Source organism: Sturnus vulgaris, chromosome Z, assembly GCF_052056855.1.
Source record: "Sturnus vulgaris isolate bStuVul1 chromosome Z, bStuVul1.hap1, whole genome shotgun sequence".
Classification (NCBI taxonomy): domain Eukaryota; kingdom Metazoa; phylum Chordata; class Aves; order Passeriformes; family Sturnidae; genus Sturnus; species Sturnus vulgaris.
The window spans coordinates 7,879,608-7,944,176 of NC_142283.1; the positions used below are offsets into that span (position 1 = coordinate 7,879,608).

Sequence of the window (64,569 nt, forward strand, 5' to 3'; positions counted from 1 at the left end):
GGAGCGAAAAGAGGGCGAGGTCAGGGGGCACAGGTCTTTTCTAGGGTCTGTAAGGGGGCGGGAAGAAATTGGATCTCGGCCAACTGGGCACGAGGGGAGAGGGACCAGGCCACAGGACATTGCAGGGGTCACAGAATCTACCATTTCCAATACATCTAGTGAGTTACAACACCCTCTGATTTTAAGGATTCCCACATAAATGTTTGGCGGTATCATAGATAATTATGTAAGTGTTAATGTGAGAATTTACAGAGTATTCTGCTTAATGATACATGTAGTTGTGCAGGTTTTTTTATTTATTCATGGGTGTATTTGTGGAAATAACCATAGGTAAAGGATTTTTTCTAATATTTTGCATGAATATTTAAATCTGATATATATTCATATTCTAAACTCTGAGTCCTCTGGAAAGAACATGAATGCCTAGATAGCACGGTTTCCTTTTACAAAACTCTTTTTTCCTAGTAATTTGCACCTTGTTCCCTGTTCTGCTTGGGTCAGCAGAGCAGTGCCATTCTGTCTTCAGCTGGAAGTTGTCTTTCCTTTCTTCTTCCTCTTCCATAATCACCTTTTATTCCTGCCTCCCACAGCTCTGCCCACTGACAAATAAGCTCAGCACCAGTTCATCATCTCTATACCTGTGCATTATTTGATGCCATTCTGCAGAACCTAGTGGAGATGTGTGGGCTGTGCAAATATTAGTGGATTTCTGTATTTTCACACCTACACAATGTCACAGATTTAATGCTGCTTCTGCTCCTGAAGTCTGTGTACGTCCATTTATCTACTGCTATTGCTCAGGACACAGCATACCCTGTGATTTTTAGCTGCAGCAGAATTTTTTTTGCAAACATTGTGTGAGTGCTCGTGCAGATATAGTGTAAGAGAATTGAAGAGAGCTGCATCATACAAAACAAGAACGGTGTGCATTATTAGGAGAATCTGAAGCAAAGGGGGTGTAGTTCTTACACACTGGATAACAGCTTGTGCTAGTTTTATTTGGGAAGGAGAAACTCAGAAGTTTATTTTATGAGAACTCCCTCTGGGAGTTGATACTGACCAATTGAAGACTGGCTTAATTCTTGACAGCCTGAAAATCCAATTGGAGAAGTTAGTTTGTTCCGTGAACACACATTTTAAAGGAAGTAACCCAGAATAAGAAGCTCTTTTATATTTCTGGTGGCTGAGCAGGTAACACCGACCCGAGCTCCCTCCCATGCTGGGGTGCCAGGAGGCCGCTGGGCCCCGTTTGCAAAGCAGGGGCCGCGATGGCCGGGGGGAGGAAAAGCTCATTGATAAATCCTTAGCCCGGCTTCCTCCCCCACGGGCCCGCGGCTCTGAGGGGGGCCCGGCTCCTGCTGCTGGCTCGGAGCAGTTTCTGAAGGGCCAGGCCTGCCCAGCCCCGCACGGCCTGGGGGAGGCAGCCGGGCCTGTCTGGGAGCAGGGGTGGCCATGGGCAGGGTGGGGCTGCAGCCCAGCCCCAAAAGGCTGAGTGACACCTCAGCCACCCTCACCCAGCACGGCCTGGGCCTGGCCCGACTCTTGGAGTTGTGTGAAACTTTAACTCTTTACTGCTCAGATAAGATTTGCCAAACCTCCGGCCGTCCTTTGAATATAAGAGGGAATAAGGAGATATTCTAAAGTCAGTGAAGCAAGAGCTTTGGGTAAGTTTCTTTGAATGGAAAGAGGATAAAGAAATGCTGTGAAAATAGCTGAAAAGTCCTTTTGTAAGATTGTAAGGATGAACTGATGTACTGAATATTCCTAAAAAACAAAGAAAAATACATGGAGGGTTGGAGATGTTCCATTTAATAGATTATTTGACTAAAGTACTTGTGTTGAGCATCTTTGCCCCGAGCAAAAAAAAAAAGGGAATCTCAGTTTTCGGAGAATAAAGCATGAACAAAGAAAAAAGAGATGAAGAGAACCTTTGATTTTTCATTTTTAAAAGTAATACCCCATAAGTCCGACACGGCCCACATACACAGCTCTGGGAAGGCTGTGGAGTTGGGAAGAGTTCCACGATTGCACGTCAGGGCGGATGCAAATTGTGAAAATGAAACCACGAGAGGACTGTTTTCTTCCCTCTTACAGAAAAATCCCTATAGCCTAACAAGAAAAATCTTCTCTCGCCAAACTAAACTGAAAAAAGACTATTTGAGTTGAAAACTGACTGAAGTAGTTTTTTGTATGTTTGTTTTGTTATTATGAAAGTTAGGAGAAGGAAAGAAGAAATAGTCTGAAAATCTTATTCTGAATTTGTTTTTTTTCCTTCTTTGTGTAATTAATAAATTTATTTTTATACCCTTTTAAGTTTTAAGCCTGCCTTGCTTCTGCTCCTGGTTCTGTCTCACAACAAAAAAAAGAGTATATTTAAATTAGGAAATCAATACCATGACATTATTTGGTGCATTAACCGAGAAAACAAAATTAAACCAAGACATTTTTTTGGGAAATTAAATTAAACCAAGACACAGCTAAAAGTGCCTATTGTTACAGAGTACCTTGCAGATGCATCCTGTGCTTCCTTTGTGCTCAGCCGGAGTTGCCACATCTCTGAGCTTGTGTCTAACCAAGCAAATCCCCATGGAGGGCACTGTACAGCCTCCTGAATGCACAAGAAATTTAGGACACATTTAAGCCTCACATACATGCAAAAAACCCCAAACCAAAATAAAACACTACAACTAACTGAAAAAAAAAAGGCTAATAAAAACCCATGGAAATTTGTTTACAGGTTATAATAAATTGTCTCATGTCCTCTCCATTCTGTTATCCAAACTGCTGTCGATGTTAAGACAGAAGGACAGAGAGAGATTTCAGCAAGATTGACAGAGTTTAGGTGTGGATGGAGCCTACTATCCCCTGCAGAAGAGCCTGCTTCCACTGCCTTTCTGTATGGATTGGTGGCACGGCCCTGATCTATGGCAGAGCAGCATCCTGTGTCACCTACAGTGGGATTCAACAGCAGCTGAAGCCACTCTCACCCTGGATTGCCCAAGTGCTGCTCTGGCAGTGTCCTCAGGCCTCTCTTGCACCCCCTTCCTTCTGTGCATGCTGCCCTGGCAGCTGAAAGCCCAGCTGCTCGAGGGAGTGTCTGTGCTCTTAGCCAGGGTTGGGTTTGTTCTTTCAATACTTGTGCTGCCACACGCTGGGGAACCCGCAGGTGAGAGCTTCACTGCAACAAACAGCACCTGAGAGGAGGGGAAAGGGCTCTGAGGTCAGGCAAGAGATGAAGGAAAAGGGGAAAGGACAAAAGAGAAAATTCACAGGGCTTGATAGTTAAATCTTCCCTGCAAATTTTGCATACAAGTACTGTTCTGGATTCCCAAAAGATCAGTGGAGTCTGAGTTTATTATTGAATACAAGAGATGAAAAATGATATTGATTCGTTGTTCATTGGCAGTTCTGAGCACTGATTATTTTGGGATCTGAAGTTAAAATGGAATATGTGACCATGATACTAAAAGATACCTATTCATATACAAATGTGGGAATCAGAAACACAACATTAAAATAAAAAGATCAAATTCTGGCATTTCCTTATTTTGAAAGTGACAACTCTGTGCTACAGGTTTGCTAAAATTCTTGTAGGTACTTTTATATGTAATAGAAGCCTACAAAACTTCAGAATGGGATTTTCAAAAACACTATGTCTCCACCACGTTCTAACAGTTTCCCAAGCAGTTGGAGACAAAATACCAAAATTCTGGAAGCTCTCAAGTCCTTTCATCTCTAATCCTGAAAGAAAACCTCAGTTACATGTCTTCTGAAAAACAAGCATAACTATATTCTATTAAAAGAGACTTCTGTCTCATTCATTTTAGTCAGCTGTCTACTACTGGAAAGAAAGCAAGATCTTTCTTGTGACATAGAATGGTAGCAGAAAGAATAATCAGAGAGAGTGCATTTCAAGCTTCATTTTTCTTACTGGTTATTTTTGCTGGAATTAAGTAGCTAGGATCAGCCAGAATTGCTCTAAGAGAGTGATGTCTTCAAAGAGAGTAAGAAGGAGGAGACAAGCAAGTACAGGTCAGTCAGCCTTGCCTCCATGACTGGAAAAACGATGGAGTAACTAATCCTGGACTCTATTCCAAACAAATGGAGAAGTAGCTGGGGAGTAATGGTTAACCTCCCTGATGCCCGGGATAGGACAGCTAAATTGACAGGATGTGGTGGAGCAATGGATGATGTCTACCCAGCTTTAGCCAAGCCTTTGAGACTGTCTCCTACAACATCCCTAAATACAAACTATCAAAATGCCCAGGGAGGAAGACTGAAAAATGGATGGGTGATTGGGCCCAAAGGATTGTCATCAGGGGCACAAAGCAGAGCTGGAGGCAAGTCCTTAGTGCTCTGACTCCCAGGTGCTGATACTGGGGCAGATACTCTTGAATGTCTTCATTAACAGCCAGGCTGGAGGAGCAGTTTACCTTCATCAAGTTTGCAGAAAATACATGATCTCTCCATAATTAGGTCACTTACAGCCAGGGCTGCAGAATTAGTCACAGTCACTCAAACGGAAGTAGAAAAAGACTGCCCAAAACTCTCAGTTGGAGCACTGCTATTGCTCAAGTGTGTAGCTCACAAAGAAGCCCCTCAGCACTTGCCCAAGTTCCTTAGCTCATATGCTATTTTAAGTTATTCCAGCAGTTTGCATGGCTGTATCATGAGAAGGTGTGTCATGAAAGTAGTGATGAGAAATGCACCTGTTGCTGGCTGTTCCATGTGCAGCTGCAGTGCCAAAGAATAAAGACTCTTTATTTTCTTTTGCCTGAAGCAAAACCTTCTTGAGATCTGTCAGACCTGGCAGCACATCATTCCAGCAAATGGCAAACAATCCCATGTCAGTTGGAAGAATGATGAAAATCAGATTATTGGACAGCCACAGGAAAGATGAGAGTTCAGAAATCTGTTTGCACTGACATGGACAACTTTTATGATACCTTTTAAGTGTCTTTGCTTTTCTTATGGAATTCCAGCCTTCAGCCTTCATTTGGTTACCTTTAAGGACAGATTTCAGCATTAAATGCCAGCCTTGCTGGGAAAATGAGTATATACTTTTCAATCAGTTCCAACCAAGCTCCACAAGTCAATGGGCAGGGACATTTCACCACAAAGACTATCTCAAAAAAGCAATTGATAAAGATAGATAGAGCAGGACTGGCCCCTGATAAAAGAAGGATTAACTACCTGAAGTAACTCGGACCAAAACTGGTTTTGTGGTCTGGAGAAATGCAATGGATCCGTGGAGCATTCATGAAGAACAGAGAAGTTCAGCGTGAAGAAGAGGAGCTTTGATGCACAGAAAAGCACTCTATAACTCAGAAAAATAATTTATAAGAGTAGGTGTGTATTTATTCAGCACTGAGGTGCATGGGGGATAGCTCCTCCAAAAACATGCACACCTTTGGTGACCTTCGCCTCACCTTTTATTCTCTACAAACTAGAAACACACAATTCGCCTAGTACATATTCATTGCCTATCCCCGCTTCATATGGAAATTAGTTTCACTCCTCGTAGCGACTGCGCATTATTCCTTTTAGGTTCCCCTGGTCGTCGTCTGGGGGTCTTTAGATGAAGTAAATAGTCTTCCTCTCACTTTGAACTTTCCACCTTGCCTTCTTGCGCATGCTCTCTCTTTAGTCATTTGGTCATTCTCCAGACTTTGATACCAGTTTTCCCGGTCTCAGGGATCTGGGGACGCCCATTATCCTGTGGTGTCTTTGTCCTTACATCCTGTTTGCACATTTAACCCATTGACTTCCCCTTGCAGCTTGGCTCTCTTCCTGTTTTGCAAGCACCATAAATTATAGCAAACAATATAGTTTTGTCAGTCCCCTTTTTAGTCAAAACCTTTCTTAAGGCTTGATTCTTAATTCTCAGTTCTAAATTTCTCTATTTAAGTTTACTTTATCTGAAGCCCCCCGGCCCACAACCACCAGAAGATGCACTGTGCAGATGCATCCAGGAAGAGCCAAAGGCGGGGACTATGGAAATTATTTCCCACTACTCATTATAATAACACCCACCTCTTTGGAGAAAGGTCCTGAGTATGGATAGGCTGTGTTGCAATTATCTGGAATATGAAACCTCGTTATGTCTAAATGCAGAGTAAATCACCACGGTGGGTGTGCACGTTTATAGCACAGAGATCCCCGTGTGCCTAGTGCTGAATGAAACATACCTACTTTACAACCTCGCTGGCTCTGGAGTCTTTACCCTGCACGTCACAATGGCAGTCCACTTTTCTACATCTAGATTAGGATGTGTATCAGGAATGAATGGTAATTTCTTAAGATTAATTCAGTTACCAGTCATGAGCCTAATCCACCTGCGTGCCATAGAATACCCAGGCCTGCCATTAACTCTAGTCAGGAGTGTTCCCTGGCAGAAAACCTTTCCAATGCCCTTCTAGAAACTGGGAATATGTGTCGAGGTGCTGGCTACATCTGTGACAGCAATGGGGAGCATAAGCCCGTTCTGTGTTCCACCTGTCAGGAAAATTAATCCACAAACACCAGAAGTTTATGTCCAAAAAGGAGACAGAGGAGTCCTTTTTGCTTTATTCGAATAAAGGGAGAGGCCATGTGACATTCCCCTGGGATCTCTCAAATTTTTGGAGGATGCAGTCTCCTTTTTATCCTATTTTCCCGGCCGCGTTTCCCTCTCTCTTTCCCCACTGGCTGAGGTACTTGAGAGGCACAGACTTCCCGGAACGCCTGATACCTGAAGTTCCCCTCTAATGTTTAACCCTCCCTTTTAATTTTTAATTCTTACAGAATTCATAGTTTTCCCCCCGTTGCTTCTTTCATCTTTCGATATCCAATTTCATTTATCAGCAGCCCTACAGTTTGTTTGTAAAGGCAAATATCTCTTTCCATTCATCAATCAGTGGAATCCATCCCATTGTTTCTTTTATCTCTCAGTGCTAGCCTTATCTATAGGCTGATCCACAACTCATTTGTAAAGACAAATTTAACATTCCTCTCAATCCCTCCTCTTTTATTGTTTAATAATTGTCTTTACAAACTTTAGCTATCATTGACTTAATTTCTTGTTCCTGAGTTCTTTTTGGTTTTGTAATTATTTGGAGTGACATCAATTTCTGTCCTTTTGTAACCATCTCTGGATCAGTAGGCGTGGCTATTACCTGCATCCCTTTGATCACATGTTGAATAAGTTGTACTAAGCAAGGGATCATGCATGGTAAAAATATTAGAGTTGCTACAGCACATAAGAGGAAAAAAAGTAGTTGTTTAACCCATAGTCCACCAGGTAGCCAAGAAAACATGTCCCATTCCCATCCTTTCCATGTTTGGACTGGCACATGAGCTAATTTTCTTATTTCTTTTGCTATTTGCTTCACCACCTTTCCATTGTCATCTATTTGCAAACAGCAGTTTGAGTCATTAAATTTGCCACACACTCCCCCTTCTTCTGCTAATAAATAGTCTAATACCATCCGGTGTTGAAATATTGCAGTTCTCATCTGAGTAGACTGGTCAGCAAGAAGGTCAAGAGCTGTAGCTGTCTGGTTACTTACTATTTCAAAGACAGCTTGTAACCTAATTATCCGGTTTAGATTATAAATGGGTTCTCTGGCACCTGATATTAATTCATTAGGATTCCAAGTGGCTGGTCCGTAGTGTTGTATGATTCGTTCAGGTGGCCATTCATCTTCACCCCATCTTTGGGTGCTCCCTCCAGCCAGGGATACATCAATTGACTGCTTTTCTCTAATTAGATCATCATATACCTTGATTCCTAAGTGATTTCCCTGAACCTGTGGTAGCAGAAAGAACAGTGGTCTGATATACCCCACATAACATATTCCTGACCAGTTTGGGGGTAACCTGCGATATGCATGTTGGCCACAAATCCAGTAATGCCCCTTTAAAGCCCAGGTCCCATTGGCAAAGGGACCTTCCCAATTTTCATGGTCAATTGGAGAGTCAAAATACAGCTTACTTCCTGGGCCCAGTGGTCCCCCAACAATGGTCGCCCCACCATAAGAATCACAGTAGTTGCATTTCCAAGCTCCCACATGAGGTTTCCACCTGCAGTTACATCCCAGATCTCTTTTGTTAGATTTGGACCAGAACCTATTAAAAAGGGTTCGAGTTCCATTTCGATGTTGCCATTTCCACTGGTAGTCACGGATAACATGTGTGCTACTTGTGGAAATATCTCGGGGACAGCTTAAAAATAAGGGGTCAAAAAACTTATCCTTCCCCACTGCTTTACAGCCTTTTAAATCTTTCTGGTAATTATGGTAGGAGCACTTTACCCAGCTACCATTTGTGAGCTTAACATGCTGTCTTGGTTTGAAAGACAGGTATGGTCTAAGGAAAGGCAGGAGCCCCTTTTCTGCGATGCAGAGTGCAACCCCCCTCCCTTTTAATTATTTTAGGTCCAATTCAGACACCTTCAGGCAGGAGATATGGGGATAAGAATAACAGTTCTTTACTGGTATTTAACAAAGCAGAAAAACAACAACAGCTATAAAAATTGGCAACAGAAACAGTCTAGCTCCGCTCCAGTCCCTTCTGGCCGCAGGCCGTCTCCCTGTGCTGTTACCGGTGCTGTGGGGGCAGGGCAGGTCCCGCGCAGTTGAAGAGGGCTGGGTGATGGCGGCCGCGGCCCAGGGGTGAGCGGGGATGGGGAAAGTTACTCCCCCCTCACGGTGTCGGTCGTGGTGCTCAGCAGAGTGTCCGGAGATAGTAGGGTGAGGTGGGAGAGCAGCAGAGCGATGTCCAAAGGCAGGGAGCGTGGATCTCAGTGCTGGGATGGCAGGGGAAGATGCCAGAGCAGAGCCCAGGTTGTCTTCCCACTCCAGGAGCCAAGCGAGAGCGCGCCCAGCCCAGACCCCCCTATCCCACCTTTCCTTTTCCGGTTCCCCCCCCCCTCCCCCTCCAGCCACCCCCCTACGAGAGAACATTATCTGTCGTTTTAAGGTGTAGCCACAATTACTTAGCATAACAATGGGAGAAATTCCACAGAAAGAAAAGCGAAGCATTCAACCCCCAACATTATCCACCCCTGAATTTCTCCCATACTAATATGCTATATCAAATTAAACTGTTACATTATATATACATACATGCAGTTAGAGACATAGGCACAGTACTATAGGTATTTCACCCTAAAACAAGGTCTCCCTGGGCTATGCAACGGGTCTCTCCATTCTTTTGCATCACCCACCAGGTGCAACCTGGTCCTTGAGCGAATACAACTCCATGGATGGGATTGTCTTTGCTGGAGGCAGGATTCACCCAAACAGTTTTTCCTAGCATACCTCTCATGTGTACCACTGGAACCTTATCTCCATTCGATATTCCCAAGGGCTCAGATTGGGCAGGGCCTGCTCGGTTAGTGGAACCTCGGGTGTTCACTAACCAGGTGGCCTTTGGTAGATTAATCTCCCAGTTCTTGAAAGTTCCCCCACCCAGTGCCTTCAAGGTGGTTTTAAGCAGGCCATTGCACCGTTCAACTTTCCCTGCAGCTGGTGCATGGTAGGGGATATGGTACACCCACTCAATGCCGTGTTCTCTAGCCCAGGTGTTTATAAGGCTGTTCTTGAAATGAGTCCCATTGTCTGACTCAATTCTCTCAGGGGTACCATGCCTCCAAAGAACTTGTTTTTCCAGGCCCAGGATGGTGTTCCGAGCAGTGGCATGAGGCACAGGGTAGGTCTCCAACCATCCAGTGGTGGCTTCCACCATGGTCAGTACATAGCGCTTGCCCTGGCGGGTTTGAGGCAGTGTGATGTAGTCAATCTGCCAGGCCTCTCCATACTTATATTTGGACCATCGCCCCCCATACCAGAGGGGCTTCACCCGCTTGGCTTGTTTGATGGCAGCGCACGTCTCACAGTCATGGATAACTTGAGAAATACTGTCCATGGTTAGATCCACCCCTCGGTCTCGTGCCCACTTATATGTGGCATCTCTGCCCTGATGACCTGAGGCATCATGGGCCCATCGAGCCAGGAACAACTCTCCCTTGTGCTGCCAGTCTAAATCTATTTTCGACACCTCTATCTGTGCAGCCTGATCTACCTGCTCATTGTGTCGGTGTTCCTCATTAGCCCGACTCTTGGGGACATGGGCATCTACGTGACGGACTTTCACAGGCAACTTCTCTATCCGGGTGGCAATGTCTTTCCATTCATTGGCAGCCCAGATTGGTTTTCCCCTACGTTGCCAGTTAGCCTTTTTCCACCTTTCCAGCCATCCCCACAGAGCATTGGCTACCATCCATGAATCAGTGTAAAGGTAGAGTTTTGGCCACTTCTCTCTTTCAGCAATGTCCAGGGCCAGCTGAACAGCTTTGAGTTCAGCAAGTTGACTCGATCCACCTTCTCCTTCAGCAGCTTGTGCAACCTGTTGTGTGGGGCTCCATACGGCTGCTTTCCACTTCCGGTTCATCCCCACGATGCGGCAGGAACCATCAGTGAAAAGAGCATAGCATGTTTCATCTGCTGGCAGTTGGTTATATGGTGGGGCTTCTTCGGCCCGGGTCACCTGTTCCTGTTCCTCTTCGTCAGCAAGGCCAAAGTCTTCCCCTTCCGGCCAGTTGGTAATTATCTCCAAAATCCCAGGGCGATTCGGGTTTCCAATACGGGCACGTTGTGTGATGAGGGCAATCCATTTACTCCATGTGGCATCAGTGGCATGGTGGGTTGAGGGAACCTTTCCTTTAAACATCCACCCCAGCACTGGCAGTCGGGGTGCCAGGAGGAGTTGTGTTTCTGTGCCAACCACCTCTGAGGCAGCTTGGACCCCTTCATAGGCAGCCAAGATCTCCCTCTCTGTTGGAGTGTAGTTGGCCTCGGACCCTCTGTAGCTTCGACTCCAGAATCCCAGTGGTCGGCCTTGCGTCTCACCAGGCACCTTCTGCCACAGGCTCCAGGACAGACCATGGTTCCCAGCTGCAGAGTAGAGCACGTTCTTCACATCTGGTCCCGTCCTGACTGGGCCAAGGGCTACTGCATGAGCAATCTCCTGCTTGATCTGGACAAAGGCTTGCTGCTGCTCAGGGCCCCAGTGGAAATCGTTCTTCTTGCGGGTGACCAGGTAAAGGGGGCTCACAATCTGGCTGTACTCAGGAATGTGCATTCTCCAAAAGCCTATGGCACCTAGGAAGGCTTGTGTTTCCTTCTTGCTGGTTGGTGGAGACATTGCAGTGATCTTATTGATGACCTCACTGGGGATCTGGCGCCGTCCATCTTGCCACTTTACTCCCAGGAACTGGATCTCTTGGGCAGGCCCTTTGACTTTGCTCTTTTTAATGGCGAAGCTGGCTCCCAGCAGAATCTCAATGATCTTTTCTCCTTTCTGAAATACTTCCATTGCCGTATCCCCCCACACAATGATGTCATCAATGTACTGCAGATGTTCTGGAGCTCCACCCTTCTCCAGTGTAGCCTGGATCAGCCCATGACAGATGGTGGGGCTGTGTTTCCACCCCTGGGGCAGTCGGTTCCACGTGTATTGCACACCCCTCCAGGTGAAAGCGAACTGAGGCCTGCACTCTGCTGCCAGAGGAATGGAGAAGAATGCATTGGCGATGTCAATGGTGGCGTACCACTTGGCTGCCTTGGACTCCAGCTCGTACTGCAGTTCCAGCATGTCCGGCACGGCAGCGCTCAGCGGTGGAGTCACCTCATTCAGTGCACGATAGTCCACTGTCAATCTCCATTCTCCTTCCGATTTACGCACAGGCCAGATGGGGCTGTTGAAGGGTGAGTGGGTTTTGCTGACCACCCCTTGGCTCTCCAGCTCACGGATCATCTTGTGGATGGGGATCACGGCATCTCGATTCGTCCGGTACTGCCGGCGGTGCACTGTTGAGGTAGCAATTGGCACCTGTTGCTCTTTCACTCTGAGGAGTCCCACTGCAGATGGGTTTTCTGATAGCCCAGGCACGGTGTTCAACTGCTTAATGCCCTCTGCTGCCACAGCAGCTATTCCAAAAGCCCACCTGAGTCCCTTTGGGTCTTTGTAATAGCCATTCCTGAGGAAGTCTATGCCTAGGATACATGGTGCCTCTGGGCCAGTCACAATTGGATGTTTCTGCCACTCTTTCCCAGTCAGGCTCACCTCAGCCTCCAGCAGAGTCAATTCCTGAGATCCCCCTGTAACCCCAGCAATTGAAACAGGTTCCTTTCCGACATGTCCTGATGGTATTAATGTACATTGTGAACCAGTGTCAACCAATGCTCTGTGTTCCTGTGGCTTTGATGTGCCAGGCCATCGGATCCACACCGTCCAAAAGATCCGGTTTTCCCGTGCCTCTCCCTGGCTAGAGGCAGGGCCCCTCTAGCCCTGGTTATTATTTCTCTCCTGGGCATACATACTGGAGGTTCCTTCAAGGGGATCTGACAGATCATCCTCCCTTCTGTAATACCCTGCACCTCCATGGGAGGCTGAGGCTACCTTCACTTTAGTGGAGTTCCCTCTGTTGGTGTTCCCCTCCCTGATTTGGCGCACCCGTTCTGCCAGGACAGAAGTGGGTTTCCCATCCCACCTTCTCATGTCTTCCCCGTGGTCACGTAGAAAAAACCACAGGTCAGCACGTGGGGTGTACCCTCTCTCCCTAGCTGGGGGGCATTGGGCTCTACTTTTGGGGTCCATGACTTGCACTGGTGCTGCACTGATCTTCCTCACCTCTTCCCTTATCTCCTTCATCTCCTCCTTAAACTCCTCTCTGAGGTCCTTAGCCACAGCAGAGACATGAGCCTGCACTGGGCCAGCCATCATACTCTGATAATTCCTGAGACTGTTGGCAACAGAACCCACTGTCACTTGGTTGGTATCAGCATCAATCATTGCAATAAAGGGGGTATATTGAGATGGGCCCAGGTTTGCCAGATTCCACAACATCTGCCCTGTGCACCTGACCTTGTCAGGGTCATTGTCATGCTGTCCATCCCTCCCAAAGAGCACCTCCAGTACTGCCACTTCTCTCAGCTTTTGGATCCCTTCCTCAAGGGTATTCCAACGCATTCTCTGGTGGTACTCCTGCATTCTTTCCCTGTGGACAAATCTCTCTCTCACACTCATTAAAAGTCGCTCCCAGAGGGAAAGGAGACCTGTCTCCCTTACAAATACCTGGTCCACACCTGAGTCCTGGGTCAAGGCTCCCAAAATCCTTGCCTCAGTACCATCCAGTTGCACACCTGTACCCATAAGGTCCCAGACCCGCAGTAACCAGGTTGTAAAAGGCTCACGGCCCCGTCGTACAATGTCTTTTCACAGGTTACGGAGACTCTCGTATGACAGGGACTCGGTGATGATCTCAACTTCTGGCTCCCCTGCTGGTTGTGAGGGGCCCCCTTCCTGACCCTTATTATCTAGGTGCCTTGTTTTCATCTTAGACTTCCTAGTTTCCACAGGGGCAACTGCTGCTGGCTGTGAGTGCCCTTGCAGTTCAGCTGGAACCTGGACAGATGTAACATCTGTGGGTCCCACTGCTGCACCACCAGAGTCTCCCTCTTTAAGGCAGGGGGAGGGTTTCTCACCAGCTGGGGAGAGGTACTCCTTCAGCATCTGGCCCATCTCACGTATCTCCTTTGCTAGCACCCCCACCCATTCTGGGTGGTTCCTTTCCGAGGTGGGCTGTGGAGCAGGGTCAAACTCTGGGGTAATATCCCTAGTCTCTGGGATAGGATCAGGCTCTGGGGTAACCTCCCTAGTCTCTGGGACAAGATCAGGCTCTGGGGTAACCTCCCTAGTCTCTGGGACAGGATCAGGCTCTGGGGTAACATCACTAATCCCTGGGGTAGGTATCAGGGTTGTTATCCAAGTCAATCTCCCCTTATCTCTGAATGTTAGATAGAACAGGTTTAACAGGGATATAAGCAACACTAGCCACAATATAATGTCATTAGCATTTAAAGTGGATTGGAACCCCTTGAAGACTGGTGGGGTGAACTTCAAAAACCCTGTGATGGGTTGAGAAAAAATTTCACCTGCTGCCACTTCCTCACAGTAAGTACCATTATTGAAGTAGCCCCAGAAACACACACTTGGAGTGTGATAGCTCTGAATCCATGTGGCCATCTTCCAGAGAAAATTAAAAATCCATGAATTCCTCAACTGATCAACCCACATAATAAACTGGATAATAGCCACAGTAACCTTGGTTATGAAACTCATGTTTAAAAAAGGGCTTGCAAATGGGAGAGATATAGCAGTGACCACATGGAGGCCAATCCAGGGTAAGCTGGACAGCATGGTGTCACCTACCACAAGCTTGGGTAATTTAAGAACTGTTATCCCCTTTTCTACCCCTCTCTCAATGCCCTCAGGCAATGCCCCACGTTCCGGGCGCCAAAATCTGTCTTGGTTTGAAAGACAGGTATGGTCTAAGGAAAGGCAGGAGCCCCTTTTCTGCGATGCAGAGTGCAACCCCCCTCCCTTTTAATTATTTTAGGTCCAATTCAGACACCTTCAGGCAGGAGATATGGGGATAAGAATAACAGTTCTTTACTGGTATTTAACAAAGCAGAAAAACAACAACAGCTATAAAAATTGGCAACAGAAACAGTCTAGCTCCGCTCCAGTCCCTTCTGGCCGCAGGCCGTCTCCCTGTGCTGTTACCGGTGCTGTGGGGGCAGGGCAGGTCCCGCGCAGTTGAAGAGGGCTGGGTGATGGCGGCCGCGGCCCAGGGGTGAGCGGGGATGGGGAAAGTGACTCCCCCCTCACGGTGTCGGTCGTGGTGCTCAGCAGAGTGTCCGGAGATAGTAGGGTGAGGTGGGAGAGCAGCAGAGCGATGTCCAAAGGCAGGGAGCGTGGATCTCAGTGCTGGGATGGCAGGGGAAGATGCCAGAGCAGAGCCCAGGTTGTCTTCCCACTCCAGGAGCCAAGCGAGAGCACGCCCAGCCCAGACCCCCCTATCCCACCTTTCCTTTTCCGGTTCCCCCCCCCCTCCCCCTCCAGCCACCCCCCTACGAGAGAACATTATCTGTCGTTTTAAGGTGTAGCCACAATTACTTAGCATAACAATGGGAGAAATTCCACAGAAAGAAAAGCGAAGCATTCAACCCCCAACACATGCGTTTGATTCCATCTGCCTTGATATCTGGAACAATCATAAGGAAGGCAGTTGGGGGTCCAACAATCTAAACCCAAAGATAAAGTCCAGTCACAAACACTTTTTCCCATATATATACTTCCTGTCCTATTTAGACAGTAAGTGCCTCTTTCAGAAGAATGAAGCCGCCATGGACTTCCTTCTTCATCCCAAAATCCTGTTCCATTACGGACCTCACTCAGGGTGCTAATCCACCATTTAGGTTCAACTGGGCTGGCTACCCATGGCCAGTTTTCAGATCCCCCTGGCCCTCCACAGACCCAACAATTGCTAAGGTTAAAGGTTTTTGCTACTTCTTCTCCTAAGGTCAAAAAATTATTTTCCCATTCTTGGCCCCAACCTAACTGATAATATAAAGGTAACATTATTAAGAGAAACATTCTGATTGTGTAATCTAATTTCCTAACTTAATTTTTACTTTCACTTTGTCTTTCACACCACCTGTGGCGAGCGAAGGCACAGAAACAGCTTAACATAAAGAAAACAATAGCAGCAAGGGTTGGCCCCCAGTGACTGGAGATCTGAGAGGAGGGATGCCCACACAAACTATTTCAGCAGGCACTCTGTGGGTGGGCACACGAGGCTTCCCCCGATGTCGACGCCCTGGCTGCTGCTCCAGTCCCCTCCTGCGGAGTGTCAGTCGCGGCTTCCCGTCCTTCTCCTCCAGCTGAGATGTCCAAATCTCTGGGGCTGCAGAGACCTTGGCCCGAGTGTGATGGGTCCAGCCGTGTTCAGCTGTCTTGACGGCTGTTTCTGTGGCCAGCAACACCTGGAAAGGTCCACACCACTTGGCCACCAGTGGTGCTTCTTTCCACTCCTTAACTAGGACCCAGTGTCCCGGTTGGATGTTGTGAACAGCAAAGTCCAAAGGCAGGGTCTGTGCCAGCTGAGCTTCCTGTCGAAGAGATTTCACAAGAGACAGTATCCGAGCCACATATTGTTTTAAATACACATCACTTATCTCTATCCCCGCACTCGGCTGAGAATTACAAGGGTAAGGAATTCCAAACATCAATTCAAAGGGAGATAATTGAATATCTCCCCTGGGTCTGGCTCTTATCCTTGCTAAAGCCAGGGGCAGGAGCCGTACCCATGGCATTTTAGTTTCTATCACCAGCTTCAGGAGATGTTTCTTTATTTCTCCATTCATCCTCTCAACCTGGCCCGAACTTTGTGGATGCCAGGGGGTATGGAGGTTCCACTGTATCCCTAAAGCAGTCATAACTCCTTGAAGAATTTTTCCTGTAAAATGAGTTCCCCTATCTGAATCTATTGCTTCCACCATCCCATATCTTGGAATTATTTGTTCCAAAAATATTTTAACAACTGATCCTGTAGTTGCTGACACAGTTGGAAATGCTTCTGGCCACCCGGTTAATTGACATACTATTACCAGAAGATATTTAAATCTTGCCACTCGAGGCATTTCAGTAAAATCCACCTGGCATCTCTGGAAGGGACGTACTGCCCAACGCCTCCCTCCCCTGGCCAGTTTCTTTGTAACTTTGTTGTTGGTTTTAGCACAAGTCAAACAGCCTTCAGTGGCTCGCTTTGCCAGGCTAAAGAGACCAACAGCAGCGTTCATTTTGAGGAAAGCTTCTGCCAGTCCTCGGGAGCCCCAATGACTCCCTTCATGAAGTTGTTTTAACAATTGTAGGGCTAGAGCTTTTGGTATCCACTGCTTACCATCCCTTGTAAACCAATTATTTTCTCTTTTCTCTGCCCCACTCTTTTTAATTATCTCAAGTTCCTCTGGTGGAAAAGAGAGTTTCTCTGGCAGCGGTGCAGTTACTGGGAGCAAAGGCAGGATCTTAGAGACTTCTGGCAACAATGCAGCTTTGCGAGCTTCTTCATCAGCCAGTCGGTTTCCTGTTGCCTCCTCCGACCATCCTGCCTGATGCATGTTGATGCCTGATGCATGATGATAATGTGGATTATCGCCACCTTTTTTGGTAAATTCACTGCCTCCAATAGGCGAGAGATTAAGTTCTCGTGAGCTAATGTCTTTCTTCTGCAGCTTAATAAACCTCTTTCTTCCCATAGTTTTCCAAATGCATGTATTACCCCATATGCATATTTAGAATCAGTAAATATATTTACTGTCTTGTCCTGGTATAATTCACAGGCTCTCACAAGCGCGTACAGCTCTGCTGTCTGAGCTGACCAGGTGTGTGGTAACCTCCCCCCTTCCTTTAATTGCTTCCCATTCACGATAGAGTATCCTGTAAATCGTTTCCCTTCTACCACCTTGGAGGACCCATCAATGAACACATTCTCTCCCTCAGGCTAGGGAATATCCCGTAGATCTTCCCTAGCCCGTGTCTGGAGGTCTATAACCTGGATACAATCATGGATTTCTTCCTGGCCCCCCTTTTCTCCAGGGCCATTTAAATAAGAGGCTGGATTAAAAATTTCCCCACCTTTAAATTCTAAATCCTCCTGTTCCATTAAACAAGATTCATACTGTAATAATCGAGCACTCGTCATCCACTTAGAGGCTCTCTCAGTTAACCAAGCTTTAATCTCATGTGGGACTTTAACAATGAGATGCCCTCCCCTTGTCAGCTTTCGGGCCTCAGCCACCATCAGAGCTGTGGCTGCACAGTTCTGCAGACAATGGGGCCAGCCTCTGGCCACCGGGTCTAACAACTTAGAAAAATAGGCAACAGGCCTCCGTGTTCCCCCATGCTCTTGCACCAAAATTCCTTTAGCATGACCCTGTTTGACATCCACATATAGCTGAAATTCTTTTTCTGCATCTGGAAGAGCCAAGACTGGGGCCTTAACCAATTTGTCTTTTAATTTCTTAAAGCTTTTCTCTCCTTCTGGTGTCCATACCACGACATTAGGACTGCTTTGAGTTAAAAAGTTATATAAAGGTCTGGCCACCACAGAAAAATCTTCGATCCATGCTCTACAGTACCCCACCAACCCTAAAAACTGCTGTAACTCCTTTTTAGTCTGGGGTAATGGTACCTGTAAAATCCCTTGTATCCTTTCTGGGTCAATACACCATAACCCTTCGGACAGAATGTGTCCCAAATATTTGACCTTCTTTTCTACCAACTGTGCTTTCTTTTTGGATACTCTAAGTCCCTTTTTTGCAAGAAAATTAAGCAGCTTTACAGTAGCCTCTTCAACCACCTTTTCCTGTTCCCCTGATAAGAGCAAATCATCTACATACTGCAACAACTTGACTCCTAAGGGTGGAGTAAACTCTCTTAATATTTTCTGCAAAGCTTGCCCAAACAGAACTGGTGACTCTGTATATCCTTGAGGGAGTACTGTCCATGTCAATTGCTGTTTTATAATTTTCCCTCCTTCCTCCTGTTCCCACTCAAAAGCAAAATACTGTTTACTATCTTCTGTGATTGGACACCCCCAGAAAGCAGCCTTCAAATCCAGTACAGAATAATACTGATGTGAAGAAGGGATTTGATTTAGGATTGTGTATGGATCTGGAACTGTGGGATGCCTTGGTTTGACAATCTCATTTATTATTCTTAAATCCTGCACCATTCTGTAGGTTCCATCTGGTTTCTTAACCGACAGGATAGGAGTGTTATAGGGAGACATACACGGCTCTAAAAGACCTGCTTTTAGCAGGGACTCAATAACAGGCTGTAACCCCTTCTTTCCCTCCCTTGAAAGAGGGTATTGCTTTTTAGACACCACTTGTCCTGGTTGCTTCAAAGTAATTTGGAGAGGCTCTATGTCCAGTTTCCCATATTTCCCTGGAGCTGCCCATACTTCTGGATTTATTTTAGCATAAGCCTTTTCAGACATTTTACACAAAGATATCACAGTTTCGGACTCCGTGTCACTTCTTACAATGCTAATTTGCATTCCCATTCTAGCCATCAAATCTCTTCCCAGTAAATTACAATCACAATTAGGAACAAACAAGAATTCATGCAGTTCAAATCTGTTCCCCACATCTATTAACAGCGGTTGAATAAAATGCACTCGCTCATCCTTCCCGCTTACTCCTTGAATAACCAAGGATCTTTTTGACAATTTCCCCCCGTTAGGTATAAAATTTAAGGTGGACCGAGAGGCCCCCGTGTCTACCAAAAAACACACCTCCTCTCGATCCGGACCCACCTTAAAAGTTATCAAGGGCTCCTGAGTGGTGGGTCCTTGGTATAATAGGAGCCCCTGACACCCCTAACAATCCATTTCTATTATTCTCTGGACTTCCTCCTCCTGAGGGTCCAGTTGTTTTTGCGGACACTCGTTTTTCCAATGCCCTTCTGCCCTGCAGATAGCACACTGGTTCTTCCCCAGCCGCTGTTTGGGTCGGCTGTCCCCTGCCGAGGAGGGAATCCCTCTGCCCCTTCCTTGTGGCCGACCCCGTCCTCTCTGTCCCTGGGGACCCCTTGGACCCTGCGGTTTATTCCTCCGGGGCTGCAAAAACTCTGCCATCATCCTTGCTTTAGCTTTTGCCTTTTCCTCATCCCTTCTTACATATATCTGCTGTGTTTTTCTAACCAATTAATCTAGAGGCTTATTCTGCCACTCTTCATCCTTCTGTACTCCTTTCCGTATATCAGGCCAGGCTTTAGTAACAAATTGTACTTTAAGCAATGTGTTGAAGGCTGGCCCTTCAGGATCCATCCCCCCGTGCTTCCTCAAGGCATCCCAAATCATCTCCAACCAATGAGAGGGGCTTTCCTGTTTCTCCTGTTCTAACGACAGAGCCTTAGCTATGTTGTTCGTTCTGGGAGCCGCTGACTTGATTGCCCTGATCAAATAAGCACGGCAATCACGGTGAGCCAGACTGGCCTGGTTATTTGGGTCCCACTGGGGGTCTGCCTGGGGGATGGCATCACCCACCGTAGGTGCATTGGGTCCAGCCCCCCTGCTGCTTGTGGGTGTTCATCCTCCCACAGCTGCCGAGCTTTCTGCAAAATCATTCGTTTCTCTGATGACCCAAACAAAATTCCCAAAAGAAAATCCCAATCCTTCCATGTATAATCCGCATTTCCCAAATATTCCTCTATCTTTTCCCCCACCCCTATGGGATCATCCAAATATGGGGGTAATTCTTTTTTCAACCCTCTTATATCCTGGGTAGTAAGTGGTACAATTACAAACCCAAATCCTCCCCCTTGACCCCCCAAAGGAACTTGACGGAGTGGCATCTGGTGTACCCCTGTCTCCTGGGGAGCTTCTGATGCCCTAAACTGAGTTCCTCTTCTAGTTCTGGGGGGTGATACAACATGCTGCTCCCCTCCCCCTACACCATTATCCTTCTCAGGTGGGGCTGTAGGAATAACATTTTCCTGATCCCCTTGCTCTGAAAGTTGAGGATACAGACGACCTGCAGCTGGCAACACTGGAGGACAAGACGGGGGAAGGTGCTGAAAAACATCACAATCCTCAGCACTTTCCTCTTCCTCCTCTTTTTCCTCTTCTCCTTTTTTTCTTAACACATAGATTTCTCTTGTTCCTTGTCTGACCCATATTAATCCACATTCCCTTTCAATCCATCCTTTCCAATTCTCCTCTAGAGACCTCCACAAAATTCGACACAAATGAATTTTATCTGTTCCATAAGGTGGCCATATAAGTCCCCTTGCCAGCTTATACTCTGGCCACACAAAATAACAATATTTTACCATAATTTCCATAGTTACTTCTGGGTGAATATACAATCTGTCCCAAGACCTCAGCATTCTCCCCAAGGGACTCTCCGGGGGTATTATTTGCAGGGGCCCCTTCGCGGCTTCACCTTTCCAACCCTCTCTGGGTGCCCCGTTTTACCTGTGCTACCCTCCATGGGTGCCCTCCCAGGTTTGCTCCCCGAAGATCCCATTTTACTCACCGGTGAGATTTTCAGTGGTCCTTCCCTGTGGACTCTTCACGGACCCCCCTGGTCCACCACTCGTCTGTCTCCTGGACAGTCTCGGGAACCCAATCAATCGCCCGGTACCGGCCGGCACCGAGGGGAGCTGATCACCCAAACTGGGTGAGGCGCCTTCAGCTCCGCTCGCCGCCCGCCGCCCCGGACGGTGGAAAGATCCCGGACGAGCCCCCAAAATTGTCAGGAAAATTAATCCACAAACACCAGAGGTTTATGTCCAAAAAGGAGACAGAGGAGTCCTTTTTGCTTTATTCGAATAAAGGGAGAGGCCATGGGACATTCCCCTGGGATCTCTCAAATTTTTGGAGGACGCAGCCTCCTTTTTATCCTATTTTCCTGGCCGCATTTCCCTCTCTCTTTCCCCATTGGCTTAGGTACTTGAGAGGCACAGACTTCCCGGAACGCCTGATACCTGAAATTCCCCTCTAATGTTTAACCCTCCCTTTTAATTTTTAATTCTTACAGAATTCATAGTTTTCCCCCCCCGTTGCTTCTTTCATCTTTCGATATCCAATTTGATTTATCAGCAGCCCTACAGTTTGTTTGTAAAGGCAAATATCTCTTTCCATTCATCAATCAGTGGAATCCATCCCATTGTTTCTTTTATCTCTCAGTGCTAGCCTTATCTATAGGCTGATCCACAACTCATTTGTAAAGACAAATTCAACATTCCTCTCACACCGCTGTGCTGGCAGCTCGTGGATATGGCCAGGAGGTTCCCTATTTCCCTCAGAGCTGGGGCCTGGGACACCTCGGCACCCCTTGGCACAGGCTGTGCCACCAAACAAAGCCCAGGAGGACAGGAGGAGAGCCCGGGGGCGGCAGGAAGCTGAGAGAACGCCCTGCTATAGAACTGAGAGAGTTCTTTCAGAAGCAATGACAGTGACTTCAAGAGATTCACACTGTGCACAAAGTTTGCCTCTGAAGACAAAGAGATGAGCTTGTCAGAAATCCGAGAAAGTAGCTGGGAAAAGGTTTGACGTAATTTCGTTGTGACTAGGTACAAGTCTCCCATGGCAGAAGAGCCTCTGCAGTGTGCTGGTGTGGCACTGAATATTGCAGCTTTTCTAAAAGACGCATTTGAAACCCAGCCAGCCTGTGAGTAGGCAGTTACCTGGGTGAAAATCCTAGCTCATCTATTGGACTCTAAGTGCTGATGTATCACAGGCTGAGGAAATGAGTGACTGAAATTGTAACCAATTACCTGTGTGTGCCCGGGAAAACTCAGTCACCCTCTTTAAGGCACGCTCACAAAGAATAAAGTGCTTAAGTCTTGTTACAAGAATCAGGAGTGCTGTTGCCTTTGTTTGGGACTCGGTATTCCCCTGGCCTCTGATGTAACAACTGTAACAGGCTGTGTGTCTTGGGGTGTCTTAGTTCCTGCTCGAGTAAAGGCTACCAATTCAATGCAATTTTATTTTTTATTCTAGAAGTGTAAAAATGTTCTAAGCGTTTCAGCATTCTAAAAGTACTTGAAAAATCCTGAACTACTAGGGAAAAAGGGAAGAAATATTTGGGGATTTCTTTCTATGAAAATTTTTCCTAAATCTAGATAAATGAAAAAGAAATAAAGTAGCTGCTGATCTCAGGAACCTCATGCCTGGCTGCTTCCTGCCCAGCCCTGGCTGTGCCTCGACAGGGAGCTCTGCCTTGAAATGACAATCTCCACCTGATGACATTCTGAGTTGTGTGTATACAGTGGCAATGTAAGCTAAAAAGAACTATAAAGGATCCTGTGGTTTTTAAACTTGCCTCAAAACCTGAAAGTGGAAAGCAGAGAGAGATTCCCAAGATCCTCAGTGTTCCTTCCTGTTTCAGCTGATTTTTTGTTATGCTAGCTCTTTTTATTATCATAATTCCTCAACATTTCTTTGAAAAGATGGCTTTGAGATGATGTGTGCAGAGCTTCCAAAATGTCTTTGAAAAGAGCCAAGGAGCAATTCAAAGGTGCAGAGCTCTCTTTCCAAAGCAATCTTGTCATTTTAATGAGGAGAACTTGGCTTTGTGTGCAGGCTTTTGGAGCCTTGGTGCCAGTAACCCCTATAGAATGGAATTGGCTTTCCTTCTGACAAGAGTGCAGAAAGTCCTCCAAACTTTGGGCCTCTGGATTCAGTCTTTATGAGTGCAGTGATGAGCAAGTGTCCTGGGCTGACTTTATGATGCTTGTATCCTCAACCGTCTGTTTTGTTTGGGTTGGATATTAAGTTCTGCAACTTTAAGACTGGTTCCAAGAGTGAAGGGGGAGAGAAGAGGTGCAGAGTTTGTTATCAGAGACTGCTTCCCCACATTCCTACACCCAGGTTTTGCTGTCTACAGTGGACAGCAGAAGAGAGCTTTGCTTTTCTTTCAGTTAGTTTTTGACTGGCTGCGGCAGAGAAGTTCCCTGGACTGTGTTTTTTTTCCTTTTTTCTTGGAATTTTTTGAACCTGCTCTGGACTGAAAACCCAGAGGAGCAGTGGGAGCTGGCACCTGTGTCACACCACGCCTGGCCTGGCCCGTGGCATTTTCCAGGGATGGAGGGACTGAGAACAGCCTGAGTGAGCTGAGCTGCAACCCTCGTAAGGAACTCTTCTGAGTTTGTCATCTTATCAGTGTGGCAAAAGGTTCTGTTGTTTAACATTCCTCATTTTTGTGCTGGGGATTTCTTTGCCTGTTAAATAAACAGCTTTTATCCGCTTCTCTCCCAGGAAATCTTATCCCAAACCAGTTGGGGGAGGGGCTGATGGAGTCTGTTTCCTAGAGGGACCCCATTCAGAGGTTTCCTCCAAATTTGCCCTAAATCAGGATAGCAAGAAGCAGAGGATTGACCAGCAGCCCAGTCAAGTCCATCCAGCAGCTACTTCCTTGGAAGACAAATTTTGGAGTTCTAGAATCCCAGCACCTGCCATGGTGCAGAAGTAGACCCAAAAGTCCCAGAGGAAGTAAAATGGACTGGAGAGGGTGAAGCAGTAGTTGGATGTTGATGAAGGTATTATTGTGCTGTGCTTCCTAAGTCCTGTGTGGATAACCATGGTGGAATGATTTGATTATTAGGAGAAGCCTGTGCCTGAATTAAGGTGCAAGCAAGCTAATATTGCAGAGTCAATAGTACAGACGTTATTTAACAGTATATGTGAAGTGGGGAGATAGAAAGAAATAGGAGGAGATGGGCAGGGTGAGGGGAAGAGCTGAGATGAGCCCCGAGGTGGGTTGGGCCCAGACGGGCCCTCCCTTCCTGCAGTGCAGTTGCACAGGGGCAGCTGCAGCACTGCTGTTGCATTCCCCCCTCGTCTTTGCAGGGCAGGAGGGGACAGAGAAGTGTGTGTGTGTGTGTGTGTGTGTGTGTGTGTGTGTGTGTGTGTGTGTGTGGTATCAAAGGCTGGGAATTGGTGCCAGCTCCTGTCAGAGCAGTGATGTTGGCAAGGGCAGTCAGGCCTCCTGCAGCCCTTGGGCTCTGGGGCAGCTGTGGCCTTTGGAGCAGGCGCGGCAGGGCCCTGGCTCACATTGGATACAGCCAGGGATGCTCCGTGGCAAGGCTGAGGGCAAGTCTGGCCCTGCAGGGCAGCAGCTGAGTGAGGCCTGTGCTGGGGCTCTTGCTAGGAAATGCCACTGGGCACAGGCCACTAGTCCAGGCTATTTCTTCTCTGGCAGCTCCCAAAATGTTGAAAGATATCTGTAGTTTTCTTTTCAGAGCACACCAGCACACCAGTCAGGTACATCTGGCCTGGGATGCATCCCTGGCACAAGTTGTTGTCTGTCTTGGTGCTGAATTTCAACTGGTTAAGATTTACTGCTTGTAGCAATTATTCTCAGGATGCTTTGAAGGATTTATTCCCATGTGGAGGGAGATTTTGTCATCAAAAAAAACCGGGTGTTCAGGCCTGGAGGAGCAGAAGCATTGGTGTGTCATTGTTGGGAAGTGGTGTTTATTATTCTCATTGCCACTTCATCTTGGATTTGTATGGTGAGGTTTGTAAACCTCACTCATATTGATTTGAGGGAGAAGGAAATGAAGTTTTTTCTCCCAGCAGTCAGTGGCTTTAAGCATGAATGAGTTTTGCCCTCCTTAGGAGCTGATATGATGTAGGTTTTTTGTAGTTATGGTTTCAAACTTGTCTGGAGTTTTTTTATAGGCCTATATTACAAGTGCCTCAGTTGGCAAAGCTCCCAGTAGGATGGTTTCTCACCAAGAAAAAAATCTCTGGAGTCAAACTGATTGTAATTTTACTGTTTTACATGAGTATAACCAGACCTTCTGGGCTTGTTGTCCTTTAGAGTCTGCTTCAAGGCTATTTTTTAGCATAAGACATAAAATTCTAAACTCTGCAGAAATGTTGGCATGCCCTAATTTTCTTTTGATTTCTCCTTCATAGGTTAGCCCAAGCTACTCTGAGATGAAGAACAGATGCTGGTATCTCCACAAGAAATTGTCCCACATTCAGCAATGAGTATCTGTGTTTGGCAAGCAGCAAGTGGAGTCCTGGCACCAGTCATCTGCTTCAGCCTGATAAAATCTATGAGCTCTGGATTTTTTATTTCAAAAGGAAGATTAGTTGTTTTAGGATTATTCAAATTAGCAGATTGAGTAGATCAATATTTGTTAAAAATGTAGGATTAGTTTGTTAAAGATAACAGAATTTAGTAGTGAACTTTCACAATAAAGACGTTGCATTATTCTTAACTAATTCTCTTATTGTCACTTATATAATATTTGGAGTGGCTTTCTTCTGGTCAATTCTTTTCTTCAAGGCTTAGGTTTGTGCACTGAATTAGTAGAGGGTGGAAGCCCAGTACCTCTACTATGAAATTGTCCACATTTTAAGAAAATATTGTAGCAAATTGAAATTCTTTATGATAAGAATAAGCTTGTTTTCCATCCTTGCTTGTTAATTTAAGATCTTCTCCTTGAGTGTTTGAATGTATAGAAATTTGGACAACCCCCTCCCCAAATCCCCTTGTTTTGGATGGTTACAGAGGAATGCATATGGGCTGCTCCAAGATGTCAGCTGAAGAACCTTGCAGGACTGCTTGTAGACCTTGTTTTCAACTTGTCTGTGAGCCAAGTAATATCCAGATCTTTTGCAAGTGTTTTTTAAAACACATAGAGAAGTGTTAGAAGTAAGGTACTACAACGTGTTTTGGAGAGAAATTGGGTTAAAGTGTCCCTATGGAAACGCTGTCCATTTCTTAGCATTTTAAGAAATAGGCTGTCACACCCAGTCTTTCTAGAGAGACACAGATGTTGATTCCTGCACAGACCTATGGGGACTTTGAAGTCCAGTCCTTTTCCTAAGTTTCCTGTCATTTGTTTATTCAGCTGACAGGGTAGAGGTGTGGCCAGTGATGCCATAACTTTCTTCTGGGGAAGGATAGGAAATTGACTGAGGGAGGACAATACTTGGGTACATTCAAATGGGGCTGTGAATGCCTCTTTCTTCCTTGGAGAGTATTTTAGAACTTCCTCAATTGTCTCCATGCCAACGATGTTAAACCCCCATATCTGAGACATCTTTGGGCATTTTGTGATCGAACTTATGAGCTGCTGCTGCCCTTCTGTCCTCCTTCAAGTTCAAGAAATTGTCACCTCTTAAACTCTGAGACTTGTGTCCTTTTTAGCCTGGCACAGAGGGTGCTCCTACAGCTCTGCAGTGCAGCAGCACAAGGAACTCTGCTGAGGGGACCATGGGGTGAATTCTGCTGGGGTGCCTGCCCTTGGCCTGGTGACTGCTGCTGCTTGGCAGAGTGTGCAAGGGTGCTGCTGTTGAGAGTGTGGACTGAGACAAAGGGTTTATAAGCATATCCTTATTCTGGGTCACATTTCATTCTTCCTGTAAACTGCCTTTAGGATGTGTAATGTCCACATACTTATTAAGCCTGTGTGTTTCTGGCTGTCATTTCTGTGCAGATCCCTTTAAAAAAAAAAAAAAAAGAGAAATAAAAAACGCTCTACTCCAAACAGGAAAAAACAAAAAATGCAACACCCTAAAGTGGAAAAAGACCTGAATTTTACAATGAAAAAACACCAATCCAGTAAATTATAGTTGCTGGAAAGCTGCTTTATATGCCTGCTAAAAATGATTGTATGAGCTCAGAAGGCTCTGTGTAGCTTGATTCTAACTCTGCAAGTTCATAGCTGGGAAACAAAGCAGAAGCATTTCTGAAGACCAGAAGGCTGCTCAAGACCCCTGGGAGCAGGGCAGGGCACAGTGTCTTTGGCAGAGGGATGTGATGGGGTGTTGGCAGCCTGCTGGCTTCACCAGAAGCCTGTCACCAGTCCTCTGTCCCATGCCTGCTCACAGTTGGGATAACCCACGGTGCAAAACAGTCTGAGCATCCCAACTTGCAGTGCTGCTGGTGAGGCTGCATCTGTACATGGGGTGGTCCCCATCTGCTGCCTGCTGCTGCATGCGAGAAGATTTTGGTGTACGAAAAGGCAAAACTCATCAGGTTAATGAATAAAAAGATGCTCCAGTCTTTAGAAAGTCTTTGTATATGAGCTGAAGTATCCTTGGCCTTCAAAAGGATGGGCTGTCATGGCCCAGGCTTATCCAGCTGATTTCTCTTGTTAACTGAGCACAGCTGAACATATAAAAGAATGTAGGTAGTTGTTGATCGTGTATTTACACCCAAGAGCCAGCCCCCAGATCTTTATCCTTTTGAGCAAAGAATAGTGAGAATTTAATGTCTTCAGCTTGGAGTTCCCAGGTGAATCTCTAGGTCATGTGGAAGATCTTCCAGTTAAAAATGCTAAAATACAGTCTTCACCCCTGACAGTCACAAAAGTCAGAATCTGGGCTGGCTTTCCTCTGACCAAGTCTGCCTCTCTGACACACAAGGGACTTGGCCAGAAGCTTGCACAAGATGAAGATGGATAGAGTGATATTCTTGTTGGGCTCAGCCATTGTTTTCAGCTGTTCTTCAACAAGAGGAGGCTGGGAGTGGAGCAGAACTGAGAAAAGAGATGGATCTCAGTACTGGATAGTTGGGAGTTTTTCCCCACCACTTGACCTGAACCTCCTCCTCCTTTCCAAATGTGACAGCCACATGTACAGGTTAAGAATGGCTTCAAGACTTAAGGCTTTCAAAATAGCCACTTTCATAATAATAACATTGAATGTGAATTACACATGCAGTAAAAACATTCTGTGAGGACATCACTTTCCTGGAAAGTCAGAAGTACTGACCTGGAGAGGAAGAATAACTGCAAACCTTTTAAAATTAAAGCTTTGACCAGAATTCAGCCTTCCATCCCAAACCACCCTCTGTACTTGGGTGAGGTGTTGTTGCCTTAGATGTTTGCCTTCTTCTGTCTTCTGAGGCTTCTGGAGCAGACGTGGACTGGCTGTTATGTCTGTCTTCGTACTGACACCACTTTTTGCAGTGTTTTCTGAAAGACACTGTGGACTTACAAGGACAGCAAATACTGTGTTACTTGCTCTCCACCAGCAGAGCTTTTCCTAATACCACTGTAGTGAAGTGGGCACAAATGATCCCTGGTAACTCTTGATGGCTGAATACCATGTCACAACCCTGGATCAGGACGCCATCTACAGCAAAGTTAGTGCCAATCCTCTGCCTGATTTCTAATTATCCATCCCTTCCCACAATAAATTTCTTGCAGTTCTGCATTTGCCACAAGATGGCAAAAGTTTCACCAGACAAGGTTTTAGGAAAAAGATGAGCAGGTTCCCACAAATTAACAATACTGTGAGTAAAGATGAAATAAGAGTCTTAATGGCGTCCTTGTTTCCTCTTGCTTTCAGAACCGTTGGAAAAATCTGACAGGTAACAAAAAATACAGGGAGGCTACATATACTTACCTATAAAAAGATAACCCGACAGTGGGTGGGGAACTCACAATACCCTGAACACCCTTGGCTGGATCAGTGCTGGACCCAAGACTGCTGATCCTCTCCTATCTGCTCTCCCCTTCCTTTTTCTCTTTCATCCCTCTTTCTTCAACACTTCATAAACCAAAACCTTCCTCCCTTCCTGCCAAATTCTCCCGCTTCTGCCTGAACACACTGGCTTTTGGGACACTGACAGCACTTTCCAGCACTGCTCAGTGCTGCTGTTGTGGCTCAGTGGGTGGCTCAGTTGAGGAGCAGAGTGTCCAAGGTGAGGTGGGGCTCTCTGACCAACCTGGTCTGGTGGAAGGTGTCCCTACTCATGGCAGGGGTGTTGAGACAAGATGATCTTAAAGTTCCTTGCTACCCAAGCCAGTATGGCTCTGTGATTCCAATAAGCTACAAAAAATATCTCCACTCTAATACTCAAGTATGCTAATACATATCCATAAGTAATCACATGAGACTGATAAGAAACTTTTTTTAAAATTTTGTCTCAAAATTTTACATATTCAATCTAAAAATGGGTAATTTAGTCAGGGTACACTAAAAGAAAAATATACAAGAGTTTCAGGACATGCCTAATAAAATAGTTATTCTTTTTTCTAACAGGTGTTTTTTTTTGTTTTTTTTTCAAATCAAACACAGCATGGCCTAAGGAAATAACGAAGGTTTTCTGACTATCACATGGAAAACTTTATTGTGCAGAAAGCTTTTTTTTTTTTGTCTCTATGAAGCTTAGTGCTAGTTTGGGACAAGAACACACATATATAGGAGAGCAAGAATTAAGGGTGTAATCCATTATTCAAAATACTATTTTCTAAAAGTTAATTTTGAGAGTTAGCTCTAATGAAGGACTCAGGAGAGGAATCTCTACTTAAATTTAAGCCTAAATATATAATTTCAAATGCTGTAGGTACTACCCAAATTCACCACTGACCTCTTTCTTTCATCCCAATACTTCCAATGCCGGGGGAATTTGGGTGGAAGCATTCCAGAAACATTTCATTTTTTCAAAACCACTTCCTTAAATAACGTTTTTCCTGATTTTTAGCTTATATCATAGTATGAGGTGTGGGGTTTATATCATAGCAGCTTTTACTTTATGCCATACACAGTTATAAATCAATTCCAAATTTCAGTACTCCCTTAATTCCTGACTATCTGGGACAGATAAAGTCCTAAAACTTCCATTAAAACCAACTAAGAATAGCAACTCACAAAGCATCATTTTCTACTTTCAGTAATGTTTCTAAATGCTAAAAGTATCAGGTTTAAAAATAGCTTTAAGATACATAAATTTCTAGAGAATATCATCTTAGAGAATGAAAATACGAATTTCTAGTAAGATTTCTTCTAAGAATTAAAATTCATGAGATGGTCTGTCTACAAGTACAGCGCATCTGCACCTGATACAGGCAGCATTATGGGGATACTCAGTAAAATGCAATCATAGTTTATTGTCTGAATAATAGAAAGCATTAATCTCTGAATCTCTGAATAAATAATAAGTATTTTTATATTGTCTAACTTCTCTGTATAAAACCTGTGGCTATCACTGATTAAAATGCATAATAGCAAAATATTTCTCTAGTTTGGATATGAAGTGTACATATTTCCATTAACCTGTTATTAAACACCTATAAAACATGTACAGAAAATTAAAACCAGTACTTTCTTATGTGTTGGCTATACACAAATCATTGGCAACAGAATAGTTCCCAGAGAAAAAACTGTGAAAGCTTTCAAAATATTAGAAATGCAGGACTACGTGAAGCTTAGACTAACCTTCAGAGAGCTTTTGTGTCACTTTTGCACAGGATGTCAGTATGAAGCATTTAATCCCCACTTTTGATAATTGAGCTGGTTTCTGTTAGAACTACCCAAGGATTCTATCAGATGCCTAGACAAGCTATAGTTTAGCTGTATGCACAAATTTTTCCATGACTCTAAGCATAAAAAAAGTACAGTTTTATTCATATCTATCCAGTAATCTAATTTTTGCTTTAATTTTTGATAACTATATAACGATAAAAAACTACTTTTTTCACGTGTAGGTTCCGTACATATTACTTTCCTACTATTTTTGTTTTGTTTAATACTTTCAGTTTTCTTTAATGATTTTTAAAAAGCAATGTAATGCTTTATATTTTAGATTCCCTATATGCAAGACATAGGTAAGTATATTCATCTTTTAAAGAACTTCAGGACATGCAGATCCAGAGTTTTTTAAAAAAATAAATAATTCTTGCATAAAACTAACATTGGAATTTTGAGTCTGCAGCAGTCAGCCAAATCATCAACTCTTCCTTATTTTGTGTGTATACAAAAATAGGGAAGGAAACACCCTCTCAAGTTCTGCAAAGCATTGCCTGAAAAAAAAAATCTCAATGACTTTAGAATGGAATTTGAAAGGAACAATTTGCCTATAAAACTGTATTGAAAAACGTAACCATTCTTACACCTTACAAACAAAAAAATATTCAGCTCCAGCAGTGTGTTTTTCCACCTTCTTCACCCAAGTGCAATTTCCAGGTACATTTGATGTCTCAGGCTACATACCAAAATTCAAAGCCAGATGAAAAGGCAGAATTGAAAGTACAAGAATAATGAGACATTTAGTTCCTCGATTAGATTTTGCTTCTAGAAAAGCACCTATGCTCAGGTAAAGGCTGGGTTCATTTTGGCATTAGCACATATTATGTACACACAAGTCAGCAGCATGACAAGTTATTTCGGTCAAGAAAATGCTAAAGAGCATCTGCATGTATCATGCTGGGCAAAATATTCTAGATTTTTCTCTTGTATTTCAGAAAGGATCCACAGCTACGTGTGTCTCACATGGTGCAGCTTATGAGTGCATAATGATAACTAAACTTGAACTGAGTCCCTGCTGGGGAGGTTTGAGCTCAAAGTCCTGCCACAAAAGCCAATATCCCTGGCAGCACTGGCAAATCTATCTCCTCCATGACCAGCACACCTAATATTTATGCTGCCAGCTGTTGTGAGGACCTAAGATTACAAGACACACTTTTCCCAAAAAAGCCACTTCTGCTAGTGAGTTTTTTGCCCAAACCTCATGGAAGGCTGTTAACCCCTCTGCCTTTCTTTGCTGTCCATTGTTACCATACAGATATGCTCTGGGCATGTGTAGTTTTCCCTCTCTTTATTCCTCATGGGGAAAAATACAATATGACCACAATAACAAAGGTGTTCTGCAGATTGTTAAAACACGCTTTCTTCTCCTACTTACTGGCAGGAAAAATTATGTCATTTTTTAGATATTTGGGAGGCACTAGAGAATACAGCAATGCATAGGCATTCCTCTGGAATTAAAATGTCTACTGGTAGGGTTGCAACAGAACTACAGGTTTTCTCTGAAGTAATAAATTAATAGTAACTACAATGTTTCTTAAACCTACCCTTTATATTGTGAACTAACAAATGCTGCAGAAAATTTTTGCACCCTGAAGTGTATGAAGAACTTATGACCTGGCTTCTCAGCTTCCCTGCACTACTACTGTACTCCTATGCTTCTATTACACACAGATTTACAAAACCAGTCTGTTTTCAACAGATTCAGTTTAGCAGCCACAAATAACCAAGAAAAACAATAAAATAAACAAAAAGAAAATTGGAAGGGGGAACAGATGCCAGTCACGGCACTGTCCTGTAATACATTTAATCCCCATGAATATTAAGTCCTTGTCCTTAATATAAATCTTCAACATACATTTCTCAATGCTTCAAGGTAAAAATTAGAATGATTTGTTAGCAAAACAAAGAATGTCTCTAATTTCCAGAAGAGGTCAACATCAGGTTTCACTCTTGACACGGTTATATACTCAATATAATCCCCAATCTGAAATTTTGCAGTTGAGATGCACTTTGTATGTATTCAGTCTCTTTACATTACTGCACAGTGGCATTTCTGAGAGTGGATATAGTTCCTGTAATCAGCAAGCTGCTTCAGGTACAAGTTTGAAGGCCATCGGTGCCTCTCTACAAAATTGCGCTCTTCCACTAGAAAAGGAAATAAAGGAATTAAACGTAATATACAGGCATAGAGTACACGTGCACAAGTTGCAAAAAGTCTTTTAAAATAGATTAAAAAACATTAAAGATATAAATACAACTACAAAAGTAAAGATGAATGCTGCCTGTTTTGCATTGAGCACTGCTATGGCACAGATATAAGAGCTGGCACACCAATGTTTCCTTAAGTTAGTAATAAACAAGTTTTTTTGAAAAAAATGGATACAATACTCATTAAAGAGAGCAGAGAGATATTCCTAAAAATAAGCATACTTTATCCTTACAAGACATCCATATGTGGTATGCAAGAATTTTTTTATGCTGAAGAATTACAAAGCAGAGTATATGAATTCCTGTGCCAGTAGTTTGTCTCAAGATCAGTACAGAAAGCAAAATGAGGAGTGTAGATAAGAATTTAGCAAGATGTTAATCTCCTATTGCATGTGTTTATTATCACTGACAAAGTCATGTAAGAGTCTTTTACCTATATTATTTAGATGAATGCCCTCTGCTTTTGCAGAAAGATGAATTTTCATCCCCTTAACCCCAGATACTCCAGAGTCAGCTTGCAACCATTTCTCCTGGTTCCTTGAGGGCCTCAGATCAAGGCAGAGAAGAGAGGCTCACAGCCTGGGGAGCCTGAGGGAAAGCAAACTGTGCTCAACTGGGCACAAGGCAGGGCTTCATTCTTCAGAGAAATATCCTGCCAATGAAATCTGATTTCCTCTGTGGCAAGGAAACCCACCTGGTTGATCAAGGGAAGCCTGTTGATGTAATGTTCTTGGATGTCAGTGAAGCTTTTGCTACTGTTTCTCACAGGATCCTTCTTGACCAAATGTCCATGTCACAGCTGGATAAACACATCACGTGAAGGGTCAGCAACTGGCTCACAGGTGAGGCACAAAGGGTTACAGTGGCTGGGGTGACCTGTCACTAGCAGGGCTCCAAAGGTCCCCATCCTTGGCCCTGTGCTCTTCATAAATGACCTGGATGAGGGACTGGAAAGGACACTCAGCAAGTTTGCAGATGGTACAAATCTGGAAAGAGCTGTTGACTCCCTCAAAGGCAGAGGTGGAGGCCCTGAGAGAGACCTCAATGAAGTAGAAGACGGGGTGATCACCAGCTGCAGAAGTTCAATAAAGTAAAGTGCTGGACTCTGCACCTGGGATGGGGCAACCCTAGATGTACGGACAGACCAAGGAATGAGATGTTGGAGAGCAGTGCCCTGGAAAGGGACCTGGGGCTCCTGGTCAATGGCAAGTTGAACATGAGTCAGCAGTGCCCTGACAGCCAGGAGGGACATTGCTGTTGTGGGGGGACACTAGGCCCAGCATGGCCAGCCAGGCAAGGGAGGGGATTGTCCTGCTCTGCTCTGCACGGGGATGGCACCACCTCAAGTCCTGGGGCAGATTGGGGCACTACATTATAAGAATCATATTAAGCCATTAGAGAGTATCCAAAGGAGGAAAATAAAGGGCCTTGAGGGGAAGTGGTGTGAAGAGCGTCTGAGGGCACTTGGTCTGTTCAGCCTGGAGGAGACTGAGAGAGACCACAGTGGGATCTGCAACTTCCTTGTGAGGGGAAGAAGAGGGCCAGAGGGGAAAAGGAGAAGAAGACACTGATCTTTTCTCGGTGGTGACCAATGACAGGATGGAAGGGTATGGCCTGAAGTTGTGTCAGGGAGGTTTAGGCTGGATTAGAAAAAGGTTCTTCCACCAGTGTGTTTGGGCACTGGAACAGGCTCCCCAAGGCAGTGGTCACAGCACCAGCCCAACAGAGCTCATGAAGCTTTCAGACAATACTCTCATGGTGTGACTCTTGGGGATGGTGATGTGCCGGGCCAGGAGCTGCACTCAGTGATCCTTTTGTGGTCCTCCAACTCAGCTGATTTTGTGATTCTGTGTAAGAGGCAGGTCTTGGAAAGCCCTTGGAGAGACACTGCCTGCTGCTGTGCTGCTGTCCTGAACCTCGAGGTAATGAGGTGTCATGAGTCAAAGAGATGTATCCAGGTCAAAGAGATGCACCCCTCCTCAGGGTGAAGGAAGACCACACAGGCAATGAGCAAAACCTTCTAGTTACACTATCAGAAACAAATAAAAATGCCTGGAAAAATAAATGTCAGGTCCCTGAAAGAAGTTGGATTTATTTACTTGAATGGACCATAGTTTTTCATTTTTTGAGACCTGTTGGAGTGTGCTATAAGAATTCTATTTTCTTCAAGGAAAACCCCAGCACTTGAAGAAGTATCAAAAATGACCCATTATCTTAATTTAAATTATCAAGATAACATGAAGGGGTTGGCCTAGAACGACCAAACTGCTCCAGCAAATTCAGTCACTGGTGGGAACCTGGCCCAACAGGAACCAAAGAAATGATGATGCAGTGGTGGCTGTGTCATGTTTTGCACTGATCCCACAGTAGAGTGGTGAAAAATCCTGCTGGACTATCCTAAAGAAACCCTAATTATTTTCTCATGCAAAAATAGTATTATCCAGAACATCACTTTTCATCTCAACAAAGCAGAAGAACATTTGTCTCTTCAAAATGGACAGAAAAATACCTGAAAGTTCTTGAAATTCAGGCTTTCGACTGAAGATGAGGTAGTTAGTGGCAATAAAATGAAGAAGCCAAGTTGAAAGGCAATCAGAATTGTGAAACTGTGGGAAGAAAGAAAAGACAAAAGAACACTTAATCCTATCATGCCTAAAACATAACCATATCTCATGTGTCAAAATATATCAGGTTTCCACTGTTAAGCAATTTACTAAAGTTTTGACTATGGAAGATAAAGAAGAAAAAGTCATTTAATGGAAATATGTAAACAGGTGAAAACCCAAGAATAAATTGCAAAAGTCCATCTCCCAGAGGTAGAAAAAAACCCTGAGGAATCTTGAGTCTTGGAAATTTTGTCATCTGCACAGAGGTAGAACTTCACAGAAATGGAGGGAAGGAGTGTGGCATGTTGGTTTTGTGGTCTCCTCTTTCTGCAGAAAATCCTATTTGATTACGGCAATGCACTGCAACTTCTTATTTTCCTCTTCTGTTTTCCCCGCCTTTATTGTCTCTCTTTTTTTCAGCCTCTAATTTTTTCATTTCATGCTTTTAATGCATTTCTCTCAATATTCTATCCAGTTGGTTGTCACCTGCATAGTACATAATTTTCTTTTTTGACCAGAAGAGGAATGAGTACATCTTTACTTTTACTTGCCTAAAACACATCTTTTCTGGAGGAAGCTGTAATTAAGCTGAATTACTGCATGTGTTCCATGATCAAGGAAATTCCACAGATGAGGTTGTGACTGGAGGGTCTGGAGCCCAAATCTTATGGGGAGCAGCTGAAGGAGGTGGGGCTTTTTATCCTGGGAAAAAAAGAGGTTCTAGGGAACCTTATCACTTTCTACAACTACTTGAAAGGAGGTTGTGGACAGGTGGGGGTCAATCTCTGCTCCCAGATAAAAAATGACAGCACAGGAAGAAATGGCCTCAGGTTGTGCCAGGGAGATTTAGGTTAAATAGTAGGAAAAATTTCTTTGTGGAGCAGGCTGCTCTGGGTACAATGGTAGAGGCAATTCTATGATCCTGTGACTGCACATTCGGCAATTAAAGGCTAAAGAATTTCTTCTGGCCAGCCTTGTGACACCAGTTATCCCTAAGAAACAGATATTATACCAACATGTTTCCTTGGGAACAGAAATTGCTGTTAATGTTTTAAAAATCTTAAAAGCAAACAACTTATTAAAGTCAACATATATATTCTCATTTGATACATAAAATAAGTACCTTAGCTTTTTTGAGCAAGCTAACAATACTGAGGCTTGTGGAAGCCAGTTCCCTGCTAGGCATGCTCTGAAGCTGCGTGATGATGTAGAGTTCACAAATATGCTGGAGTCTCATTACTTGGTACATCTCTGCACAGATCAGCAGAGACATCGCTTGGAGAATACTGGCTAAAAAAACAAGAAAACACAAGTTAAATGTATTTTAACTTTTTGGCAAAATGATCAAAGCTACTTTTCACCAAGTCATCTTTTAAATACTAAGCAACAACGCAAAATCAGACTGCTGTGATCACCATGTTCTATTTTTCAGTACTGTAAATTGTGTTTGCTGTATCCCCTTATTGTTCCAGATAAGTTATTCAATTTAGAATAAAAAAGCATTTAGAACTTTTTTTTGCAGATAGGTGCAAAGAATTGCCGTCAATGACATGTATCTTGAAGATGATTAGTCAAGTGGTGCTGATCTATTTAGAGTAAGTGATAATTAAAAGTGTATTCTGCTAAGTTGTCTTTCAGAACAGCACTTCGAAGAAAATGTGGCCAAAAGTACAAAGACAAAAAAAAAGAGCGACCTTTTTTTAAAAAAATATAGCACAGTGTTTGCATTTTTAAACTGGTAAACAAGGAAATGTCAGGTGGAATGAAAAGAGAATATGAATGAAATAGGATATCTAAGAATAAGGTAGAATACTTATTTCAAAAGAAAACAAAAGCAAAAACACATATCACAACATATATTCATTATATCAAGGAAAAATTAGCTGCGTTTAAGTCATGTTTTAGATTTAGTATGCAGATTTTTTTCTCATAAAAAAAGATAAAGGTCAAGACATAAAGAATATTTTAGCTCAATTTTTCTTGCCAAACATCCTGTTGACATATTTTTTCTGGATTTATATACACATAAGATAACCATGTATATAATAAACAAGGTATTCCTGCAATTTTTAAAAACTCAGCATGTTCAAGAAAAGTTTTAAATAAAACACAATCTAGACTAAAAAGAAGTATTACTGTAATGTAAAAAGAACATTCCATATATTATAATAGATCAGAAATGAAACTGCAAGTTTTTTGTGAGCAAAAAGCAAACACAAAATTTTGTTAGAAATATTTCTTCTATTTTACTTGTATAGGAAGGATTCTCTTTTTTATTGCACAGTACAAAAAATTTCCCTTTCTCAAGACGGTGCACATTCAAATATTGGTACTTTTTCAATTAAATAGATGCTGTTCTATCAATGCCCTTCTGTGGAAAAATGAGTTACAGATACAGAACTGTATTTTACAGTTTCCTTACCTGGACAGCAGGAGTCAGTGTAAAGGTACTCTAGGAAGGACAGAAAAGTGTCCTTGGAAACCCCATACACTGGAACCAGAATGCTATTTGCTTCTAGATAATTACCATTAAACATAGCTGCCATAACCTCACATCGGGCCACCAGAACTGCCCTGTGGGCTGGTACAGTTGTACCTGCAGGATGCAAGATAAAAAAAAATGTACTATGACTTTATATAACACAGAATGATCTTCATTTTAAAGCTCATGTTTTCTTAGGTCTTCACTCCACTGAACATGATTTATAACTAACAATACACTGCATACCAGTAAAGATGAGTAATAAATACTACAATAAAGCAAAATCAACAAACAAAAAAATCAATTAAACCAAAATGAAATAGACTAAACCAACAGAGAATAGACAGAATAAATCTGTTCACGTTAACTGAACCACCAGCCCATTGCATGAATATTGTTATGCAAATGGTTGATGGTTGGACTTGATGATATCAGGGTCTTCTCCAGCCTGAATGATTCTATGAAGAGTCATTTATGTTCACCAGTAACCCTATTGGTCACTAATATTTGTACCAGAATAACCACACAAAGTACAGGAAGGCAAATTTTTCTAGATGAAATTCCATTAAGTCTAGTTATTATAAATTTAACCAGATTAAATATTATGCCTAAGTGAATTTCCTGAATGGCTGTCTTATGAAAAAAATACTGATTATTTTTTTTCCAGAAATGTATTAGTTTTCTATTATTTGCAAGTGAATCCTTTGCTTTACTGCAGCATTTGGAAGACCTGGAGAGGACAACAGCCCAAGGTGGTAGAAGCCTTTCAGGCTGCAGAGTCCAGCTGGACTGAGCAGTCCACTTCTGTGTGCAGGGAAGTGCCAGTCAGGACAGCAACCAAAACAGAAATGAGAATTTAGAGTTGGATGCAAATGTTTTAATCAAAATTATGATAAACAGATCAACTGACATACAAGATATATATATTGCATATATTTACAAAGAAGTTACTGGTTTAATTACGTGTTTAACCACAACTTTGACACCTGAGTAATTCTTTGAACCTTCTGACAATTTTTTGTCTTTTGTCCAATTGCTACCCCCTGTACTTCTACTTTCAAAATGTCTAAGCTGCATGCTATATGTCCTGTATGTGCTTGTGAATGAACATTTATCTGCTAATTAATTTGTTCAGTCATGTTCTGTGTCTTTACACAGACATAATGGGCTCCAATTTTTCCTGACTCCCATACTTCTGTAAGCCAGAAAGCTCAAAGCAATGCAAGTATCCAAGGAATTTCTCAAAAACTTACAAAATTGTTTGTCTGGTTAAGACTAGAGCCTTTAATTTCTCTTGGTAGTTATTTAATTTTGATACAGTTATTCTGATTGATGAATTAGAGAAAAAAGTTGTATAAAAAAAGATGTATCAATTATTAGGAAAAAAAGTTCACATTTTATTAGTGGATAAGCATGCTTTTTTAAAATACTTGTCAACCTATTCAGAGATTTGAGTTTTATTTCTGTAAAATATTTAGTGTTGCCGGTTTCATCAGCTTCCCACAAGGACTGTCTCAGGAGCAGGGCACTGATGTGAATTGTTATGTCATTGAGCTCAAAATCAGTTTTTCACTCTCCTTTTCAAATATATGTTCGTGGAGTTTTTTGCTGTGTATTAAACAGAACATCTAGAAAGAGTCTGCTTGTCTTTCTGTGCTTATGTTTGAGGAGTTAATGATTCGTATTTGTCCCTGAGATTTACATCTGAAAATAATTAAACAACTATCTAATTCTAGAAGACCATTTCTGCAAGAAGGGTGAGCATGAACAAACTGAGACTAGTGTTAGCTTTTAAAAACATTCTTATTCTTACGAAATCATGCAACATGTTTCTCCCACTGCATCTTTTATTGTAAGAATGAACACATTTAATTTTCAGACAAAAAAAAAAAGAATCCTGACACTGCAGTACATCTGCCTGAGATAAACAGGGGGATGTTGGCCAGGAGTCAATAACCACCATCCCTGGTCTTTTCACTGAGGGAACAAGCATAGAGGTGAAGCCCATGCCTCTCCAAGGTGTGATATTGGGCAGAGTGTTTGAGTATGTCCTAGTGCTTGTGCAGCTGGATACAGGAGTGAGATTAAAATAAAATAAAATAAAATAAAATAAAATAAAATAAAATAAAATAAAATAAAATAAAATAAAATAAAATAAAATAAAATAAAACAAAGTAAAACAAAACGAAAGACTGCAAAACAAAATGGAGTAAACGAAAATAGAATAAAATAGGATAAAAAATAATATCAATCAGGGAGGCACAGTGCACCATGACGTGGAGAAGGAATTCCTTTAGTCTCAGCCCAGACAAACCATACTAGGAGTGATGCTACAGAGCACCCACAGGAACAAGCTTTCCCTGCTTTTCCCAGTGACACCAAAGCACTCATATTCCCTTAGTTTTGATGCCATGGAACATGGCCACCTCTGTGTCCCACATTCCTAAAGAGGGGAAAAAGGATATCAGGTGGCTGCCAAGGGAGCAGAGGTACTGTACCTTGTATTTTGAAGATTACATCAGCCAGCACAGGCGTGTTAAAGAATAGCCTGAGGGAAGTATTATAGAGTTGTTTTATCTGGTGAGACTTGCAGTCCTTTACAGTGTTTAGCTGAAAAATAAATTGGTAATAAAGCACTGTTATGTGCAGCTGCCCACAGAGCTAAATATTATGGGAAAGGGATTTATACACATATATTATACATATATAAATATGTATACACATTTACATATATATACATATATAAATATGTATATGTACATAATATACATATATAAATATGTATAATACGCATATTTATATGGGAAAAGAAACAACAGCTTCTCACATGTGCATTCCTCTGCCATCATATTTTGTCTTCTAATTTCCTATTCCCTACAGTGCAGCAGCTCTGAGGGGTCTCTTGTCCCCACAGTCACATCTCAGCTCTCTCCTTGGTATTTTTGACCTTCGACAGAGCTCCCCCATCCAGCCCCTACAGGCAGGTGGGGCTTCATCAGTTTTCTGGAGTCCAAGCTTTTTCATACATTCCCTGTCCAGACCCAATGCTGCAGCAAAATGAGGTTTGAGGGCTCTGGGGGGAGCAGGAGTGGGACAAACATCATCCCCCAAGGCAATGCTGTGTACAGAGGCAAGGCAGCTGATAGTTCTGTGTTTCTTTATATTGCCCTGGAATTGCCTCCACAGAGGCAAGAGGATCTCACAGGCTGGAGCACAGACTCCTTTTACAATAACCTGGTAGTATCAAGACCCTCCAAATTCCAGTACTCCCAGCTAGTTTTCAGTTTTGGTCTTCTTACCTTAAAAATGTAATCTGAAACTGCCAAAAGGAACAACAACAAAATTATGTTGCTAGATTGTGACAAGTGAAATTCAGATGAGGTTGAATTTATGGTTAAAATTTTAAATTTATATGTTTTTTAGTTTTACAAAGAAAATCATAATTCTTTCTTTTTGGCCTCCAAAGAAAAATGTTTAAATGGGAAATAAGAATACTATGACTGTTTGGCTCTCCAAGGCCAAACCTATAAATGTTTTAACTGTGAGCACTAAGGGCTGGTAAACCTAAGACAGAACAGTCAGAAGCTGAAAACAGCTCAGTAACTTTTTGATCTCTATATCGTGTTGTTCCAAGAGAAACTGAGCAGTTTTCCCATCTAAATCAACAGAAATCATTAGAGCAAGTTCTGTATTATCAAGGAATGTGTAAGCTCCAAGAGCAAACGTCTGTAAAAACTAATTCTATATTAAAACTAATTCTATATTGTGACTTTTTATTAACTTAATAATATGATATATTTTGCTTTTTTGTGTGTGTGGTCTGATACTGAATTAAATATATTGAGTTACACACGGTTTTCCACATCACTTTTATGTGAGAAACCACCCCTCTGGATCTACAGCAGAAGCCCAGCTTTTGGCATATGTTCAGGAGCAAATCTTTCCTGGGCAGCCCCTATTACACGGGAATTAGTAACCCATAATCATATTGCCAGACAATGGTCAAAGCTGTGATTATGCCTTTTAATCCTTTTAGAATACCTGCTTACATGATTTTTACCAATTACATTAATTTCTGCATGTTACATCAGGATCTCAGTGTGCATGCCTGCAAACAACCCACTGAAAACATGAAAAAGTACAGGCTGTTTAAGACAAAGTGACTTTAAAACAAAGAGAACCTTTAAAACAAGAGAACCTTGCCTACAAAATAATTTCTTAAAAACTTAAGTAACTAATGGTGACCCAAGGGAGTTAGATGTACCTTCCCTGGAGTTTTCAGGATGCATTTAACTTTCTCAAGCACATGTTCTGTTTTATCTGGATCCTTCAGCTTCTTTTTAATGTCCTCTTCTAATCGTTCCCACTGGACAGCACCTATCACAAAAGCAGGGGGAGACACATTACAAATCAGCAAGGCACAGGCCTCAGCAGGCAGAGGAAAGATGACATCAGTGCCAACCATCCTGCACAAGTGGTAAGGGGGTTTTACATAAATCAGCCAGATCTTTGCTTTCAGGAAGGGTAAGATGCAATTTATGTAAACTAAATTTCCTTGTTACTTGTTATAGTGAAACCAAGTACCAACAGATTAGAGCATTTTCACTTGCTTTCACACTCAATCAATTCCTCCCAATTCAGTCACCATATATTGCAGGTAGAGATTCAGAAAAAAAAAATCTTTAATGTTTCAACATCTGTGGAAATCTTTTAGCTCCTGCCCATGCTGCTGGCTGCATTGTTCTATAGGTGTCTGAACTAGAAAAACTTCATGCACAGTTACATTCTCAGTCCTCATAGCTAAAACCAGCACAAAGTTTGCAGTAGAATTTCTGTTATTCTTGTTTTCACAGTCAAAGTCATGACATTCACCGAAGTGTCTCAATAACTTTCTTGGAAAAATGAAGAGAGTGAAAACAAAGATAGTTTATCTGCATGCACTTTGCTGGAGTAAGTCTCAGAGGCAACATGGATCTTTGCAGGAACTTTCAGTTCAAATCCAGGACAAGAAGGAGACAGAAATAGATCGAGCTCAGTGGCAAGCCAAACTCAGCACAGCCCTGAAGATGCTCTGCTGTCAAGAGGCTGAATCAGCACCTACAGCACACAGCATCCTCAGCTCAATTAGTTCCATCTATACCAGTTAAGTGTTTATAACCTCATGGGCATTATGTCACAGCCTTGAAAAGCTGAAAAGTCATAATTTGTTCTCTTCTCAGCCTGTACCTCAAGCACCTTCAAGAGTCACGGTCACCTCTCAGAGGCACCAAAAGGCACATTGACTTTTGGCAATGACCCTCAGGCTGGGAGCTGGAACCTAAACCTGCCTGCAACTGCACAGTTTCACAGCTCCTTCGCTGACATAAAAGAAAGTAAAAAAGGGAAATCAGGTGTGTGTGCACACAAGGCAGTAGACACAAACTACAGACGGTAATATGAAGATGTTTACAAAGATGTTTAGACTGGAGGAAAGAAGGCTCAGGGGTGAACTTGTTGCTCTCTTCAACTGCCTGGAAGGAGGTTGTAGGCAGGTTGGGGAGAGACTCTTCTCCCAGGTAATAAGTGACAGAACAATAGGAAAGATCCTCAAGTTGCACCAGGGGAGGTTTAGATTCAATATCAGGAAAATTTCTATACCTAAAAGGTTGTCAAGCACTGTAACAATGTGCTCAAGGCAGTGGTGGGGTCACCATTCCTGGAGGTACTTCAAAGGTGTAATACCTGGGGACATGGTTTTGTATTCTGACTCTGCTAGTGGTTTTCTTTTGTACTATTGCAGGTATTTTATTTTTTCTCTTTTTTCCTATTAAATTGTATTTCTGACTTGGAGTCTCTCACTGGTTTTGCTTTCAAACCAGTACAAGGTAGGTGAGGTCACAGTCTGTTCCAACTGGTAGCAAAACTCATGCAACGTATCAGAGGTCCACACCTCAGACACTTATCACTGTTTTCTCTTCAGCTGCACCATACTCAGAATAAAAATGACTTGACTTTTCTTAAGTAACTCTCCACTGTTGCCCTTATGTTTAGAAGATGCAACCATTTACAAAATTTTAAAAGCCTAGGATCTGAAACTGATTCAAACTCCAAATCTTTTTTGGCAAAATTTTGAATGTTATTGATGTTAGTCTATGGACTGATTTAATTTAGGCCCATTAGATCCGGAATGACCACTAATTTAATTTTTGTTAAATATAGGTGATGGTCTTTTTCCATTGTGCATAGTAAATCACACGGGATAAAATAGGTGTGGAAACATAGTGAGACATCATCTCACAACAGCAAAACCACGTTCCTTAGGGTGATGCACATGTTCCTCCACGAGACAATAGGAAATGGGTAGTCAGATCAATTCCCAGCAGGTACCTGAATAAATGAAGTGGAGGATGTCTGGGAGACAAGAGCAGAAGACAGAATCCTTGACCACCACCCTGACTGGAGGGACACAGGGTGGGACACCATGGTGGGAGGAGGGGAAGGGATCCCCTGTCTCCACTGCAAAGAGGCTCTGTGCCAGCTGCACAGTGGAGGTGTCGTGGGCATTGGATGGGCTCTTCACCCCGAACAGCAGCATGAAGAGGTGGCTGACAGAGCACAGGATGATCTTGTGAGCCTCCACCACCGAGCTGAGGTCCTCGGGGTAGAAGGCCACGTCTGCACACTGGCAGCAGCAGAGCAGGTTGTGCAGGTCTGCATTGTAATGCGAGGCTTCACCCTTCAGGATTGGCATCTTTTCTGCAAAAGAAGTTAGGCTGTAAAATTTAGGCAAGTCCCAACCATAGGACAACTGGCCTTATCAGGTCAGTTTGATTTTTAGAAGAGGCATTCAATAAGAATATTTCTTATATCCTGTTTGAATATCTTGAAGTAAGTAAGTTAAGAAATAGTACTTTAAAGTTTAATAGTACTTCCATGAACCCTCTGTAGAAAGTTACACTATAAAGAAATTTTGACTGTGTATTCCAAATCTAAGAGGTCTGAGCAAATTTTTAGAACATGGAAATAGACAACTACACGTTTAGAAGTAACTACTTGTCAGTAATTTTTTCACTGAACAAATGCATCAGATGCTCAGAAATCAAAAATAAAGACGCTTACTTCTCTCCCTTGCTTTATCTGCAGCAAACAAAAACATTATTTGATGCTAGTGTAGAATAGTAATTCATGCTCTAACAACTTTCTTTTGTAATCTGTCAAGATTTTATGCGAAGCTTTTATCAATTCATGTTTTCATTATTTCATAAGTCTACCAGAAAACCATTCCTATTAGTTAGAGCTAAAATAAGCTAGAAATCCATTGCAATGTTATATTTTGCCATATAATTCTCCCCAGGTAAATTAAGCCATCACTATGATGCAACATAACCAGAATAGCTGGCGGTAGCACAGCTCACAGTAACAACTGTTAGTAAAAAATGTAGTAAAAATTATTAATTGTGCAAAGAAAGTGACACACATAAGGAATTACACTAGAGACCAGATATCAATGAGCACCTGGCTGTTCAAGCTGAGGTGGTTGGACTCGGTGGCACTTCTGCGTCTTTCTCCTTTTCTTCATTTTTTCGCATGACTTCTGATTCAAACTTTGGATCATAAAATATTCCAGCTAAGACAAGAAATATATTCTTTTAAAAAACCCTTGTTATTTAATAACAAGCTAGGCATCAAATTCAGGGGTAAAACAGTTTCTGTACATAGAGCTAAAGGTACTAATGACACTATTACCAGTCATCCAGGAGAGTCTCAAAACTTCTTTACAAGAAGCTACCTTATTTAAATAGAATTAGCACAATTTGAAAGACTATTTCTTCAAATTATTGTGGTTAATTCTTGTATATTTAATCTTCCTAGAACTGACAGACACAAAGATATTCAATTTACCAACCTCATTAGATGAGAATTTCATCTTGGGGAGTGGCCTCACTCAGTTGGGTGTTATCCAGCAAGATAAATGGGTAAGAATACAGGTGGAAAACTCACTGCAGTGTTTCATTTGGCTTTCCTAAATCTTCTTACTTAAAACCAGAGCAACCTCTGTACTGCTAATTCAGATAGCATCATAGAATCATAGAATCCTAGAATGGCTTGGTCACCTTGAAGACCACTGAGCTCCAATCCCCCTGCCACTTCCAAGGATGGGGCACTCACAGCTTCCCTGCCCATTCTGTTCCAGCATCTGACTACACTGACAGTGAAGAATTTCTTTCTAATATCTAACTTGAGTCTTGTGTTGGTGGGAACTTGGCCCTTGATGGGAGGGCCCACGGTGTGCCTCCCCTGGCTCTCTGAAGCCCTCAGATCAGTCATACACCCCGTGCATGTTCCACCCTGCTTCCAAAACAGCAGATTCTCACTCACCACTCCTCCAAAGTATTTCTGTATGTAGAAGTCATTAAGAGTGTGCAGTTCAAGGTAAGTAGCTCCAAGATCTTTTGCAAGCTGAACTCCTTCAGAGGTTGTGACACAGCTCCTCCTGTCTGAAGTGCACAGGGGACAGGTGCAAGGCACTCCTGGGGTAAAAAGTGATGAAAAAAAAAAGTTTTGGCCAAATAATGCAGAATTCTTGGATTCCTAAATAACTGTAAAGATAACTTAGAGAAGAATAAAGAGGGAAAATATAGTAATTTTATAGTAAGAAATCTTTAATTAGAGAAAAAGACACAACTTCTTATTAATCAATTAAAAGTGCTATTCCCTCTACAAACCTCTGTATACATTACATTAGCATTACTTTATTGGTTTTGTTAAAGTAGAAAAGTTCAGACTGGATGCCAGATTGGGCTTTGGCTCAATACCTTTGCATGCCCAGGCCTTGTACTAGCCTGAAGGTGTTACCATTCACAAAGGTTACCCTTAAACCTGTTGAATAATTGTGGCCTGTCCATGCAGGAAGGACACATAGTAATGAAAGAAGAAAATTTCCACTCCAGAACAACTTTTGATGGGTATGTACATATTGCAGGAACTGACTCATTTACACATATTTTACATACATTTAAAAAAAACCCCAGAGTTGGTACTTTTAAGATTATGCCATTTAATAAATGTTAAAAATCTTTTAGCCACTCTGGGTAAGCTTTGCTTGATGACACTAAGAACCCGCCAGCCATGGATGTGTTTTAAAATGTGCTGTGCATGCTCCATGTTAATATCCTCTTCCTACACCTATGGATAACGTAGTAAAACAGCTTTTTCTGAGTTTTTTAGTCATTTGTTTTGGCAGCAACATTTACCACTACAGAAGATTAAGATCTTAGCAATCTGTATGAGCAAACTGCTGTGTTCACAAATAACTGGCAGAAACAAAAGGGTTTTGTGTGTGCACAGCAGTTTGCTCTGACAGGTTCCAGGGTAAACCCAGAGGTCCAACCTGATGTCTCCCGTGGCCACGTTATTTGGGGAGGAAGACAGAAAAAGCTAAGTGGGGGGGAAAAAAACCAAAATTAAACAAAAAACCCTCACCAAAACACTAGAGGAGTCACTCAGTTTAGCGATATCCTGTTCTTACATACAAATGCTTGGGGAAGACAAACAATTTACCAAGACCTTACCTTCGGAATGGGGGATTTATTGCTCCTGTATAAATCAGAACATAAAAGCTTTTGGTCCTAATCAGTGAATTACTAAATGGAAGAAAATAAATATTTAACTGCTATGGAGTTCTTTAACTGTTCTTTGTCTGTCACTGAGCTAAAAGATTTATAAGTAGAACTTGGCAACACAGAGCATTCCATCCATAGAGGATATACTTCATATGGATTAATATTTCTTTGTACATTACAAAATAAACGTTGGCATCTACATCTCTAACTCATTAAAATGAGGGATGCTCAGAATCATTTGTTTTAGTAACATGTCATGAAGTAAAAGACAAGCCAGGGTTGTGTTTTTCATTCATTGCTTTAGGAAAAAAGTCCCAGAGAATTTCGAGGCTTTTCCCACCCATTCTCCAGTGTTTTCAGACTGATGGATATAATTTTAAATACACTAAAAATACTTTATACACAAATGTATGTTGCTTAATCCAAATTACTGAATTTAATCCCCATGTGTGATGACTCACAAGAAGAGCCATTGCAGAGGTCAAAGAAGGACAGGTTGCCTTTCATCACTGTGGTTAATTAAGCACAATGTTCTTGCCAGTACATCAGTCTAGAGAGCCAAAATACATGTGCATATTACTGTCATCCTGACAGACTAATTGTTTCTGTTAGCAGCTTGGAAAAACATCCAGCTTCTACTGAAATTACACTATACCAAATGAGATTTCATCTGTTGTTATAAGAGACTGGATACATACCGTTTTTTCTTGCACCAATACCAGAAATTATTACTGGAACTGAGCAGTGATTTAGTGCTTTTTTTACCATTGGCACATAGTTGTCCTTTAGCTCTTGAAATGAAGTCTTATCATTGACAGAGTATTTTATCACAATAATATCAGCTCCTCCAATGAGCCTGCAGGAAGTATACCAGTCACTATCAAATATATCCTAAAAAGAAAAAAACACTGATGAAGAATTTATTGTCTGTTACAAAAAAGATGAAATATCCTATATTCTTAATGCAAAACTTTACATAAGTGTTTTTGACTGATTAGATCTTATTTGAAGACATGCAACAATGAGCAGACTTCCTGCTTTGTAATTTCCTTGTTTGGTGAGCAAGTTGTTTGTTATAATAAATCATAAATATTTTCCATTAATTCAGGAATTCTGCAAGAAGAATTAAAAAGGGGGTTTATCAGGAAATATTCTTTCCAGGAAGAAACTTTGCTGATTTAATTACTTAAGTTCAAAAATGTTTCCTTTAGGAAAGAAAAGTACCTTCAGTGTAGAGGTTTTCAACAATTCATACAAAAACATTATTAATTACACAATTTCAGTGAAAGGGTTACACAGAACTATCCTATGTACCTATGAACTTTTAAATACAAATGTCACACACTTCAGTGTGATTTTTATGCTCCTCACAAGAGCTTCCACATAGATTGACCAGGTGTTAATGTCTTCAGGATAAGGACTTCAATCACATACCTAAATTTTTTCAAGTTCATATTCAAATTTTCATTGCTCTCTGCTGAGGACTTAACCTCTAAAATTGTTTGATATTCTCCTAATTTACTACTGTACTGTATCCACACGCAATATACAGTTATTACTTGTGTAGTTTTCGTGAAACTGTGACTCCACAATTTCTGCTTCACCTGAAGGTAGATCATAAATACCAGAGGAAGCCTTGGCTTTGGATATATTCTGAATTGAAAACTCTTGAGAAAAGTCTGTAACTGATTTTTCATTCTGAGTCCAGAGAACTGGAAAAAACCTCTGATAACCCAAAATATTCTTGGGACAGAAATTTTTGTCCTTCGTGTACTGAAAGGGGGCTTATAAGAAAGATGAGGACAAACTCCTTGGCAGGGCCTGTTGTGATAGGACAAGGGACAATGGTTTTAAACTAAAAGAGGGTAGATTTAGGCTGGACATAAGCAGACATTTTTTACACAGAGGATGGTGAGGCCCTGGCACAGTTTGCCCCAAGAAGCAGTGGATGCCTCATCCCTGACAAGGTTCAGGGCCAAGGTGGATGAGGCTCTGAGCAATCTGGTCTAGTGGAAGGTGTTCCTGCCCATGGCAGGAAAGAAGTAACAGGTCTCAAGCACATGTTTGTGCAACCTCCCCATGGCAGGAGGGTTGAAATGAGATGATCTCCAAGGTTCCTTCCAACCCAAATCATTCAGGGATTCTACGATTCTATGGCAGACTGCATAACATGAGGCAAAACTAGACAAACTTGGGATCTTGAGGGGAAAAACATGGAAATTAAAGACAATGTGAAAACAGGAATAAATTAGCACCAAAGAAGAGATAAAAGGGCAGAACTAAAAGCTTGGGTTGGGGGGATCAGTGTGACTTTTGAAGAGCAAGTCGCAGAAGAAGGTTACAAATGGGAGTCAAGCACAAAAGATTAGTAATATCAACAAGTAGCTTGTCTTGCATTGTCAACATAACTATTTTTCATCACTTCAAAAGGGTCATTGTTTGAAATCTGGTAAGGTAGCTACAATGCTCTTAAATACAAGAAGTAACATGACCTTGATGGAAGTGAAAGTCAGCAAGTATTTGCCTAAACTGTCAGTGTACATCATTCCCAATTCAAGTCTTGACCTTACAAAGAAGTAAGTCAGGAAATAAATTATAGTAGGCATTTTCATTGATCTCTGAAATAGAAGCTTTTGTTCAGCAATAAGTAAAACACAATTAACAATTTATCAGGAATAGCACTCACATGATTAGCCATGTTGACAAGAGAGAAAGTCAAGGGCACTGCCCTTGATATTTGTTTTTCTGAGACAACTCAGTTAGAGACCATTATAATCCAGGCTAAGGACAGTCTCAATTAGCACTTAATACAATCATTTAGGCCCAGTTAATAACGTAGCATTTACACATTTAAGATACATTTAGCACCTCTAGCAGTAAGACTACCAGCTATAGTGCTTTGAGACAGCCATCTAGATGGACATTTGGAGAACTTGATCACATAAGCAGGCAAAAATTGAGAATTTTCCAGGGACAGCTTTAGTACACTTTAGTTGATGAAGATCTCCATGGAGAATTTTTAACAGAGTTGTATACATTTAGCACAACAAAGGTTTAAAGGAAAAATACAATACAACCAAAAAAATAACATAGAATATTTTCTGTTCTGTTCTGTTGGCAGACAGAAAGCACATCTGTTCCTTTGCAATTTCTGTCCAGCTGACTGTCTTCAAGATCAGCCCAGATTTGTACCCCCCCATCTCTACAAGATTGGAGACAATGGGTGGTATCACCCATGTGTGTAGAGCACAGGTGAACAAACACACTGTAACTGCATAGCTTTAAGCAGGAGTAATAAAAAACGCTTATGGAAACCTCTAGTGGAATTTAATATGTGTATTTTTATATTGTTTGTATATTGGTTTTGTGATATGTTTGTATATTCTATACTGTATATTTTTTTTGCTCACTCCAGTGTACAACAGAGCTAAACCGCAAGTGCCAGGAAAATTCTCCAGAAATATCTCCAACAATAGTTTTTTTGCAGAAGGCATCCCTGAGACAGAGCATCTAGATCCTCCTTCATTGATGCTTTTAGAGGACCTTTCATGCAAAAATGATAGAGGGAATTTCTTCAGATGATGAACACCCATTCAGATTCAGAAACAACCTTAATTTCAGGTTCCATCTATGAAATTTTTGTAAGAGCTACTCCTCATCATGCTTCCTGTTCCATTCCACAACTCAGGCTGTTGCAAAAGGAAGAAGTATCTGCATAGCTAAGATTATTTTAATATGACCTTGCTGATCCACTCAGGATATATTAGGAAAAATCTTCATTCTTTCCTTGCATGCCTTCATTTTAGAGTGTCCCATAACATATTCTTGCCATTAGTAAATTGTAATTCTCAAGATTCAATGTTGAAAATAAAGCTTTCAGAGGCACTGAAGATATTATTTTCCTACAAAATCACATGATCCCTCAAAACAACAATACTTGCTTTGCTAAAAATGATTGATGTATGCCTTTCTGAATGGCAATGAAATTCCTCATACAAACGCCCTTGCAATGCCCACCCACGCTTTTTCTGAAAGCTGCTCCTAAGTGTCCCCATGTCCAACCAGCCCAGCCCTGGATGTGAGGCAGCAGCAATGCCAAGCACTCAGTGTGGGGGAAAGGGCACCTGGACACCCCGTAGGAATGTTCCACTGGGTTTTCCCTAGGATCCAAGGGAGCTGGATTGGGAACACTGTAGAGTTATCCCTCTTTAAGACCAAAACCTTCACAGTGATGTTCTCCACACCACATACCAGAACCTTCCCCACTTTTTTTTGAGATTCCTCTGCATTTTCTTATCTGGTCTGCAGCAGGGCAAATTTTGTGGGTGTACTCTCCATAATTTCCCAGTCCTCTGAGGTTACTCAGGTAAGTAATCTGCAGCACAGATTTCCTTCAGAAATCTCCCTAAACATCCCCCCCATAAAACAAAGGAAGCTCATACCTGCTTGTGTCACCCTCTCATAAATAAATTTAATAGGATTTTTTTACCAGGATATGATCATTTGTTGCAAAGTACCACTTCAGGCATTCAAGCTTAAAAATGAGAAGGGATGACATACTGTAAAACGAAAAGTTACAAGCTGTCATTTTTTACTGAAGCAGTAATATGTCTAGATTTCTAAAAATAGTAAATAAAATCTAAAAGTGGCTCAGATTCCTTTATCTTTTTTCATGGTAAGGGCTGGGCAGCTTTGGCAGCACAAGGAGCACAAGGATTCTGGTAACGGGGAAAAAGCCAGAGAACTACACTATGAATTATACCATTGACATAAAAAGCAATGTACTGTTGGTACAGTAAATAACAAAGAAAAAATACAAAAAGTCTCAGAGAATGAAATTGTTGCAAGGGAGAATTAGGAAAAAAAATCACAGAAGAGCTTCTCAAAATTGTAGTTAATCTATTTAAGTTGCAGTTAATATATTTGTGTACTAGAGAGCCCCATGGAGGTCTGAAGTTCTGTGCAAGGCTCTGAGCAGACACAGAAGAACATCCATCCCTCTGCAAGTGTCTAATCCAGCACAAGGCAATCTCGAAAACCCAGCTGCTCTATTTTATCCTTTTGTAACATTTTTGTACTTGCTGATGTCAGTAATTCTCTAGAAACTGAGCAGATTTTATAAAACAGGGAAAGCAAAAAAACAATTCTGGGGGTATTGTTTCCCATGGGGAAAAAGAAACCAAAACAAATCAAACGAAAGTCACAAAAAACAAAACCAACAACTGAAACAGGCGGCTCTTAGTAGAAAAAGTTAGAAAGGGCAGCAAGACCCCCGGGACAGGACAGAAACCTCTCATATCCTTAGGATATTGCTCCAAGTAAGAGAGGGGAGAACAAGAGTTACTCCAAGTAGGGAACAGTTACAAAGGACTTTTTATTTTGCTATTTATTTTCCAACAGTGTAATTAAATGAATCAAATTTACAAGAATTACAGCTATGCTTAATTCTGGACTTGAGGAAGATTCACTTGCCATTAGATATTTAAAATTCTGCCTGCATTTTTTTCTGCAGAAGCATAAAAAAATTCAAAGTGGAATTGCAAAATACATGCAAGTCAATAAAATATCATCTCAGACCTGAAGACTGAGATTAACTAAGACTTATAATTAACTAAGAGTGTTAATTATAAGTATTTTCCAAAATAAAATTTAAAATTCATCTTGCAAATTATTCCTTATGAGTTACTAGCTCCACACAGAGGTTTTCCAAAATTAGAAAAACTGGGACATTTTTATTCAATATGCCTTATTATAGAGGAGCTTAAGCGTGCATTAGCAACTGATCAGCTATTAAAATCACAATATTCATCAGAGATGTTAGCACACGTATCTTCCCTAGTTCTTTACGTCTTCCCTTATCCCAGGTTTTGAAGCCACATGATTTGTGAGGATGTCGATGCACTGTGCACCTGTGTCCCTGCACACAGCACACGGCTCTGCCAGAGCAGTGCCACACACAGCAAGCCACAGTGGTACACCCAGAGAGGGGTACACAAAGAGCAACCTGTCCTTGGAAACTGACATTTTGCCCTCCGATTTTGAAAATGTAGTGTTCTACTACTGTCTCTACAGCCCTGTGACATCTGTGTGAATTAAAAGGTGCCCAACTCAGCTTTTCCATCCTTCACCCTGCAACTGCCAGGGGAAGGAGAGCACCTCACAACATGCTGGTTTGCATGCTGGCAAACATGAATTTATCTTTGTAATTTCCCAAAGACACCTGACCTGCTGACCCTCCTGCAGACTCAAAAGGCTGAGAAGTGTCCTGGGCTGACAAACAGGAGCAGAAGCAGACTGAAATTCAAGAAAATTAAACTGCACTACAATCTGCCATGCAAAAGGATTCCCCCCACTCACTGTGGAGCTCTACTCAGTAAACCCACATCCACACTGCTTTTACAGACCGATGGCTGTGGAAGACAAAGAGCAGCTTTGAGTTTTGAGATGCACAACTCTTAGTGTACTCAGTTGCCGAGTTCATGCCTAGGACTGTTTTGCCTCAATTGCATGAGTTTAATCCAGACGAGGTACAAATCCCAGGTAAAACACAAATCTGCCTTGTGCTCAGATGGTAGGGGATGAAATACTATGAGGTCCACCATGCCACCACCTCTCTGTTTTGGTAACACGAAACAGGGATCCTTTTCCATGCAGAATATGACTTGAGGCAACATCTGTCAACATTTTGAATTGTTCTGTACTGTTTCCCCGGACTAGCAGAGGAGCAGCCCTGAACGAACCACTGTGACATAGCAAACCTTCAGCACCCAGATTGTGGGAAATAGTCCTGTTCTGCCTTACCCTAGCAAGGACATTGCTTTGTGTATGACAAACAACCTCCTGCAGAGTCCAGTCCTGCTATCTGGGATGTCTTCTATGAAGAGAAAAATGCTAATTTGTCCTCAACATTCTCAGTAATATATCTCCTGCCTCCTTTAGCTGATAGAGGGAAAAAAACCTGAGGCCTCAGAAATGCAATGACTCAGACAATAACAAGCTAGCTTTTGAAGGGCAGAAATTATAAAGTCTCCAGAACTGAACAATCTTGTTTTGCAGAAGGCCAAATGCAATTAAAGCAATGTAAAAACACATCAACTCTGCCTTCAACCTATGTCCTTCCTTCCCCTTCTCCAGCTACCCCCACTTGCTTTCCCACGTCCCTTACCATCCTCCATCCCTCTGGAACAGCCTTTGAAGTGCTAGAGACTTCATTTATATTCAGGAGATTTTACTCTTTGCTGCGCTCCGGTGACTCCAGCAAACTGCATGTGACCTGCACATGCAGCTTCACAGATTAGAAACAAGATCCCCCAGTCCCTCTGAACCGGTGTCTGTAAGCGCAGCTGGGCAAAAAGAAATAAAGAACAGAAGGACAGCTAAAACTGGATTGTTTAGCTTTAAGATTGCTGGCTACTGATCATGTATTTCATGGTTCATGTATGGTTCCTGCAGATTCTCCAAAAGGTTTCCCATACAGGAGTACAAAAATCACCTGAAGGATAGAATTATGGAGTGGAAACTGATTATTGTTTTAATTTCTAAAAGCTGGTAAGCTGAGGGGGTTTTTTTGTTTGTTTTTAAGGCTATTAAGTAATCATTAAATATGTTTTAATTTAGATTATCAGTATAATTTCTTACATAATCATTGATCTGTCCATACTCAAAACTAAGTCTTCTCACTTACTAACAAAAGTGCTGACAACTCGCAACAGTGCCAAAATCTTTTTTATTTACCATCAGATAAAGGAAATAATGTAAGACATGATTATTCTCTGTAAGAGAAATAAAGTTACTCCCTATATTGTATTTTGCAGGCTATCAGATCTGTAATTTTTCACAGCTGGAAAACTTACGGCGCTTTTTTTACAGAAAAATTAAATTTCATTTTATTGTTGACAAATATTTGGAGAGATAGCCTATGATGCAGTGTCACAAAGAAGGCATTCTTGTTTACCTCTGGAATATGTTTTGCAAAATTTCCACTAAGCAACACAGTTGAAAAAACCACCTTCTTACAGGGGAGGCCGCAGAGGCTTGTTTATGAGAACCTTTTTGTAACACCTTTGAGATTTCCCAGCATTTGCTTGGTTATATGTTATAAAGTTTTCACTATATGCAATAATAAAACTACTAATAAAATCCCGCAACAATGAAAACCATTTAAAATTAGAATTAGAATTTTTTTTTTGTGAAATCAAAAACTGCTCACACTGTTAAGTGCAGTTGAAAAGACTGAGATGGGTCTCTTACCCAGACAGGACAGTCGTGTACCACCAGTCTGACATTTCCAAATATGCAGGCTTGATACTCAGTGAAAACTGGGTTTCCAACGTGACTGGCAGACAAGCTGCTGTCGATCTGGGAAATGAGCGCACTTCTCCTGAGATAGCTCCAGATCAGGCTAGGCTGCTGATTGTCCTCAGAAAAGCCGTCTCTTTCATTCCCAAAAGCTACAATGTTAACGGACCTAAATAAAAATAATAAAGACAAAGTTGTGTTAATAAAGATGAAGGTCAGGGGAAAAGGGGAGAGAAAATAAAATCCCCTTTAATTAAAATTAACATATTAATCCTTCTGAATCCTCTTCCCTCCCCAGATTTTAACACCCTCCAGTAATCAACAGCAAAACACATACATGATCTCAAATCCAACAGCAGGGTGGGAGCAAAGCGGAAAAGAAACCTGGAAAGGCTGCTTGCATTGCAAATCCCTAGCGGGTTTGGCTTGTTATTCCTTGGTGTCCACGCTCAGCCTCGCCGCGGTGATCTCGGGAACTGTTGCCGCATTCCCTCGGCCGTGGCCAGGCTGGATAATTCGGTGTTGGCCGCTCCGGGCGATTGATCGCGGCCCCCCGCCGGAGCTGCAGCAGCAGCAGCGGGATCAGCAGCAGTGGCAGTAACAGCAGCAGCAGGATCGGGATCTGCAGGATCAGGATGAGGATCAGGATGAGCGGGATCAGCCCAGGCTGCGGCGGCCGCGCTGCTCGGCGGCTGGAGGCGAAGCAGCGCCCGGGCGGGCGGTCACGGCCATCGCACCCTGACGTCAGCTGGCCCCGCCGGGGCCAAGGGCAGAGCGGGATGGCGAGCCCACGGCAGCTCCGCCAGGTGAGCAAGGGAAGCCAAAGGCGCCGGAGCAGAGCCCTGTCCCACCCGGCACGGCTCCCGCAGGAGCGGGACCAACATCCCTGCACCGGGGGACGGTGCCACCGCTTGTCTGCGCCAGGGGAGGGACCTGGGGCTGTCACAGCCAAAGGAGAGAGCAGTGCAAAAAAAGCACAATTTTCCAAAAGGATGATCTCACATTATAGCAAAACAAACACAAGCCACGGAATCAGAGGATGGTTTAGGTTGAAAGAGACCTCTGAAAATCATCTAGTCCAACCCCCAGTGCAGGGTCACCTACAGAGGTTACACAGGAAATACAGCAAATCCATTCTAAAAATACCATTTACTGTTACATACCACTGTATACACTAAAATTAAAAAAAAAAGAACCACAAAAAAAAAAAAATTTAAAAACCCAAAAAAACCAAAAGAAACCTCAGAGTAAAAAAATGTTTTTAGGCACACTAGATGATACACAATACTCTCTGTTATGTGAACACATGCTGCTGTTAATCCCACGGGCAAGAACTCATTCAAAACAGGACTTGATACGATTATCAACAGAATAATGAATGCAGTTTGCTTGCAACAATCCATACTTAAAGAAAAGTACTATTCCACTCTTTGGAAATGTAGGAGATGCCATTTGATATCACTACCAAAGTTTTATACTGATATAGTCTTGAACAGCAAGATCATTTTAATAAGATGTAAGTATTATTATCTACTAATGAATGCTAATTAATTATTTTTCTTTTTATTATAAATTCTACTGAAAAATAAAAAACCCAGCAAACAACCAGATAATTTACCACCCTTTTTGTTTTCATACATTTTATCCCATTCTAGCTTCTGCTATTCAATCTAGCTTTGCTCGAGAAAACTAAGGCAAATGACAAGTGGAGGTTGTAGATTTTTTCCTCCTGCAAAAGCAGTTAGAATACATGTTTCTTAGGTAAGTATTTTAAGGTATCACAGGAAGCCACAGTTTTTTTCCCCCAGATGATCCTCTGTGATGGATCACTCTCCACATCCAAAGCCTCAATGGTTATATGGATATATGATGTTGTGAGTCAACAGAGCCCTCATGATTTTGCAACCATGACTATTCATGTACTTTTTAAAGGTCACTGAAGAGCTTTTGGAATGCATAAATAACTAAATACATAAATAAATGTGCATATGCATATACAGACACAAATATGCATACACAGATTTATATAAGCATATGTTTAAAATACATGAATTCATATTTTAAATACACATACAGATGTGGACACATTATAGATAGTTGTAACACCAAGAAAAACCGGATGGTAAATAAAGCAGTACTAAAGAGGAGTGACCCAATTAACTCAAACTCCAATTAACATAGCTTATTCATTGCTGCAGACCTAGTCTTGCCCAAGGGTGCCAAGGTTAGGAGTACCAACTTAGACGGATGGTCACAGAAAACACTTTAGTTTTCCTCTCACTTTTTTCCTTCAGCCACCTGGGAAACTACTTGGGACTGACAGAAGTATCAGCTTTGCCAAAGTGTGCAGATGGTGGATGTGAGATTCCTCTCAGGTGATAAACAGCATTTAAAGCTTACATACTAAAATACACTGAACTGTTTTCCAGCAATCAGAAGACCGAAAACAATATTTTAAAAGCAAGCACTAAAATTGGATGAGAATGCTGTCTGTTCTCCTGTCAAAGTAGGTCCATAACCTCATTTTTGCTTGCTCAGGGGTCGTGCAATTCATTTCAAATAAACAAACAAACAAAACAGGAAATCACTTTGGCAGGATAATAAATACCACGGATAGGGCATTTGCTTGGCACCCCTACCCTAGATGCATTCTGCAAGTTACACGGGCACTGCAAGGGAAAGCCGTAAAAGATTGTTTAACTGAGAGGATTACAGAGGATTGCTTGACTGTTCTCTGTTCGGCAATCGTAAAGTTGAATACCCTGTGATCAGCAAACCTTTCAGCCAGCAGGCATTTGCCACTGCTGCTGCAGACAAAGACTAAACTGCAGAAAAGGGAGTCTTTGACAGGGTCCAGGAAACAATCGCATATTCGGTCTTGTGTAGCTTGCGCTGGAACTTTTTCCTTTTTAAACCGTTTCCGTTGTAGCTTTCCGGTGAGTACCTCAGATAAAGCACTGAAAACAAATACACAGTCGTTAATGACAAAGGGGAACGAGATTTGCCAGTGCAAGGAGGTAGAGTGCAGGCAAGTCAAGGAGGGGAATTTTCCCCCTTGTGGAAGCTGTAGCCTTACTTGCATTGACCCATGCAGAATTATCCAGCCTGTCTTTTCAGGACAGTGACTTGAAGTCAAAGACGTTGCCAAACCTGCTCATTAGCTAAATCTGCACACTGCACAAAGTTGCTGCTGATGCTGGTGTAGTCAGCTTCAGGTGCAAGAGAAAACATGTTCTAGGAGAGGTAAATTTCCAGGTGGTTTTAGTTACTTTTTTTTTCTAAGATAAAATATAATTCCAAATAACAGTAATATACTTTGTTATATAGAGCTGTTTCCTTCCAATACTGCAAAAAAATATCTTGTGATAGGCTTGGCTTTATTGGTGCTTGTCCAGACTAGACACGGCTGCTGCAGGATCTGCCAGCCAACACCCCCTGCTCGGACAAAGCACCAGCAAACAAAAAGGAGTTTTTCTGTTGTTGTAGCCATCTGCCACATCCCCACCAACAAAAGCCATCTGTGTGTGGGGAATGAATGAAGGGACAGTGTTCAGGACCAGCAGCATAACCAGGCCAGAAAAAATCATGTAGTATTGCTCAAACTTGGAAGCAATAATTTTGAATTTCCACACATAAATCACAGAATGGTTTGAGTCGAAAAAGAACTTCAGGACCACCAAGTTCAACCCCACCCTGCATATTCAAGTCTGTTTCAGGCACTCACAGCCAGAGCCCAATGTCCCTCCAGCCCAAGAGGTTTCACTCAGCCCAACTGTTGACTGTTTTCTAGAGGTCACAGATGGAAGCATCAAGGATAAATATCTCAAATTCTAAGGCTTTCGTGTCAAGTTGTGGAATGGCTATCCTTGGACATATTCAAATTTCACCGAAGAAGTCCTTGCATAACCTTAACCCTTTAGACATGCTTGCAGAGGAGGCTGGGTTAGAGGACCTCCAGAGGTCCCTTCTGACCTGAATTATCCCCTGACTGCATAAATCTCCTCCTTCCTGGAGAGTGACCACTAAGCCCTGTCCCTCACTTCCTCTTCTTATACCAGCTTTCAACTCCAGAACCAACCTCTCATCCAATCTTGTGGCAACTTATTTTCTTACAAAGTTTAATAAGCTTTGCAAAAAGCTTCTCAAAGGCTTTTTGAAAGTGCAAGAGGATTATTATGCCCACACGACCCTCTTTATTGGCATACTTACCGCCCTTCCTCCAGAAGCCAGTGATGCTGGACTTCACTGGAGCCTCTCCAACAGCTTCCCAACACAGCAGACTGTGCTCATCTCTGGATCTCATTTTCTGTCACAGACTGTGTTATCTCCCCAGGAGTGGTAGCTGCTCCCATCACTTTGGCATTACCCAGGCCCTGCTAAAAGAGTTTTTTAATATATTGCTGGCCTCCTATGATACACAGACTCCAGAAACAATTCTTTTTTTTTCTTGCCACAGTTTCTGATGGCTGTTCTCAAATGTTGTCTCTAATCCCGTTACTAAGGTCTAGTAACATCTATTATTATTAACATCTAATTTTACTACTTTTTTTTCTAGTCATAGTGTATCTGTTCAAGTAATACCAGTGATGATGCCATGATGATTTTTTGCCCTTTCTTTTCTATATTTTATATATTTATATATACCTTTTATGTATTCTCAGTGCCCTTAGCATGCATACTTGTAATTCCTTCAATCTGATAATTTAGCATAATCCTGGTATTCAATTAGGTCAGAAGACTGAACATCCTAAAGGCATCCCAGTTGGAGGCTGGAAGGTCCTACTCTGTCTTGAGAAATTAAAGTCCTCTTTAAAATTCATCCTGTAAACTAGGATTAGGCCCATCTAAGGGGGAATACTTCAGGATAAGGACATATCATTCTACTCATTCCAACCTCTCATTGGAGGATCTAGTAGATGCTCTATATATGTTGATTTGCAAGGTCTATAAAATTTTACATGAGATCTACTGTGTGCGTGCATTTCAGTGTATTCCACCCTGGCCGAATGTTGCACTGTAAAAATCCTAATTAAATAATGAAATAAAAACTGTTTATCCCTTAACTCTGTCTGGCCCTTAATTTTAGGACCAAGGAAAAGGCATCAGTGCAATACTGAAAGATATGAAGAGGGTGGGAAATTATCTGGTGAGAGGAGAAGGAGAAAGCAAAATGTCACTTTTAAATTTAAAGCCAGATCTAGTTTGTGGCAGAACAGAGCTGTTCAAGCAACTAGCAGGCTATGGAAAGCTGCTAACTCTGTGAGGCTGTGATGTGAAAACAAGAGCCAGGTCTGCTGCTGCAGGTTTCCCACACAAGAACTGCCCAACAAGCTTGTTGCCTTTGGCAGTGAAAAAACAAGGTCCTGTGCCATGAGAAGGGGACTCACCTGGTGCCTAAATGCCTCAACCTGCTTTTGAGGTGAAGGGCTGAAATCAAAACATCACGCAGAAAAGGAAGAAGAAGAGGAAATCCCACTCACACTGGTGAAAATCCCCAACTGTAGATGCAGAGTTGCACCCTGCAATTCTCATGTTGTACTTCAGTAAGAGGTACAAATTGCATTAGAATGCAAGTCAAAGAATCCAAAAAAAAAAGTAGTTTATATGCTGTTTCTGCTGTTTTAGAAAAGGAAGCCATTACCACAAGGTGGACACAGACCATTGTGTCAGCAGAGGAACATCACCCCTGCCCCAGCCTGCCCTGGTTCCCCTCCCCAAGGCTTGTTGACTTGGACTTGTGCTGAGGCTGAGCTGCAGGGAGAGGTGGCCATGGAGCAAGCACCACAAAGAATGGGGAAGTGGCACATGATCTTCAGCAGAGAGCAGGGTGAGATCCCTTCTGGGATTGCTAGCCACACATACTGATCAAACCCCTTCAGCAAATCTCTGCTGCCTGGGTGTTGTCTCCTACAAGGCACTCAGTAAAGTATCACCCTGGCTAGAGATGCTGCTGATATTTGGGGCCATGGAAGGGATGGAATACACTCAGCCTGTTTTGAAAGTTTTAAGCTATTTTAATCCACCTTATGATCCCCCGATAAGCTCTTAAGACTGAGTGACCCTGCACATGAATTTTACAGAGAGAAGTGCCTCAAACTACTTAACGTGCTCCTGCACAAGCTCAGCCCTTTGCCTGCCCACACATTTTTTCAGTAATGTATAAGTTTCTAGTTTTTCATACTAAAATCCTGCTTCTACTTTTTCTTACTAAAAATATACAGCAGGAATGCAAAAAATATTCATTAGCTAATGTAAATGACTATTATCTAATAATGTCAGCAAAACAAATGAGTTAATATCCATTTTAAGATAAAATTAAGGAGAGATTAAAGATTATACCTAGATATACAAATATCTAACATAGCCTCTATGCATAAGTTAAGTTATTCACTTATCAAAGTTGTAAGGTTTCAATGAATCATAAATGGATCTTCATCAGGTGTAAGTTTCCTATTTGAAGTTGCCTTCTAACCTTTTTTATACAACTGCACTTTTCCAGAATCAAAAGACATAGCACATTGTTAATTAACTTTCGTTGTACAAGTGTTAAACATCTGCCATTGGATGACCATTTCATATTTTAAAAAAATATTTAAGAAAACCCTTCAATTTACTAAAATTCACAGATCCAGTTCAGAGTTAGTCTTTCAATCAGCTGTTTCATTTTGAATTTACTTTCCTGATTTCTATTCTTGTTTTCCTTTCTATTACGATTTCACTGCTATTTTCTATTTTCAGCCTCCTTTTCTGTCTGCATACCTGCAAATACAGAAGCAAGTATCAAGGCAGCAAGAGAGGATGAACAGTGTGTGATAACTGAATGCTCTTCATGGGTTTGAATGTTGTTACTGCTTTGAGAAATTCACTTAATTTAGCCTTGTAGCCTTTTGCATTATTGTGCACCCTCATATTACTTACTCCAGAGGGACAGGCTCTCTCAGAGGTGTTCGGCTGCTTAGACCCTTTGCTGCATCATAATTCTCCATCTGGGGAGAGAAATAACTTCTGATAAAAGGACATGAACAAAGGTGTCTTTGTAAATGGGTTATTGACATCCAGCCTTCCATACACCAGCATACACCAGCATCCATCCTTCTCCACAGGGCTGCTCCCAAGGATCTCTTCTTCAGGTGTGTGCTCACACCTGGGACTGCCCTGGCCTTGTTGAATGTCATGAGGTTGTCATGGGCCCACTTCTCAAGTTTGTCCAGGTGCCTCTGGATGGATCCCATCCTTCTGTTGTGTCAACTGCACCAACCAGCTTGGTGTCATCTGCAAAAGTGCTGAAGGTCCGCTAAATCCCACTGTCTGTGTCATCAATAAAAGCCATAAAGAGCACAGGCCCCAAAGACACAGCCCTGAGGAACACCACTTGTCATCAGCCTGCACCTGGACACTGGGCTACTGACCACAGCTGCCTGTCTGTGTTCATACAGCCAAATCCTTATCCATCCAGCAGTCCACCTTCATTTGCATGTCTCCCTAATCTGGACATGAGGATGTCATGTGGGACCGTGTCAAAGGCCTTACAGTTTAGGTATATGACCCCAATTTTCCCTTGTCAGTCGTTGCAGTCACTACATCACAGAAGGCCACCAGATTGATCACTAGTCCCCTGCATTTTCCTTTGTCCCCTGTTTAAAAACGGGAATGATGCTTTCATTTTTATAGTCACTGGAGACTTTGTCTGACTGCTGTGACTTTACAAATATCACAGGAGTGCACTGGCAACAATATCATCTTTCAGGGCATTGGAATGTATCTCACCAGATTCCGTAGGCTTGTGACCTTCAGTTCCATCAGGTGCTTTTCAGCTTCCTCTTCACTGACAATAGAGGTGATTTCACTTCCCCAACCCCCACCTAAAGTCTCAGGCAACCAAGAGACACAGGAAACCTCATGGCCACAACTCTGAGGCAAAGAACTCACTGAGTACCTCAGCCTTCTCCATATCTGCTGCCATCAGTTCTGTCTTCTCATTTATCAGGGTACACTGTTCTTGGCCTTTTTTTCCAACTGATGTCCTTATAGAATCCCTTTTTATTACTCTTCATACTCCTTTCCAAGTCCTGTTTCATTTTTGCCTTGGCTTTCCTGATCCCATCCTTACATATCCAAACAGTATCCCTGTACTCTCCCCAGGTTACCAGTCCCTGCTCCCATTGGCAGTGTGTTCCTCTTACTCCTCAGTTTCAGGAGCAGATCCCTGCTTCTCTGGGGTGGTTTTCTGTCCACCTTACTTAGTTCCTTACACATCAGCTAGGAAAGGTCTTCTGCTTCAAGAAAAGTCTCTTTAAAGAGTTGCCAGCTCTGATCAGGTCCTCTGTTCCTAAGGACAGATCCTAACATATTTCACCCACTAATTCTTTTTGTACACCTGGGAGTCCATTCTGCTGAATTTTAGGGTCCTAACCTGGCTCCTCACCAGGCCAGTGTTCTTCGAGGTCAGGAGCTCACTCAGAGCAGGGTCACTACAGCCCAGAAGAGAGCTAGTGCTGGCTTTGGTGATGGGATGGCTCTGGCACCTTCTCCCTGTGGGTGATGCCTGTAGAGCCCTGTGCATGTGCAGAGGTGCACGGGGCCCCTGTGCCACACAGCAGCACTCAGGGTGGAGTTCTTCCCACACTCTGTGCAGTGCTGTTCTTCACTGGTCCTTGCCAGCCATTTGGGCCAATTTAGAATCATAAAATGTTCTGACCAGCT

The 64,569-nt window shown here is 42.5% G+C and overlaps 1 protein-coding gene across 4 annotated transcripts; it reads right to left on the minus strand.

Annotated features, from left to right (window-relative positions):
- Positions 1–31,943: 31,943 nt before the first annotated feature.
- RHOBTB3 (Rho related BTB domain containing 3) lies at positions 31,944–56,796 on the minus strand. 4 transcript variants are annotated; one of them, XR_015799507.1, is made up of 14 exons: positions 56,204–56,796; positions 55,819–56,035; positions 48,267–48,459; positions 46,325–46,476; positions 45,461–45,572; positions 44,333–44,701; positions 42,231–42,343; positions 40,465–40,576; positions 37,907–38,080; positions 36,608–36,774; positions 35,388–35,484; positions 33,573–33,677; positions 33,312–33,466; positions 32,684–32,815 (listed from the first exon to the last, which is right to left on the minus strand). XR_015799507.1 is itself a non-coding variant. In XM_014883871.2 (12 exons), coding segments are annotated over exons 1-12 (1,824 nt in total). In that variant the 5' UTR covers positions 56,206–56,796; the 3' UTR covers positions 31,944–32,699. The 4 variants fall into 4 exon arrangements, 2 of the variants coding, with proteins under 2 accessions (XP_014739357.1, XP_088012737.1); XR_015799506.1 differs by having other exon boundaries at positions 33,312–33,677; XM_014883871.2 differs by lacking the exons at positions 33,312–33,466; positions 33,573–33,677 and having other exon boundaries at positions 31,944–32,815.
- Positions 56,797–64,569: the final 7,773 nt, after the last annotated feature.

Bases quoted from the DNA above. Each gene is read 5' to 3' on its own strand.
- RHOBTB3 (XM_014883871.2), bottom strand. The intron at 45,573-46,324 runs GTGAGTGAGAAT...TTCTTGTCTTAG, and splicing joins AGAAATACTTTGGAGGAGTG to CTGGAATATTTTATGATCCA. The intron at 35,485-36,607 runs GTACTTATTTTA...TTCTTCCCACAG, and splicing joins GCTTGCTCAAAAAAGCTAAG to TTTCACAATTCTGATTGCCT.